The sequence below is a fragment of the Lathyrus oleraceus genome, chromosome 2 (genome assembly GCF_024323335.1).
Source record: "Lathyrus oleraceus cultivar Zhongwan6 chromosome 2, CAAS_Psat_ZW6_1.0, whole genome shotgun sequence".
NCBI classification, from domain to species: Eukaryota; Viridiplantae; Streptophyta; class Magnoliopsida; order Fabales; family Fabaceae; genus Lathyrus; species Lathyrus oleraceus.
In genome coordinates, this window is record NC_066580.1 from 412,287,703 (window position 1) to 412,359,791 (window position 72,089).

The 72,089-nt window shown below is 37.3% G+C and overlaps 2 protein-coding genes and 1 pseudogene across 2 annotated transcripts; 1 reads left to right on the forward strand and 2 right to left on the reverse strand.

Moving 5' to 3' along the window:
* Positions 1–11,736: 11,736 nt before the first annotated feature.
* On the reverse strand, positions 11,737–11,836 carry LOC127124366 (uncharacterized; annotated as a pseudogene).
* A 26,189-nt stretch (positions 11,837–38,025) lies between these two features.
* Positions 38,026–42,141, forward strand: LOC127119787 (uncharacterized). The gene is made up of 5 exons (XM_051050107.1): positions 38,026–38,722; positions 40,260–40,296; positions 40,511–40,747; positions 40,944–40,991; positions 41,300–42,141. Exons 1-5 carry the CDS (start codon positions 38,406–38,408, stop codon positions 41,873–41,875), a joined length of 1,215 nt encoding a protein of 404 aa, XP_050906064.1. The 5' UTR covers positions 38,026–38,405; the 3' UTR covers positions 41,876–42,141.
* A 12,973-nt stretch (positions 42,142–55,114) lies between these two features.
* On the reverse strand, positions 55,115–55,765 carry LOC127123471 (uncharacterized). The gene has a single exon (XM_051053688.1). The coding sequence runs from the start codon at positions 55,763–55,765 to the stop codon at positions 55,115–55,117; it is 651 nt and encodes a 216-aa protein (XP_050909645.1).
* Positions 55,766–72,089: the final 16,324 nt, after the last annotated feature.

Genomic DNA, 72,089 nt, shown 5'->3' on the forward strand with positions numbered 1-72,089 from the left:
CAGCGGACAGAATCTCTCTTCAATTCCATGTACCAGTCTAAAGAAGCCCCAGATAGACTATCTTGGAAAAAATACATCCACATCTTTTCATCATCGGTATACGCAGAGATCTTTCGATAATAAGCCTGCACATGGGTGCGAGGGCAAGAAGTACCGTTGTATTTGTCGAAGGACGGTGCTTTGAACTTGTGAGGGATTCTCAAACCTTCAACCAATCCCATGTTGGTAACATCAAAACCGAGGGAATTCTGACTTTCCATAGCACGGATCTTCTCAGCAAGAGCTTCAACTTTGCGGTCTCTCTCATTAACCCTTCCCAGAACATCTTCGTCTTCACTGAGCAGAGAGAACATATCTTCTTGTCTGTCAACAATCGGAACAGGATTACGGGCCGGAGCACGGACTACTCTGGCATTAGCGGCATCTGGAACAATAGGTTGACCATTGATTCGAATACCCCCCAACTCATCACCTACAGCATAGTTGTTGACGGGTACAGCAGCAGCAACATTGTTATCATTGACCGGGCCTCCCTCTGGCGGAGCATGGTTGATCGGTGGATTTGCAGCCTCTTGTCTCTGAACCATAGCTCGAAGTTCTTCTTGACCTTGCGCAACCCCTTGCATCATATTCATGAACTGGGCCATGCTAGCCTTCATCTCAGCCAACTCAACTTGAAATTGATCCATACTTCTCTGTTGATTCAGTCTTGTTGAGTAGCGGTGCGGGCGTTGATCAGCTATCCTGCCTGAACAGGAACCAAGAGTGAGAAGTCACGATCAAGGACACCTGTTATGCAAAATGATATGAGTATGATGCTAATGATGCGTATGATGCACATGATATGCTCATTTCTCAGGCATTCAAAGAGCCTGACCCATCCTGAAAAGATGGCAACCTGCAGCAACAAGAGAACAAACAGATACAAGGAAATGCTGACATCCTTATAAGGATAAAAGGCATACAACCAATGTCAACAGAAAATCTGAATAAACAACATACAAAGAAAAAGAATCCCATCCAACAAGCCTGGAGGTGATTCTCAACAAAAAGATCCAAGAGATGGCTTACACGCAAATGAATCCCATCCAACAAGCCTGGAGGTGATTCTCAACAAAATACAATCAAGGATACAGTCTATAGCAGACGGTCCTCCGGAATGAGGGTCTTCAGGTAATGACACTGGTCTATCAACAGCGAACATTCTGAGCAATCTGGTAAAGGAGTGATCTTCTCTTTCAACTGTCTTCTCAGCTCCAAGACTTCTCCTTCAAGATAATCCTCTGACTTCTGTCTCAACTCCATCTCTTTCCTCTTCAACTGGATGTCTTTATCTCTGAGTTGCTTCTCCAAGTCTCTGATCTTCTTCTGATAACTGGCTTCTGCTCTCTGCAGCCTCAAGCGCTCCCGGTGTTCTGCATCTAACATACTCTCCATCTCCTCGTAGGATCTCTTCTTGCTTCTTAGTCTGCTAGCATCTTCTCCTTGCACTTCCCTGAGTTGATGGGCCAAGTGAAGCTTATCAACCTGAGCTTTGTACAACTCCATCTGAGTGTCTTGCTCCTTCTCCCTCAACCGACGACTTTCCATCAAGGCTTGCTTATAGTGCTCAGCAGGCACACTATCAGCAAGGATCAAAGGTGGTTGCTCCTGCAACGGCTCCATCCTATCATAGGGTAACAACAAAGTTTCCACTCTCTTCTTGACCCAATCAGTGTAATCGGGCATAGCAACGGCAAACTTCTTCCCCAAGACGGATCCATCCTTCACTCCCACATCTCTCCAGGCTCTCCCTATCCGCTCCAACCTAACAGGGTCATCCTTCTTCTCAAAACAAAAACTCTCAGCTATCTCTGCTTCGAGCGGTCTTTCGCTCATAACAAACCCTAGCTGGCGAAGAGAAAGAACTGGGTTGTAATTGATGCAACCTTTGGTCCCTATGAGTGGCACGCCCCGGAATTCACCACAACTTATGATGACATCCTTCACATCCATCCGGTACGACTGCCACCTGATGTCGTAGGAAGTAAGCGACATGACCCTCTGAGTCCACTTAAGAGTGCTCTGGGTATCCACAAATGGTCCACTGGCTGGCAGAAGAGACATGAACCATTTGAACAGAAGAGGTAGGCAACACCTGATGGCTCCTCCCTTACCATGCCTGCTGTGAATGGCATAGTAAGTATCTGCTAGAAGAGTAGGGATTGGATTCCCTCTGATGAAAATGCTGATAGCAGTGAAGTCAATAAAGTTTGGCATACTGGGAAATAGGATGATACCATAGATCATGGCAGCTAACTGTGCGTGAAAAACTTCCCAATTCCCCTTTTCTGCTTCAACTCTGGCTACTCTCAACAGGAACTTCAATGGCAGACCTACAACTTCCCCACTGGACTTCCAACTCTTACTAACCTCCTCAACACTCAAACGGAGAGCTCTGGCAATCAATCTGAAGTCGACCTCCTTTGGAACGTCCAAGAAGGGAGTCTGATGCTGAATAGGGATACTCAACAGGATAGAATACTCCTCGAGAGTAGGTGCTAACTGGTAATCTTGGAAAGTGAAGCATCTGAGCTCTGGGTCATAAAACTGAAGTAGTGTCTGCAGAGGCACTGGATCCACTACTGTCTTCAATACTGTCAAGATATCTCCGTACCGCCCAACAAAACTCTTCAGTCGATCGTCTGTCACGAGGCTACCCAACTCAACTAGCGGAGTCAACGGCTCACGGTGGAAACTGTAGGAACAGGTCTTTCGCTTTGGCTCTGGGACTGTTGCCATCTCTATCAGTGAACAAGCTCTGGAATGTACCTGAGAAATGATATGCATGCAGGGATTAGTTTTTTTTCTTTCTTTTTTTTCCTTTTTTTTTTGATTGATTTTTTTTTATATATTTTTTTCAATGCGTTTCTTTTGAAAAATAAATATGCTATGATGCACATGATGCAGACACGGCTGGCTGGTTGTGCAATCTCTGATCACTAGGTCGAAGCTTCAGTCAAAATCAGAACATAAATCCCACTTAAGGTCAACCGAAAACTGTTGTCTGAACTAGAGTCACCAACAGAACCAAGTCACCAACAGAACCGAGTCACCAACGGTACCTGTAATGAAATAACCCTTCCCCACTCACAGGTGTAGTCTAGGCCAGGGTAAGGCTGAGAGAAACGCAGCATAAATAACCTTTCGCAGAATACTGTCATATACACACCCGAAGTATGTAACGACAACATCCCACCAGGGTCTGAACTGCTCGTGATATCAATGTTCCGCTAAGTGGCGCCATACCACCCGCTTCCCATGAATCACTCTATTCCTAGGTATCCTAGATTGCACTCATGGTCTGGGTATTGGACCTTTTACCTCAACTGACTCTTCACCCCCACACAGAGAGAAACAAACAACCAGCCAGGTGAACAGATGAATAAATGCAAACATTAATGCAAACATAAATGCAAACAATAGACAATGAATGCAAACAGTAAATAATGAATGCAATAAAGAAACACAGCACAAAGCAACCAAAACCCTAACCTAGAGAGCGCTAGGAGAGACTCGCTCAGGGAAGATGGACCAGCATAGGTCAACTTCTCTGCATCCCCAGCAGAGTCGCCAGCTGTCGCATCACGCGAAAAACCGGCGGGAAAACAAGAACAACAGAGCCGCCACCGTGCGTTATTTATCCCAAAAGAGGGAAAGGAAACGCTCAGAGTAAACCTGGGAAAGAACATGGTCTCGCGACCAAAGAGTATGGGTTCGGGAGTCGGTTATGCGAAGGGAAGGTATTAGCACCCCTACGCATCCGTAGTACTCTACGGGATCCACGCACAAAAGGAAGGAATATTGGTTGCTAAACACTGCTCATAAACACACACACACTGGCTGAAAGAAACGAAGGAGACTGACTGAAACTGAACTCGGCAGGATGTCGCATCCTGGGCCTACTTAGTCTATCAGGCATAGACATCAGAGTCCAAGTAGTTCGGACTGGGGAGACGACACATGCTCGCTAGGATGTCGCATCCTATGCATACGTATCTTCTCGGACGAGAGAAGAATCAGAGCATTCGTAGCTCGGCTGACACGCACACAAACAAACAAAGGCAAAGGCAAACGTGGAGCCTGAATGCCAATCGTTGGACTTATATCAGCATCCGAACCAAAACGCACTCAAGAAGGCAAACATGGAGCCCAAATGCCAATCACTGGACTTACATTGACATCCGAACCTAAACACACACACACTGGAACCCAAATGCCACTCGATGGTCTTACATCAGCTTCCAAGCACACAACAACACAACAAGTTAATAGGGAGTCGGGGACTCGAGCCTATAACCGTCAAGCACACACTCAAACAAACAGACAACAAATTGCTAAGGAGTCGGGGACTCGAGCCTAGCAACTGTCAAACAACACACACAAAAAAGAAAAAGGGCGCCCGGAGAGATCAGCTCAATCTCCTGCCTACATACTTCATCTGGTATGAAGATCAGGGCGATGTAGTTCCCCTACGCAGGGATAAAGGTTCTAGCCTAACCAGATAACAGAGGGAGACACAACTAGGGAGACTACGACTCGAGCCTAGATGTTATCATGCAGATTCATCCCTAAGTTAAGGTTTCTAGCTAAATGGCACAAGGGCCAACCTATCCTAGACACGGCTTGCACAGGAAGCAAGGGTCTCGATTGCAACTAGGGCAAGAGAAAGGGGAGGTCTCAATCGCAACGAGGGCGAGAGAAGAGAATTAGTGTTAGTGGTTAGTCAAACTCGGCAAGACATCGCGTCTCGTGCCTACGTATCTCATCTGAACATGAGAATCAGAGTTGCCGTAGTTCGGCCAAAAGAGCTAAACATGGCTCACACAGGAAGTAAGCCACACAGACTTGACTTTGCACAAGGGCAAGTCAAGCACAACCTATCTTGCACAAGGGCAAGTCTAAGCTAAACCTAAAGAGGCAAAGCAAACAGGCAAACACAATCACAAGAAGCACACTCTATATGCATACAAGAGGCTCAAGCAAAAGGTTAGGCACTAGGGCCAACTGGAATAGGGTAAAAGGTGCTCTTAACCTTGCCATTGAGGGGCTAAGGTGAAGCAGATGAAAGGTGAAGTGAGGATAAGACCTCACAGCTCTTATCCCTGGCCTGGGAGAGCTCAAGACAAGAATGTGTGGGTTTAGAAAGTGGGAACCCTTCTACACATTTAAAACTGACTCAACTGTACCATTGTACAAGATCTTGGGTTTGTATCTGTAATGCATCAACACAGTGGTGTGAGCAAAACAGATGACACACTGAATAGTGGGGGATAGATTGCATATCCCTACCTTCCACCAATTGCCTCTTCACTTAGGAGGGCTTTGACTCCATGCAAGGACAAAAGTAAACAGTCACAAACATTGCCTCTTAAGGAGGACTTCAGACAGTTGCCTGGCCAAGTAACAGGCCAGGTCTTCCAGACTACATGAAGTAAAAGAGACATACCTCAATGCAAATTGCTTATACAAGCAAAGCAAAGCAAAAAGTTCACAAGGAACTAAGCAACTAAAGCACCTGAAACAGTCAAGCAGATGTTAGTATGCAACTTCAAACAAAACAAACAGAAACAGACACCAACAGTCAATTAGGGGGCACAAGGATGTGCAAGGCACAAGGCTTATGGCATGTGAGCCAAGCCACCTACAAAACAAAGAGGTTAGGCAATGATACTTGAGTAAGCTCAATCAAAAGAATTGGTCTTAATGGCCATTTGATGGTCAACCTGAAAACACAAGCTCAAAGGTGAGTAACAGGACCACTAGGGCAAGCCTAGGGTCAAAAATGAATGAGAAAGTCAAAACAGCAAAGGGAAAGCATCCAAAATCAAGTTTAAACCATTAAGAAACACAACCAATTGGGTTTACACTCATATCAATCATCATCATCATTTCATGAGCAAATTAGGTCAAAGTGTGGCACACAGAAGCTCATAGAAGTCAACAGCAAGACTTAACTCAAAAGCAATCTAAACATTTTCCAAAAATCACCAAATAAATCATGATCAAACCTAACACATAGCATGGTAAGCATGTCAAATTTCATCCCATTTGGATGAGAGGAAGGCAGTCAATGAAAATCATGAAGTCAAACCAAATTCAAGCATGCACAAAGAAAGTCAACAAGCATGGGTCAACTTCAAAAAATCATATCAAATTGAAAACAGATGAGAAATGAATGAGATTAACACCAATGCCAAGCTTGAGATGTCTAGTTATCACATATCAAATTTCATGTCCATCTAATAAAGTATGAGAATTTCACAAATGAAATGGGAACATGTGTCACACAAAGTCAACATTTGACTAGGCAGGGAAGAAAAATCTCAAACAAATGGAAAATTGTTCAAATAAATCCAAGAAAATTCACATGTAAACTAGACATACAAGAGTAGGCTCATGCAAAATTTCAATCCATTTAGAGGCCAAGAAGCATGGTAATGAAAATCATGAAGTTGGACATCAATGGTGTGACACAACTTGTCACACCCTAGTTCAAAAAATCATATCTCACAAACCACAAATGATAAATGCACAAACTCTATACCAAAATCACCATGAATGTGTCTAGTTTAAGCACAAAAATTTGGGAGCCATTGGATAAAGTATCATCATTTCACAAATGTTTTGGCAAGATGTACAAAATTTGGTCACATGTCACAAACCCTAGCACCATTTAAAAACCACTCATCCAAAAATTCTGGAAAAATAATGATAAAAAAGTAGAGATCATGATGAACACAACACAAAAAATCCCATTGAATTTGGATAAAAAATGAGCAAGTTATGAATTTTGGAAGGTTGGTTATAAAAATGTGAAATAAATGAAGCAATAATGGCATTTTTGTAATATTTGAATCCACTTAACCAAACACAGTCGTTTTGGGCAGTAAATGGAATGTTTTGATTGGCTGGAGGGAGAAATGGCCATGCACACGAAAATGGGGAGGAAATTCTGGAAAAATGGATTTGGGAACTAGGGTTCATGTTCAAAAACCATGATTTCACAATCTTGTCCAAAAATCAAAATTGAACACATGGAAATGATCAGCAAGCCATGGCAAACAAGAATCTACCATTGATTTTCATTAAAACCACACAAAAGTCAAGAATCGAGCAGAAACCTATTCTAACATCAAACTTCAAAACCATATATCTTCATGGATAAGTAATCATTTTCAAAAAGGAAAGCAACATGATACTCAGCATTGAAAGACCTACACTAAACATGTATCAATTTGGAAAATCATGGAGCTCGAAAACTTACCAATTTGGAGGAACAGTGGTGATCTTGATGTTGTTTGTTGTTATTGAAGTGAGACAGTTGCTCAATGGTCCTTCCAATGATGAATGGTGAAAAATCCTTTGACTTGTGGAGGCTTGGAATGGAATTCAACGTTCAGCTTCTTTGATGTTTTTGGACATGAAGTTGAAAGATGCAAGATGGAGTTTTAGAGTACAAGGTTTTGTTGTGTTGGATGATGCCAGTTCATTTTCATGACAGGAAATGGTGAGGGTGTGGTCAAGTCAGGTTCAGGTTTATGACTTTTGCTGCAGTTGGATGGTGGTTGTTGAATGCTGCAGGATGTTGGAAAACAGATTGCAAGGCTTGGTTTTGCAAGTAAGCAAAGGCTTTTGGTTCTTGGGAATTTTTGGACAGAAGTTACAACATGCCAAGATCAGTCCCTCTGAAAATGAGTTTTTTTGTTCTTCTTGTTATGCCAGCTCTTTGTGTATCCAAAATGACAGAAAAAGTATGTTGTACCATGCTGCTAGGTCTGCTGTTGGACAGTACAAATTAAGGTGTGGAAGCATGGAGAGATGGTTGCAAAGTACCTTCACTTTCCAAATTTTAGGCAAGTTAATATGGCCCCTTGTTTTGCTGTTGGTTAGGCTGCTAATTAGGTTCACAAATGACAGAAAAAATGATGCACAATGCTGTCCTTTTGAGGTACAAGGCAAGGCATGGTGGAAGCATAGACAAGTATGGTGAAATTGTACCTTTCTTACAATTCAAGCAACCAAGCAATGGCCTTATGTACTGCATATTTTGACTTTGCAAACACATTCTAAATGACATTTATGAGCTGTTCCAATTGGCCAAATGTTGAAAAAATGTTTAAATCAAAAAGTCAACTCTTGGTCAAACTTACATTTAAATGAGAAAGGTCAAAATATGCCATTTTGATTGGTGAAGTTTTGGCACATGAAATTTATATTTTTGGAAAGAGGGGATCAAATGTGACTTGTAGGAAAAAACCCCACCAAAATTGGTCAAACGGTTTGAGAGATATGGCCTTCTGAAGTTCAAGATTTTCTGAAATCGATTCGATCATAACTTGCCAACCACACATGGGAATTGAGAGTTCTTGGACTTTTTGGAAATGGGAGAACAAGATCTTCAACTTTCATGTTGGGCAAAAATTCATTTGAGGCTTGTATCAAAATGTAGGTTTGAGGATCAAGACTTTCCATTTATGGCAGGTTTCAGTTACAGGCCCAGTTTCTTCTTTTGGAAATTTTTGATCTGGCTTCAAATTCTTCCATGATGGTGTTTGGCATGATATATGATGACTATTTGGACATGAATGAACTCTCACAAACCAATTCCAATCATCCAATCACTGATTAAATGGACAGTTGACCAACAGTTGACTTTTAGGGTTTCTGCCTGATTGTGCATTGACTGATGACTTCCAAACCCTAATTCCTTGAGAACTTGACTTCAAATGATGTCCCAAGTTGTATGAACTCTTGATTATTAAACATGGTGCCCAAATTCCACAAGAATGACCACCAACCATTGCCTTGACTGACAGTTGACTTTTTTAGGGTTTTTGACTGTCTGTGTATGAACTGATGACCTCTGAGCCTTCAATCCTTGACCAAAATACTTCAAATGGATCCCCAAGTCATGTGAACTTGTTGGACAAACCCCAAGGCCTTGGTTCAATGAAAAATTCCTTTGCTTGCTTGGTTGACTGATCAGGAGATTAGTTTGACCTAATTTCTGATTGCTTGCTCTTGAGGCAACTGAGGGACAATGCAAATGCTATGCAATGGATCATGATATGCTATGACCTATTATGAAAATGTATGCATAATGATAGGTGCAAATTTGAGGTGCTACAGTATGATCCAGATTCTTCAGTCCCGTCACTTAGGTGACGATGTGAATGTTATAGTTCCTATATTCAAGACTCCAGAGAGAGTGGTGATTCAATCTGACAGCACCAGCAGTAACAGTGTCACCAATAGATCGGTATTATCGTTGGTAATACGGTTAGTGATAACACGAAATTATATCACATTTTAAGACTTAATTCAATTAGATTATATTATCATTCACTTTAGTTTATCTCATTTTATCAGATATTATGCAGTATTTCCTTGCTATTTATGTCAGGTATCCATTTTGAAGCAAAAGTGAAAAGGGGAAGAAAAGGAGGTGCAAAAAGGAGAGAAAAGGGACCAAATGCCAAAGCCCAGCCCAAAGCGCACAAGTCACCAACGCTGTGCCTGTGACGGACGTCACAGGGTGCGTGACGAGCGTCACGCAAAACAGCCTTGTGACGGACGTCACACATAGTGTGACGGGCGTCACACAATTCCACTACCTTTTTGGCGCAAGTAACGCCCTCAGAAAGACTGGAAGAAGAACGTTGAGAAGTTGGTCTCCTATATCCACGCCGTGCATGTAGCCACGTTGAAGAATGGGAGAAACGGAAAGCAGTTGCCAACACTATTATAAATAGCCATCTCAAAAACCTAAAGGTCTCTCGGTTTTTTCCACGCTCATATTGCCGAAGCTCTGCCAAATTTTCTTTTCACGCTTTTGCTTATTTTTTCTTTTCCAGCATTGTTTATTTTATTTATTTCTTTTGCAAGCTTTACATTCTTTTTCCCTTGCAAATTTACCTTTCCCATTTTAGCTTTTAGATATTTTTCGCATAATAGTTTCTACACCGGAAACTATTGTGCAACTTTATACCGGATTTAACCTTACGTTATATTCCAGTTTTATTTCCTTGATTTAATTTACTGTTTAATTGAAGAATCCAAGAACAAATCCTACCGGCTTGTGGTGGAGTGTTCAAGACTATTGTATTACGCATTCAGGTTCTTTAATCATTATTTAATATTTTGTTTTATTATTTATCTATATTATCTGCCTGGAATGAGTCTGTTTATGCATGATATAAATTCTTATTTATTTAGCATGTCTGGCTAATTTGCCCAGGTATCGGTATGTAAAGTAAGCAGAATAAGGGATCAAGACTGAGTCGGTCTATCTAAACTTAAAATCAAAATCAATCTTTTTACGGTCTCAACTTACAGGTTTAATAACAAGATTTTTTACAAAAGTAAAAGACATAAAGAAGTTAAAACCAATAGAGCGAGAGTTTGAGATTTTAACTGGACAGTGTAAGTTAGGCATTAATTCTAGATCAGGGCGAGAGCAAGTTTTAGAGTTAATTAAATTCTGACCTTTTCCAAAAAGTATTTTTAAAGATTGAATGTGAGGACGAGAGTTAAGCATTTGGATTTGATTATATAACCTAAGTCAACAGAGCGAGAGTTTGAGATAAGGGTGTTTAAAACGGTCAGTGTTTTCTTAAAAGGAGTTTCTGCAACTTTATTGTTTTCAAAATATGATTTTTGACTTAATTATAAGTGACAACTACATTAATATAAAATCATGGTTTATTCAACAGAGCGAGAGTTTGAGATAAAACCTTTAACCAATAAAGTTAACCGAAACAATTCATTTTAAAACCAAGAAACCGACAAAGACTTGATTCCCTAGTTTTGACGAACTACATACCGATATCCGTTTTATTAATATTTAATCTAGATCTTAGTTTAGCTCTTAGTTTTTCCCCAAACAATCAAACATTTTCACCTTAGATTTACGTAGTAACCTTAGATAACGGTATATCGATTCATAAGTCCCTGTGGGATCGATATCTTTTAAAACTACGCGATAGAACTGTGCACTTGCAGTTTGTATCCCATTCTCGACTCACACAGTCGAGCGATCAAGTTTTTGGCGCCGTTGCCGGGGATTTCTATTTAATCGATATCGTAACTCTTCCGTTACGCTGTAGAGACTAAGGTTTCTTTTTCTTCTATTCTTTCTTTCGTTGATTTGTATGCCACGCACTCGCTCTCAAGGCGAGCCGCTCTATTTACGAATCAACGATATCGAACTATATCTCCGAGTCTTACGACGAATTCGGGAATATCGTGCTGAAAACAATCTCCCTCCTATAGACCTTCCTGATCTCAAAGATCTTCCTTCTTTAACCGAGATGGCAGAACCAGCTCGTGCTCTTAGAGATTACGCCGCTCCATCGCAAGATGAACCGCATTCAAGTATTGCTCCGCCCGCAATCGAAGCAAACAACTTTGAACTTAAACCTTCGCTGTTGCAAGCTGTGCAACAGAACCAATTCTCTGGAAATCTTACCGAAGATCCAAACCTTCATTTATCCGTATTTGTCCAATACGCTGATACTGTTAAAGCTAATGGTGTCACTTCAGAGGCAATTCGACTTCGTCTTTTTCCTTTCTCATTAAGAGATAGCGCTAGAAGATGGCTTCAATCACTTCCTTCCAACTCAGTCACCACATGGAACGAGTTGAAGAAAGTTTTTCTTGCCCGATATTTTCCGCCAAGCAAAACAGCTATGTTAAGAGCCCAGATAAACGGATTTAAACAGAAAGACAACGAGTCTCTTTTCGAAGCATGGGAAAGATACAAAGACATGATGAGACTTTGCCCACACCATGGTTTGGAAGACTGGTTAGTAATTCACACATTTTATAATGGTCTCTTATACAATACAAGGTTAACAATAGACGCCGCTGCAGGTGGTGCACTAATGAACAAACCTTATGCTGATGCTTACCAGCTTATCGAGAGCATGGCCCAAAACCACTATCAGTGGGGAACCGAACGAACAACGGTGGAAAAACCTCAACCGAAAACTGGCATGTACGAGATAAGTAACCTTGATCACGTTAATGCAAAAGTGGATGCTTTGGTACAGAAAATTGAAAGTTTAAATGTATCACCTCCAGCCGCCGTGGTTGCTATAACTCAGAATTGCGAGGTCTGTGGAATCCAAGGCCACACTCCTGCGGAATGTCAACTCTTGACTGGAATCCAAGCAGAGCAAGTAAACTATGCTCAAGGAAGCCCCTATTCGAATACCTATAACCCAAATTGGAAGAACCATCCAAACTTTTCATATAAGAGTAATAATGCTTTATACACACCTGGACAGTCTCCAAATCAAGCCCCATCTATACCTCCGGGATATCAGAAATCCAATCCTAACAATAATACCCCTAGAAAATCCAACTTGGAAATCATGATGGAAAACTTTATAGCTTCCCAACAACAAACCAATAAAGATTTCTTAAACCAGAACATACACACTGGCGAACAACTTAAACAACTAGCAAGCAAAGTAGATGCCTTGGCTACCCATAACAAAATGCTGGAAACGCAAATATCTCAGGTAGCTCAACAACAAGCACCTACTGCTGCGCAAACTGGTACATTCCCTGGACAGCCCCAACCTAATCCGAGAAGCCAAGCTCATGCAATTATATTAAGAAGTGGAACGGAAGTGGAAGGACCGTCTGACCCAAGGATAGAAAACCAAAACCCTAAGAAATCAACTGAGGAAAGTGAACCTAAGGAAAAGGAAGAGAGTAATAAGGAAACCCTAGAAAAGAAGGAACCTTATGTACCTCCACCACCTTACAAACCACCTATACCCTACCCTCAAAGGCTTGTTAAAACCAAAGATGTAGGCCAATTTAGAAAATTTGTTGATCTCCTTAAACAATTAAACGTTACAATTCCGTTTACCGAAGCTATTACGCAGATGCCCTCATATGCTAAATTCTTAAAAGAAATTCTTTCTAATAAGAGGAAACTTGAGGATAGCGAAACCGTTACACTCCCTGCCGAATGTAGCGCTATAATCCAAAACATGCCCCCTAAACTCAAGGATCCGGGTAGTTTCTCTATACCCTGTCACATAGGAAAATTTGTCATAGACAAAGCCTTATGCGATTTAGGAGCCGGAATTAGCGTTATGCCTTTATCCATATGTAAGAAACTGGAAATGGGAGAATTAAGACCGACCAAAATGTCTGTGCAATTAGCAGATCGTTCCATCAAATATCCTGTAGGAATCCTTGAAAACGTTCCCGTACGCATAGGTCAGTTTTACATTCCCACTGACTTCACAATTATGGACATTAGAGAAGATGATACTACACCTATTATACTAGGAAGACCATTCTTAGCAACTGCCGGTGCAATCATAGACGTAAAACGAGGACGACTCACCTTCGAAGTAGGTGAAGAGAAAATTGAATTCATTCTTTCCCAATTCTTGAAAGCACCTGCAATAGAAGATACATGTTACTTCATGGATATCATCGATGAATGCATAAAAGAAGCAGAGTCAGGAGAAGATAAATCATCAGACTATCTTTTAGAGGACAAATCTAAACAATGCCTAGCAATAACACCGGACCCTACGCAGTGTTTTAACAAACCAACCCCTGATTTGAAAACACTTCCCAAAAATCTGAGATATGAATTCCTAGACTTAGAACTTGAACGACCTGTGATAGTTAATGCCGATCTAGGAAGACTCGAAACAGAAAAACTCCTACATATCTTAAGAAAATACCCAACCGCACTAGGATACCACATAACCGATCTTAAAGGAATAAGCCCTTCTATTTGTATGCACCGCATCATGTTAGAAGAAGACTGTAAAACCTCTAGGGAACACCAGAGAAGACTAAATCCGATCCTAAGTGAGGTAGTAAAGAAAGAAATAACCAAGTTATTGGAAGCAGGTATTATATATCCTATATCTGATAGCAAATGGGTTAGTCCTGTACACGTTGTACCAAAGAAAGGAGGCATAACCGTTATTGAAAACGAAAAAGGAGAAACTATAACTAAACGAATCGAATCGGGATGGAGAATGTGCATTGATTATAGGAAACTAAACAAAGCAACCCGAAAAGATCATTTCCCTTTACCATTCATTGACCAAATGTTAGAACGATTAGCTAAACATTCACATTTCTGTTATCTAGACGGTCATTCAGGCTTCTTTCAAATACCAATTCACCCTGATGACCAAGAAAAGACAACATTCACATGCCCTTTTGGTACCTTCGCTTATAGACGAATGCCGTTTGGTCTGTGCAATGCCCCTGCAACTTTTCAAAGATGCATGATGGCAATATTCGCCGACTTTCTCGAAAACATCATGGAAGTATTTATGGATGACTTTTCTGTATACGGACAAAGTTTCGAAGAATGCCTTGAAAACCTAGAAAGAGTTCTTGAGCGATGTGTAAAAGTAAACTTAGTACTTAATTGGGAAAAGTGCCACTTTATGGTACAAGAAGGAATTGTTTTAGGACACATCATCTCGAACAGAGGAATTGAAGTAGACAAAGCCAAAATAGAGGTAATCGAAAATCTTCAACCCCCAACAACCGTGAGAGAAGTACGAAGCTTTTTAGGACACGCCGGTTTTTACCGACGATTCATCAAAGACTTCTCTAAGATAACTAAACCCTTAACCGGACTGTTGATGAAAGATGCTGAATTCATATTCGACGATAACTGTTTAAAAGCATTTCAAACTCTTAAACAAGCATTGATCTCCGCACCCATTATGCAGACACCAGACTGGAATGAACCATTCGAAATAATGTGCGATGCCAGTGATTATGCTGTAGGTGCTGTTCTAGGACAAAGAAAGGATAAAAAGCTCCACGTTATATATTACGCTAGCAGAACCCTGGATGAAGCACAAATGAATTATGCCACAACCGAGAAAGAACTCCTAGCAGTGGTATTTGCGCTAGATAAATTTCGTTCTTACTTGGTAGGAGCCAAAATAATAGTTTACACCGATCACGCTGCTATCAGGTACCTTTTAACAAAAAAGGATGCTAAACCTAGACTCCTAAGATGGATCTTGTTACTACAAGAATTCGACTTAGAAATCAAGGACAAGAAAGGAACTGACAACGTAGTAGCAGACCACCTCTCTAGACTTGAGAACCTTGAACCGGAAAGAACATCCATTAATGATGATTTCTCGTATGACAAACTCATAGCTACTTTGGAAGAGAACAACTCCGACATGCAAGTAGAAACCACCTTGGCTATATCTGTCACACCATGGTACGCTGATCTAGTCAATTATTTAGCTACCGGAATAGTTCCACCTACTTTATCTTACCAGCAGAAGAAACGATTCTTCCACGACATAAAACACTATTACTGGGATGATCCCTTACTTTTCAAAAGAGGCCCCGATGGTATTTTCCGTCGATGTATACCCGAAGAAGAGGTAGAAAATATAATCCAACACTGTCACTCCGCTCCTTATGGTGGACACACAAGTACATCCAAGACCTGCTCTAAAATCCTACAAGCTGGCTTTTATTGGCCAACTATTTGGAAGGACGTGCATACGGCTATTAAGGAGTGTGACAGATGTCAACGCACGAGAAACATATTTAGACGTGACGAGATGCCACAAAAAGGTATTTTGGAAGTAGAGATTTTTGACGTGTGGGGGATAGACTTCATGGGACCTTTCCCATCCTCTTTCGATAACAAATACATACTTGTGGCAGTTGACTACGTATCAAAGTGGATCGAAGCTATAGCTTCTCCAACAAATGACACCCGAGTAGTAACTAGACTCTTTAAAAATATAATATTTCCGAGATTTGGCATCCCAAGAATAGTAGTCAGTGATGGTGGATCGCACTTTATATCCAAGGTACTCGAAAAACTACTACTTAAATATGGAGTGAGACATAGGATAGCAACACCTTACCACCCTCAAACCAGTGGACAAGTGGAAGTGTCTAACAGAGAAATCAAGCAAATTCTAGAAAAAACGGTCGCCACTTCAAGGAAAGATTGGTCATTGAAATTACCAGAAGCTTTGTGGGCATATCGAACTGCTTATAAAACCCCCATAGGGACGACCCCATTTAAGCTCATTTATGGAAAATCCTGTCACCTCCCGGTAGAATTAGAACATAAAGCCTATTGGGCTATTAGAAATTTAAATTTGAATTATAAAGCCGCCGGTGAAAAGAGAATCCTTGACATAAACGAATTAGAGGAACTCAGAAGAGACGCCTATGAAAATGCCAAAATCTATAAAGAAAGAACAAAACAATGGCATGACAAGCGTATATCAAGGAAAATCTTCAAGCAAGGCGACGCAGTACTTTTATTTAACTCTAGACTAAAGTTATTCCCGGGAAAACTACGATCCAGATGGTCAGGACCTTTTCATATCACTAAAATCTTTCTCAGTGGAGCGGTAGAAATAAAAGGACAATCTACAGAACCGTTCACCGTAAACGGGCAACGTCTGAAACACTATCACTATGCGGAAACCAACGAGGATTCGCAAATTCTACACTTAGACGAAACGCCCCCAGGACTCATAGACTATATTTAACAGTTTCTTTGTCGAGCTTGCGACATTTAAACAAAGCGCTTAGTGGGAGACAACCCACAAATTAATTTGTTATTTTATTATTCTATTATTATCATTTCCCTATTTCTTTCTTAATTATTCTTTTAATTTCTGTTTAGTATTCATTCTTGATTTATTTAAAAAGAAAAAAAAAAAAAAAAGAATTTTTTTTTTTTTTTATAATAATATTTTTTTTCCTTCTTTCGGCATTTGGCCAAATCCTGACTTAAACTCATGTTTTCTTTTCTCTAGCTAACACTAACCAGATGGGACATTTTGATCGTATGGGTATCAAGTTCAGAGGAATGGCTCAGAAGCAAAAGTTTGAAGAATTAGCCGCTAGAGAGATGCTACCTAGTTTATATGCTGATGAATGGGCTATGACTGCCCTTGGACTGAGACAGAGTGTCCTGTATCTGCTGAATCAGATAGGATGGGAGACATCCCCTATCCTGAGACATTTCACCACCTACCAGAGACTCACACTAGAATTCCTTAGTTCATTAATCTATCTACCCAGCCATGGAAAAGGAATTAGCAGAGGTTTTATCCAGTTCAGAATGTTCAGTATGGAGTTCCAATTTAATATTAGAGACTTTACCAACCTTTTGGGTTTTCCTACCTCCTTTGATACATTCACTGTAAGCCAGGAAGAACTTTTTGAATATAGAGAGCTTGAACACTTTTGGGGTAAGCTGACTGGAAATGATGAGCCCGAAGAACATGAGTTTCTCTCTGGAAGCATACACAACCCAGCCTTCCGCTATTTCCATAAGATCCTGACACACACTTTATTTGGGAAGAAGCCAAATAGTACTTCAGTTTCACGTGATGAACTCTTCATCATATTTTGTGCTTCCCAGAACCGTCCAGTAAACGGTGCTACTTTTATGTTAGCTAATTTGGACCACCTTATCCAGGATGAGCGAGCACCCATTAGAATAGGCGGTTTGATAACCATGATAGGTAATGCTATTGGATTGCGTCAGCCTATGCTTGACCTTAACCCTTTTTGTGGCATTACTACTATGAGTATACCTTTCCTCTTCAACACTATGTTCATAGCGAACTTAGGGTCTGATGAGTTTGAGCTTATTATTGATAACCAGGTTCTCTGCCTATTCACCATGCCCGATCCTAGGACTAGTGTTCATAACCAAAGGAACTGGCTCTATAACCTGAATGAAACCCCAACTCCTGCTGGATCCACTGAATCCATCCAGGACTATGAGATCTGTGATGACTATGAGCACTATGTTGACCATATCTCTCATGCTGAATCTGACCCTCAGACACCTTCCGGCTACTATGATATTGATCCTCCTCCTCAGCCTGTCCTGACCGAAGAATCAGCCATGCCTGATCTCCGACATCATATGCCAGGAACAGATATTAAAACCGTCATTGAAGCCTTGATGTCAGAACATCACGCCCTCAGGGAAGATTTCCACAACTTGAGGCATGAAGTCCTAGAATACATGAGCAGCACGGCAAGTCAGTTACGTATGTTGCGGCATCGTGTTAACTCTTTTGCTCCTCCGGCCAGAGATCCGAAGATAGATGGAATTTAGTTATTTCTTTCTAAGTTATTTAGTTTTGGGCTAGATTTTTCATTAATGTTATTTGAATTCATGATTCGCATTTATTTTCCTTTCATTTCATTGTTTTCCCTTCCTGTATTACATTATGTTAATTTTATTAAAGCTTTTATTTAATTTATGCAATGGCTATGTTCTCTACTGTTCTACTGTTACTCAGAATGAATTATTATTATGTGAAATAAAATAGCAGGCAACACAAATTAATTAGCTAAATTAAATAGAACAATCTAAAAACCAAATAAAACAAAATAATCAAAATAAATTCATCTCCAGATTAATTATGTGAAGCGCTGCTGAATGCCCTGCCAAAAAGAACTGTGTGACGAGCGTCACACACTCCATGACGAACGGCACGCATAACTCCTGTTACGAACGTCACACCCTTGTGACGAGCGTAACGCCCCTCAGACATGTGAACGTTAGGGAGCCGTTGGAGACGAACGTTACACCCCTTACCTTTTTACATTCCCCATTCACTTTTCATTTAACCACACTTAATTACTCTTCAACCACTTTTTCTTTCTATCTTCCAATCCTTCTCCTATAAATACCTACCAAAACCTCCTTCATTCACCACAAACAATTCTCTCATATCAAATATACAATTCTTTTCCACTCCAAATCACTCCTTCAAAATTCATCACAATGGCGGGAAATCAAAATTTCGGAAATATCATCTTCCGATCCGGAGATGACAACTATCAGCAAGAGCAATTCGAGCGTTTCCAACAGCGAGGCGTCGTTTCCACCAGGTACCCCGATTTACCTTGTTTACAACAATTAGGCCTACTCCAAGGTATCGAATGGATGCTCCGCCTAGCCGACTTAACCTTCCTTTGCACTCATAATCAACCCACCTACCCATCCCTAACCTTAGAATTCTTAAGTTCATACGACTACACCACTCCCGCCGGTGAAGACGAATTTCTAACCGGTACGGCAACCTTCCGTATGTTTAACACCGAGTACTCTCTAACCCAAAACCAATTGAGTACCATGTTACAATTTCCCATAGAAGGTCAGGTACACCCCAGAATCCCTCCAAACTCAAACTGGAACACAGTTGACGTTTTTGGCCTTTTTAAGAAAATTACCGGTATAGATGCCTACAACTGGGAAGAGCTCCTTCTTTCCCATATACATAACCCAACTATCCGGTACTTTATCCGCATCTTGCAAAACACAGTTTTTGGACGACCAAACAACAACAAGGTCAACTCAAAGGAGCTATTTTTCCTCCAATGCGTCTTCGAACCAGATACTAAGGTAAACGCCGCCTCCTTTCTATTTCATCATATCCGCACCTTATGTGCTAGAGGCCGGCAACCTTTTATGATTGGTGGATTAATAACCACCATAGCACTTGGCCTAAACCTAGGGGATAAACTCCAAACTTTAGAATCTCTACCTCCCCTATCTATGGATATCAGCTACTGTCGATCCAGCCGCCTGATTAAGAACAGAGTAGGCGGAGGATATTATCTTATGGTGAACAACCAGGCAGTCCCAAGCGTTGTTCTACCAAATATCGCCCTAACTGATGTCACAAACCCCGACCGCCACCTCTATGATCTAAACGCTCCCGAAGCCACCGAGCCTTCACAAACAAACCCGCCCACAGACGAGTTTGAAGCAATGGAGCAAGGTGATCCTCCTCCTACACAACAGTCAGTCCCGCTCAACCCTTCCGGTAATGCAACTGGCCCATCCTCCCAACGTCGTCGACGAAGAAGGCCTGCAACCAACGACGACATTATGGATGCTATCGATGGTATGCAGGCACAGAATGTCGAAATGATGCAGATGATGCATCAAATGCAACAGCAACAGGATGCTCGGAATGCCATAACCGACCAGCGGTTTACTGAGTTGTTCAGCAGGTTCGACAACTTAGACTTACGTCAGAGATCACCAGGTCCAAGAACCAGAGGCGGAAGACAACCTTAGTTGTAGTTTCTTTTTCCTTTCCATCTTGTATTTCATTTCCTTAAAACATTGAGGACAATGTTTAGTTTAAGTATGGGGGGGAAACAATATTCTTCCTATTTCCATTTTTCAAGTATGTTACCTTCCCTTTCATTGTTATTTCCCTTTCTTATTATCTAAAAAAAAAAAAAAAAAAAAAAAAAAAAAAAAAAATCATTTTAAGTTAAGTCCGAGTGTGAAAATTTCTATTATCCATTCCCTCAATTTTCTTGAGCCATAACAAAATTTTTTTTTAACACACCCAATAAGTATAAAGGTTGCTTACTTTATAAAACTTGAGTGAAATCAAAACAAAATCATTACCATAACAACGCTCTGAGAACCTCAATATGTTAGATCAGGATAAGTACCTATTATACCGATTCCTCGAACTTTTAGTTTTATAACAACCCCGAGTAGTTTATACGAGAAGTCAGCACCGTCTTAATAGCAAACTACGTGGAGAGCCGATGAATATAAGTGAATGATCCCCAAAGTAACATAAAATATATGAATATATCAGGAAATGCACTGATTAAATTAGGTGATCCTTACCAGATCATTTAATCTAAAAGTTGCAGATCATGCAAAAACACAATATGAAAAATCCATTATGAGTTGGTTCAGTAGGTATCTGGTACTGAACTTGGTAGGGCGGACTACGGTTCGATCCCCCGCAATTTGCAATGGACTGAATAATGAAGTTATCCGACTTATGTACCAGAACTTCTAGCTAAAAGCGGATCATAATCACTAACCGGTTACTCCACTATGTGCGCGAAAAGATAAAGGGCTTAATGTGATTTCGCTAGAATGAAAACGGGTAAAATAAGACTAAAGGAACCAGGATAGCTATCATAGGGTACTTGAACTGATTTGCATAAGGTAGGGTTATCTAAGTTATAACGGTAGTTGTTTATGTCAAGATTAAACTCAAGTCCTCCTAAACGAAAATCCATTCGCAACCTAGTACGAATTGATGTGTGCTTTGAAATTTCATCTGGCTAAAACTTTTAACAAGTTCTATACTGAATTTTGCTTGAGGACAAGCAAAGATTTAAGTATGGGGGAGTTTGATAACACGAAATTATATCACATTTTAAGACTTAATTCAATTAGATTATATTATCATTCACTTTAGTTTATCTCATTTTATCAGATATTATGCAGTATTTCCTTGCTATTTATGTCAGGTATCCATTTTGAAGCAAAAGTGAAAAAGGGAAGAAAAGGAGGTGCAAAAAGGAGAGAAAAGGGACCAAATGCCAAAGCCCAGCCCAAAGCGCACAAGTCACCAACGTTGTGCCTGTGACGGACGTCACAGGGTGCGTGACGAGCGTCACGCAAAACAGCCTTGTGACGGACGTCACACATAGTGTGACGGGCGTCACACAATTCCACTACCTTTTTGGCGCAAGTAACGCCCTCAGAAAGACTGGAAGAAGAACGTTGAGAAGTTGGTCTCCTATATCCACGCCGTGCATGTAGCCACGTTGAAGAATGGGAGAAACGGAAAGCAGTTGCCAACACTATTATAAATAACCATCTCAAAAACCTAAAGGTCTCTCGGTTTTTTCCACGCTCATATTGCCGAAGCTCTGCCAAATTTTCTTTTCACGCTTTTGCTTATTTTTTCTTTTCCAGCATTGTTTATTTTATTTATTTCTTTTGCAAGCTTTACATTCTTTTTCCCTTGCAAATTTACCTTTCCCATTTTAGCTTTTAGATATTTTTCGCATAATAGTTTCTACACCGGAAACTATTGTGCAACTTTATACCGGATTTAACCTTACGTTATATTCCAGTTTTATTTCCTTGATTTAATTTACTGTTTAATTGAAGAATCCAAGAACAAATCCTACCGGCTTGTAGTGGAGTGTTCAAGACTATTGTATTACGCATTCAGGTTCTTTAATCATTATTTAATATTTTGTTTTATTATTTATCTATATTATCTGCCTGGAATGAGTCTGTTTATGCATGATATAAATTCTTATTTATTTAGCATGTCTGGCTAATTTGCCCAGGTATCGGTATGTAAAGTAAGCAGAATAAGGGATCAAGACTGAGTCGGTCTATCTAAACTTAAAATCAAAATCAATCTTTTTACGGTCTCAACTTACAGGTTTAATAACAAGATTTTTTACAAAAGTAAAAGACATAAAGAAGTTAAAACCAATAGAGCGAGAGTTTGAGATTTTAACTGGACAGTGTAAGTTAGGCATTAATTCTAGATCAGGGCGAGAGCAAGTTTTAGAGTTAATTAAATTCTGACCTTTTCCAAAAAGTATTTTTAAAGATTGAATGTGAGGACGAGAGTTAAGCATTTGGATTTGATTATATAACCTAAGTCAACAGAGCGAGAGTTTGAGATAAGGGTGTTTAAAACGGTCAGTGTTTTCTTAAAAGGAGTTTCTGCAACTTTATTGTTTTCAAAATATGATTTTTGACTTAATTATAAGTGACAGCTACATTAATATAAAATCATGGTTTATTCAACAGAGCGAGAGTTTGAGATAAAACCTTTAACCAATAAAGTTAACCGAAACGATTCATTTTAAAACCAAGAAACCGACAAAGACTTGATTCCCTAGTTTTGACGAACTACATACCGATATCCGTTTTATTAATATTTAATCTAGATCTTAGTTTAGCTCTTAGTTTTTCCCCAAACAATCAAACATTTTCACCTTAGATTTACGTAGTAACCTTAGATAACGGTATATCGATTCATAAGTCCCTGTGGGATCGATATCTTTTAAAACTACGCGATAGAACTGTGCACTTGCAGTTTGTATCCCATTCTCGACTCACACAGTCGAGCGATCAGTTAGCGGGTCCAGTCCCGTATGCATCTGATAAGATTGTTCCGTACCAGCATAATGCGACTATGTTAGAGAATGGTCAAGAGGTTCCATTACCTACGACCAATTCTATTGTGAGCATTGCTGATGTTACGAAGGTGACCCGTGGCGGTCGTGTTTTTGGGCCAGTGTTCCCAAAGAATGTAGAAGATGTATCTGCCAGTAAGAGTGTTGAAGTGCCTGCAGTTAATCCGATTAGCGCTCCAAAGTGTCAGTTTGGTGAATCCAGCAATTTGAAGCCTAATGATGATGATGAGGTACTCCAGTTGATTAAGAAGAGCGAGTTTAATGTGGTGGATCAGTTGCTCCAAACCCCTTCCAAAATTTCAGTGTTGTCTCTACTTATGAATTCTGAAGCGCACAGAGAAGCATTACAAAAGGTATTGGAGCAAGCTTATGTAGATCATGATGTAACGGTTGATCAGTTCGATCATATTGTGGCTAACATCACTTCCTGCAACAACTTGAGCTTCTGTGATGAGGAACTTCCTGAGGAGGGTAGAAATCACAATCCAGCGTTGCACATTTCGATGAATTGCAAGAAGGACGCCCTGTCCAAAGTCTTGGTTGACACCGGTTCTTCATCGAATGTTCTTCCCAAATTAACTCTTTCTAGATTGTCATATCAAGGAGCTTCGATGAGATATAGTGGCATGATCGTCAAGGCATTTGATGCTTCTCGTAAGACTGTGATTGGTGAAGTGGACCTTCCTGTGAAGATAGGTCCGAGTGATTTCCAAATTACTTTCCAAGTAATGGATATCCACCCGGCCTATAGCTGCTTGTTAGGAAGGCCATGGATACATGAGGCAGGAGTTGTTGCGTCAACTTTGCACCAGAAATTGAAGTTTGTCAAGAATGGAAAGCTTGTTATTGTCGGTGGGGAGAAGGCTTTGTTGGTAAGCCACCTGTCGTCTTTCTCTTATGTAGAAGCTAAGGATGATGTTGGAACTCTGTTCCAAGCTCTATTTATTGCTGAGGAAAAGAGAGTTGGGGCACCCATGTCTTCCTTCAAGGACGCTCAGAAGATTGTTGAAGACGGTATTTTAGATCAGTGGGGCCAAATGGTAGAGGTCACCAAGAACAAGAGTAGAGCCGGTTTGGGATTCCTACAAGATTCATCCGAGATTAGAGTTGAAGATGTGCAACCCAGTTTCCGTAGCGGAGGGTTTATTCATGGTAATGAACAACACTTAGCTGCCGTGATCGAGGGGGATGAAGATGAAGACTGCACCAATTTTGTGACGCATGGGAAAGCTGGCAACAATTGGACTACTGTTGATGTTCCTGTTATTATGCATCGCTCTAAGTGATTGCTTTTATTATTTTTGAAAATCCTTCTCCTATGCCTAAGGGAGAAGTGAATATTGTTGGCATTTTCAAATTTGATCATTAATAAAATTCAATTTTATTCATCCACATCTATGATGTTTTATTACTTTTTGCTTTTTTCTGAAAAAATGGTAATCACAAAAAACATAATTAAAATATAATTTGTCCATATGCATAATATCTGGTCACCAAATCACTTCTCTAAAATCAAAATATCAAATCATTATGCAGGTTGGTGGCTAAACCCATTGAATACAATGATCCTACTCTTTCGCCAAACTTTGAATTCCCTGGGTTTGAGGCTGAGGAAGGAAGTGATGAAGAAGTATCTGATGAATTGTCTCGTCTACTTGAGCACGAGGGGAAAGCCATTCAGTCGTTCGAAGAGCAGATTGAGTTAGTCAACTTGGGTTCCGAGGATGATGTGAAGGAAGTCAAGGTTGGGTCTCAACTGTGTCCAGAGGTTAAGAAGGGGTTGATTGATCTTCTCCGAGAGTATTCAGATGTGTTTGCCTGGTCCTATCAAGACATGCCTGGTTTGGATTCTGAGATTGTGGAGCGTAGATTGTCGTTGAAGCCAGAATGCCCGCCAGTCAAGCAGAAGTTGAGTAGGACTCATCCTGATATGGCAGTGAACATCAAAGAAGAAGTGCATAAGCAGATTGATGTTGGTTTCCTTGTTACCGCTGAATATCCGTAATGGGTGGCCCATATTGTGCATGTGTCGAAGAAAGATGGAAAAGTTTGTATGTGTGTTGATTATAGAGATTTGAATAAAGCCAGTCCGAAAGATGATTTTCCTCTGCCACACATTGATATGTTGGTAGACAATACAACTAAATTCAAAGTCTTTTCATTTATGGATGGATTTTCCGGAAATAATCAAATCAAAATGGCACCCGAGGATATGGAGAAGACCACATTCATTACACCCTAGGGAACAGTCTGTTACAGAGTGATGCCTTTTGGTTTAAAGAATGCTGGTGCAACTTACCAGAGAGCGATGACTACTCTTTTTCACGATATGATGCATAAAGAAATCAAAGTTTATGTTAATGATATGATTGCTAAATCCATTGATGAAGAGGGACATGTTGAGCATTTGTTGAAGCTATTCCAGCATTTGAGGAAGTACAAACTCCGCTTGAATCTCAATAAGTGTACATTTGGTGTTCGTTCTGGTAAGTTGTTGGACTTTATTGTCAGCGGTAATTTCTACCTAAATGGTGATGTATTGTACAAGAGAAACTTCGATATGGTTCTGCTCAGATACGTGGATAGACACGAAGCAGACCTATTAATGACTGAAGTCCATGAAGGTTCCTTTGGTACTCATTCCAATGGACATGATATGGCAAAGAACATGTTGTGAGCAGGTTACTATTGGCTGACAATGGAATCTGACTATTGCAAGTTTGTGAAGAAATGCCACAAGTGTCAAATTTATGCGGATAAAATTCATGTTCCTCCGACACTATTGAACGTCATTTCCTCCCCATGGCCCTTCTCCATGTGGGGAATCGATATGCTTGGTATGATTGAGCTAAAGCGTCAAATGGATATCATTTCATTTTGGTGGCAATTGACTACTTCACAAAATGGGTTGAGGCGGCATCGTATACGAATGTAACCAAGCAAGTTGTTGTGAGGTTTATCAAGAATCAGATTATATGCCGATATGGTGTGCCCAGTAAGATCATTACTGATAATGGATCTAACTTGAATAATAAAATGGTGGAAGCTCTTTTCAAAGACTTCAAGATTGCACATCATAATTCTTCTCCCTACAGACCTAAGATAAATGGGGTTGTTGAAGCTGCAAACAAGAACATCCAGAAGATTATCCAGAAGATGGTTGTGACTTACAAGGATTGGCATGAGATGATCCCATTTTCCTTGCATGGGTACCGTACATCCATCTGCACTTCAACAGGGGCAACCTCTTTCTCACTTGTTTATGGCATGGAAGTTGTGCTCCCAGTAGAGGTGAAGGTCCCATCATTGCGTGTCTTGGTGGAAGCCAAGTTGACTGAGGCTGAATGGTGTCAGACCAGATTTGACCAGTTGAATTTGATTGAAGAAAAGAGGTTAACTGCTATGTGTCATGGACAGTTTTATCAACAAAGGATGAATAAAGCTTTTGATAAGAAGGTCAGACCTCGCGTGTTCAGAGAAGGTGACCTTGTGCTCAAGAAAATTCTATCTTTCAAACCAGATTCTAGGGGCAAATGGACTCCTAATTATGAAGGCCCATATGTTGCTAAGAGAGCCTTTTCAGGCAGTGCATTGAGTTTTACAACTATGGATGGTGAAGAGTTCACTCGTCCTGTGAACGCCGATGCAGTCAAGAAATAATTCGCCTAAAAAGAAAAGAACAACTCGCTAAGTTGAAAACCTGAAAGGGCAGCTTAGGCAAAAATGAGTGTCTCGGTGGATTGAAACCTAAAAGGGCGATCTAGGCAAAAATTAGAGACATAAAAACAGAAAGAATTATCCCGATAAATTGAGTACCCCACCTTGGGGCAATTTATGCAAAAATTAGGGATTATGGCAAGTAACTGCATCCTGCTGATCTTCAGTTTCGAAGATATTCTTGAACAAATCAGTCAATTCTGATTCACCATCCCCGATGAAGTTGCCAAGAGCACAGTGAACATCAAAAGTTGATAGAAGGATTAGTGATCATTGTATTAAATGTAGCCCTTTTCCATGTAAATTACCATTTTTTAACTTTTGTAAAGATCTATGGAGTCTTGTCATTTACAAACTACCATTCCATTAAATAAAGTTGAGCTTTTTATCCAATTATTTCTACTCTTGTTTAATTCAGCCAAATAGATTTAAATTTTATTATGAGCATTTTGAAATTAAATTTAAAATTAAAATCATATTTTCTTAAATATATAAAAGCAGTTATTTTAAGTAATCGATATCATTTAAAGGAATATCAACAGTAGTTTTAAAAGCGGTAAGCCCTAAAATACGGAGCATTATTGGTTCCTCCCAAGCAATGGGTGTAATCCTTATTTCATCCCCGACAGCATTTCAGTAGCCAAGTTCTGTTGGTTTCCCCAGCCGAGCTTGTTGGGCTCCCTTGAGTTATAGGCGTGTTATTTTGACAGTTTACACAGCTTCGGCAGAATTTTAATTCCCCGCAAATCGGCAGAGTTACTCCTGATTTTGAGCAGCTATTGCGTTTGTCCCCTTCAAGGTTATCTCCCATTTGATATGGCATCGACCTAAAATTTCCCGCAGAAATTTGTAGTAGTTTCCTCAGCAAATCCTCTCCTTATGCTTTACCCAGCCAGGATTGAGCCTTCAAGACGTTTGTTTGTTTTTCTCCAACAATTGTTTCCCTCCTGTGAGGATTGGCTAGGGGTTGTATCAATGATTCAAACTAGTGACACTTGTATCCTTTGTGATCTTTTTGTCAGCATAATCATCATATATACATATACATATACATATACATATACATATACATATACACTCATATAATTTCATGATTCATTATTCATTTTGATCCTCTGTTATGGTGGTTTACTTCTTCCCCATGCAAATGTGGTTTGTCTGTCCCCTTTCAATTGTAGAGTGTCAGCCCATTAAGCAGAAAGACTTTAACCTTTCTCTTTCCCCACTGAGTTATTTCCTCGTGGATGATCATTATTTTTGCTTCCTCCCCCAATTGATTATCTGGATGAAACCACTCCCCCTGAGTTATATCCTTATTGGGTTGAGTCCTTTGATTTACCTTTTCTTTCTAGATCTTACCTAGATAAATGCTTTTGGTCCCCTGAGAGCCTATTATCCAGTAACTGGTAATATTCTTCTCATGTTTGTCACTTTTGCCCAATACCCGACAAAGGTAACCTTGTTTCCCCGGCAGATTCGTTTCCACGTCTCCCAGGAAGTATATCCTTGATATGTTCATCCTAACCGATGACATATATTTTCTTCCCTTGTTTGAGTTTATCCTTGATATGTTCATCCTAACCGGTGACTGATATTCTCTCATTTTGTTATTCTACCCAGTAACTGGTAGTTGTAATCCCTATTTTATTCCCCAGAGAGTTTATCCTTGATATGTTCATCTTAATCGGTGATGTATATTCTCCCTAGAATTCCCCGGGCAAGTATATCCTTGATATGTTCATCCTAACCGGTGACAGATTTTCTTTCCTTTTGAGTTTATCCTTGATATGTTCACTTTAACCAGTGACGAATATTCTCTCTCTGTGGTCTTCTACTCAGTAACTGGTAGTTTTAAATCCTATTTTGGCTTTTCCCCAGCAGTTTATTCTTACCCAGTAACTGATAATGAATACACCTCCTAGTTGCCTTCAGCGAGTCATCCTTGATATGTTTACCCTAACCGGTAGAGGATGTCCTCCCTGTCAGATTTTTGTTATCTCCTTACCCAGTAACGGGTAATGGATAATAGATTTCTGCTCCTTCTGTGTTGAAGATCTTTTCTTCCCCCAATTGAGTTTGAGTGTGTATTTCCTTAGTGAAATCGTTGTTTCATGTTTTGTTCGAGTATTTCAGCTTTGTTCTGATTTACCCGTTTCCCCTGCAGATGTTCCTCTGGTTCCCCGGCTGAGTCTTTTCATTGATTTATTTTCCGTGGAAACCCTCAAGTCCCCCAGTTGTTTTTAAGACGTAGCCTGGCCTACGCACAAACCTTTTTCCCCAGAGTCTCTATCTCCCATAGTGAGTTTCCTTAGGGAATGCATTATACTCCTGTGGACCTTCAGTCTCTCCGGATTCTTTTCCTTTGTGGCAACATTTCCCCACAAAGATTATTTCAACATTTCATATCATATGCATCATGAGGTATCTTAGGGACCAAAATTTGTTTCTATATGTTGTTATTTAAGCCCATTCTACTGAGTCGATGCGAAGATTTTAACCTTCATCTCCTCATTTAGAATGTCCTTAAATAGGGGCAGTTGTAAGACCCCAATTTTGACCCTAAGATCGCTCATGCTATCTCATCATATGCATTGGCATTGGGAATACACCTTGGCATCCTCCTTACCCCTCATTCATTGGGTTTGCATTAGGAGAGATCACCAAGCACCATTTGATTGTATCATACTTTTTATTTTATCATTTTTTTACTAACCAAAATACCAAAAATATGTCTTTGTATAAACTAATTCTCTTGTAGGTAGGGCATATGCTCACCTTTGATCTATCAAGCTCACATATAGGGTTTAAGACCCTCAATTCCAGGAGTTCAATCAAGAATTAGTTTACTATGGCTTTAAGCATCATATATGAATCCCCATGATATTTACATGTTATTTTGATCAAGAAATCATCAAGAGTTTGGAATTGGTTTGCCTTGGAAACCCTAATTCATCTAGGTATCTTGTGTAACTTCTTCAAGAAGCTTCTTCATCAATTGATCAAATATTTCAAGGGATATTTCAAATTTCATCATCTTATGCATATACGATCCTCCATAAGTCCCAAAAGTCAAGAGAATGACAAGCTAGCAAGTTGGTTCATGGTGGTTGACTAGAGGAATTCATCTGATCAAAACTGGGGTTCCCTAGACCCTATCTCCTACAATTCTTGTCATATGAAAATGATTCCAAGCGAAAAGTTACTCTAAATGATATTCCAAAAAACTTTCATGTTGAGGTCTAGAGCTGATTTTGCTTGGAAAGTCATTTTTTATGGTGAGAGATTATAGGTCACTTTGTCTAAACCCTAATTTGGAGGTTAACTTCCCAAGGCCATAACTTGCTCAATTTTTATGATATGAAAGATTTACAAGTTTCATAATCAAATTCAAGATGTCTAATTGAACTTTTATGTTTTGAGCAAGAGAAAATTCAACTTTTATATTCATATGATATGAGGATACATTATAGGTCATTTTGGACCAATGCCATTGAACAAGTGATTTTCCTCAACTTAAAAAATGCATACCTCCTTCATACTAAATCCAAATGAGGTCAAATTTGTAACCACTTTGAAGGACTTTAAGAGATCTACAACTTTGATGAAGGAACTTTTCTCATTTGAAGCTCACATAAAAAGCTAGCCAAGGTGGAATAAGTGAACATATGGCTTGATACTTAGAAACTTTTTTGACATGTTTGATTTTCCCAACTTGTACCTCAAAATTCATCATGATCCAAGCTTCAAATGAAAAGTGTTCAACATGAAAGTTGTTCCTCATGATCTAACCTTTTCCAAAAAGTCCAAATTCGTCCCATTTGGACAAGGTATGAGTGACTTGCGCATGGCTTGAACATGGATGACCATTTGGCACAATTGAACTTAAAACTTTCATACACAATTGCATGGCTTTCCGATGTGACTTCAACAATGTTAGTACTCATTTTTGGACCTGAAGAGATGATTACATGGGCCTATCACACGCCCATGCACCCATGCAATGTACATTGCTATTTTTGGAACTTTGATTTCAAGTGTGCATTTAGCAATCATATGGCTATAAATAGAGCCCTCCATGCTCAGAATCAAGGACCCTACGCGCCAGCTTTGAATCCCAATCTCCAAAACCCTCTCATTCAAAGGATAACCTTGAGAGTTTTCTTTGGAAATTGAGTTTGAATCTCACTGTTTTGAGATTCAAATCTCCAAGTGTCCTGTACCTTTTGCTGATTCATTTCCATTCCATCAAGTGTCCCGAGCAAGATCAAGAGTAATTGGAAGCAAGATCATGTTCATACAGACCTGCATTTAAGGTATTTTCCAGAAATTTTCATGTCTTCGATTCTCACTCAATTCTCCATAATTCTTCTTGATCTTTGGTTGTCTGAAGTCCTACCAATGTAGGCAACAAGATTGAGTTGTTTTGAGGTTAAATCGAAGCAACTCAGATCATGATCCTCAAAATTCAACTCCCTGTATCTTTCAATATACTTGGAGTTAGGAAAAATTGATGCCAGATTCGAGATCCTAAGCATTTTTACTTTAAATTCATGTCATTCTTTTTAATTTTGGTGATGGTTGTGAGTGAACTAGTCGATGAAGCTCATCGGAGAAGGACACCGGAGCTTTGGCTCCGGTGGTATGCTGGCATTCATCTGAACCACAAGATCCTTTTGAAATGTTTTAATCTTGTGCATTGGTTTTGAATACCATTCGTGCAACGCTTTGACTCATGTCCATCATGGAACGTGCGCTGAGGACCACTTGATGGCCGTGAGATTTATCATAGGTCAAACAAGGTCAAAGGACCTTGGAGAAAAAAATAATTAATTTTGGAAACTTAAAACTATTTTTAAACCATTTAAAATATTCACAAAAACAATTAAATTATAAAAAATATTAATAATGATCCAAAAAATAATTTTAATTCAGAAAATGAAAGAGGATTTTTTTTTTGGTGAAACTCTCATATTTTTTGGATCAATATTAAACTTAATATGAATTAATGAAAATAAATCAAATAAAATGAAAAACGAAAAATAGTAAAAAACGTGGACCACTTGATCTGTTAGGATCTGAGGACAATATCACATCAGATGATGATAATGACATGGATGAAGAGCATGAAGATTCTGAGTAAATTGTTTTTGTAATTTTACTTAATGAAACCTTGTATTGAATGTGTTAATGAATATATATTAATTAGACTGTGTTGATAAGAGTAAAGGTAGTGGTAGAGGTAAGAAGACCCAACATCCAAGGGTAATAGTATGTCAGGCACCTCAGTCGGTCATGTGTCCTCCCCCGCAGAGTCATGTATATCCTATGTCCATGACCAGTTCTCAACCTCTTATGACATTACTCTCCCCTCATGAGTATCCAACTTTTATTAGCCCATATGGGTCTCCAACTTTTATTAGCCCATCTAAGGCTCTAGCTTTTATTAGTTCATTTGGGGCTCCAACTTTTATTAGCCCATCTGGGGGACCTAGTTATCCATACCAGCAGACTGGGGGACCTAACTATCTATACCAGCAAACTACATGATCTAGTTGTCCACATTCCTCACAGGTACCCTCATCCTTCATGTAGTCTGGGGGATCTAACTTTCCACCTTCCCCCCATGTACCTTCATCCTTCATGTAGTCTGGGGTGTCTCGCACCGCACATCCCACACAGGTACCCTTACCATCCACACATATACCTGCTTGTGAGGATGATCATGAGTAGCTGAATGAGGATGATCATGAGGTGCATGATAAAGACGTCGATCATGAAGAGGAGGATGATAATCATGGGGTGGTTCATATCATTGATGGAAGATATTACATTTGGCCCCGTGGAAATTCGTAAGTTATAAAATTTTATTTAAGTATACATATTGCCATTTTTTATATAAACTTATATTTAATACTAATTCAAATTATTGATGTTTAGTTTCGAGCCGAGTTCGACTGCTGCCTAATGTATAAGTTATGTAATTCATCAAAAGTATAAAAAAGTTTGGAAGAGATTTAAAGATGTTGACGGGGAAGAAAAAGAAGCTTGGTTTAATTTATTTAAGGTATAATTGATTTATTTTTGTTAAGTTATTTAATTTACTTGTTAAGTTATTTTTGTTTAAATTACTTTTTTATTATAATTATCTAACTATTTATTTGAATGTCATACGACATTGCAGAAAAAATGTACGTGGGAAAAAATGAACGAGAAAGTGGTTTGAAAAAATTATTATGGCAGAACATCACTTCGACTTTCTGACATGCTACGACGTGCTAGAAAACGTTGGGAAAGAGAAAATATTCGTCCCAACTGGATAGGGAAAGAAGTATTTAATGAACTTCTTATCTATTGAGATACAACTAGTTTTAAGGAAAGATCTAAAAAAGCAAAGAAAATGAGAGCATCTGAGAAAGGGGTTGCCTTAATGCAGTTGGAAGTATTAGTGTTGCCAAACATGCTCGACGCATGGTAACTATTACTACTTTTTTAAGTTATATTTTGATTTATTATATATTTTTAACTAAAGTTAATTTTGTTATTTATGGTAAGAGTTTGGGGAGACCTCCACTAATGAATGGGCTGGTTATAAAGACTCAAACAAAGTAATTAGAGGAATTTGTTGACGAACGTACCAAAAAAGCTTTGGTAAGTTATTTTAATTGTTTATATATATATATATATATATATATATATATATATATATATATATATATATATATATATATATATATATATATATATATATATATATATATATATATATTTAATGGCAACTTTGCGGCATGATTTTCACGTGGCAACTGAGATATTGTGGCGTGAAAATCACGTGACTATATTTCATTTATAATTTAATTTAATTTAAGTTGTTTAAACTATACATATTTAACTTAATATTTTTATTGTATGTGTAGGAGGATTGTCAGACATTGCTCACACAATTTTTGATTGGAAATCCTCAATATACTCCAAGAGGTTCCGAGCCGCTTAATCCACATGTGGATTTTTATATTTGGGGTTTAGTAAATGGCGGAAAGGGACCTAATGAGTGTTTTTTTGGTGCTGGATCTTTAGACGACAACTTGAGAAAAGGGGATAGAGCTTTATTTCAAAGAGTTAGAGATGGGGAAGAAACATCACATCCACCACAATTGACACCTGGAATGCTAGAAATAGTAAGGCAATTGGCGCTAACAGAGGTGAGACGCGAGTTGGCGCAACGTGAGACGGCGCTAAAGATCCAAATGGAGGCGCAACAGCGTCAAATAGAGGCAATGACGAAGAGGCAAGCTGACATGGAGAAAATGATGCGACAATTTATGCAATCACAAGAGAACGGTAATCAAACATTTGGTGGAAATGAAGAAGTTGATGGTCAAGAACAGATGGATAACAAGGATGACGATAATCTTAACCTTGACGAGTTTCCCGATCCCGATGATCCATATGATTTATTTTATTTAAATTTTAAATTTTAAAATTTAAAATTTAAATTTTGTAAGATATTAATTATTCATTTTAGTATATTATAAACTTATTATTTACAAAATTTATTATTATTTTATATTTAAAAAATAAAATACAAAATATTATTTATTTTGTATTTATTTATATTTAAATTTTTTACTATTAATTTCAATATATGTTAAAACGTAAAACAATAATTTTTTTATTTTAAAAATAAAATAAAGTTGCGACGTAATTTTCACTTCACAAATTTGTGAAGTGATATTTACTTCACAACTTTGCCACGTAAAAACACGTTGAAAGTCACCTTCCCTGCTTTTCTGACTATAACAAATAAAACTTTATGAAGTGATTTTCACTTCACAACTTGCCACGTGAAAATCACATCGTAAATTACTGTCATCTTACCTGCCATATCTGCTACTTTGAATTATAGCAGATAAAGCTGAAAAACATGTTGCGACGTGATTTTCACGTGGCAAAGTTGCGACGTAATTTTCACGTGGCAACAAAGTTGCCACCCGTGCTCCTGCCGCGTGAAAGGTCACGTCGCTAAAAACGTGTTGTGAAGTGATATTTCACGTTGTGACGTGAATATCACGTGGCTACAGACAATTTTTTTTTGTAGTGACTTAACTGATGCCTATAAACTATATACACCATAGGACAATAACAAAAAAAAAATCAAGAGTAGAGATGTACTCTTTAATGAAGTCAAGATGTGGAATTGTGATCACAATCCAAATTATATCAATGATACAGAAAAAGGTGACAATGCAAGATTCATGCGTGAGGATGCTCAAACAAGTATAAAAGATCTTGAGCATGAATTGATAAGATCAACTAGAAAAAGGACCAGATCTGTCTAGTTTAGTGATTATGGAATATTTCCTAATTAAGTTATAACTAATGATGATGATGACTTAATTGACTAGGAAATGATGGCTAAATCAGGGTTAATCAATTTGTATCAACTTCTAAATGATTAGAATAAGTTGACATCTATGAAAGGGGGCATTAAAGGCAATTGGGAAGCACAAGACCTGAGAGCTAGTAGATTCGTCAAACAATAAGAATCAAATTGATGTGAAATTGGTCTATAAGCAAGAGGGTTTTTACAAAGGTCTGATATATACTTCATTGAGATCTTTACACATGCAGAAATACTTGAAACAATCATAATTATGGTGTCAATTGTTGTACGACAAGGTTAGTCCATGTACCAACCTGATGTAAAGTGAATATTTTTGAATGAACCATTAGAAAAGGAAGTCTTTGTAAGCCAACTACAAAGATTTGAACTTAAAGGGCAAGAAACAAATGTTCTTAGGTTAAGATAGGCCTTATATGACTTTAAATAAGCACCAAGAGTCTGGAATAAAATGATTGTCAGTTTCTTTATCAAACTAGGCTTTACAAAATGTACATTAGAGCATGGAGAATATGTTAAGCATGCAAATGAGAAAGAAATGTTGATCATTTGTCTATGTAGATCATCTACTAGTCACATGCTTAAATAAATTGGAAATGCAAAAATTCAAGACACATATAATACATGAATTTGAAATGTGTGATCTTGGAAATTTATCATATTTTTTTGTAATGAAATTCATGAACACAAGAAGGGAGTTTTCTTGCCCCAATAGAAACATGTTGAAGATGCGTCAAAGAAATCCAACATGAAATTTTTTAATGCAATTGTGACACATATTGAAATTTGAGAGTAAGGAAGCAAAAGAGGAACTTGTGATTGCCACTATCTTCAAGTAAATTATAGGATCACTAAGATACATTTGTAATACTATGCTAAAGTGATTATATTTATGGAGTAACCAAAGGTATCTCTTCTAAAATAATTCTTAAATATAAGAAAGACACCGTTAACCATGGAATTTTGGCGTATAACAATGACAAATAAGTAGTGTTTGACTATTCTGACCCGCGTTAAGGCAGAGATCAAAACGATATAAGGAGTACAAATGAATATTTGTTCATGTCAGGAAAAACTCCTATTTCTTTGTGTTTAAATAATTTCATTATCGTCATGTGAAGTTAAGTATGGTGCAACTTCATTTCTTAAGCATGTGAAATCTTGTGGAAGAATGTTCTTGGATTGGTTGAAGGTACTCGAAGCATTTAACATGAAATTGTTTGTAAACAACAAAACAACTATAGATTTAGCCAATGTTATATTAACCATCGAAGGATCAAACATGTATAGAGGATTTTTCGCTATCTTTTTTATAAAAGCAAAAAAAAAAAAGTTTGAATTGAAATATTGTAATACCTATAACTTACTGATATTCTCACAAAACCTTTAAAGTAATTAAAGTTTGATGAGTTATAGGTTTTGATAGGAATGAATATTCATTAAGAATGTATTATGAATAATTCATTAGTTTAAGTTAATTGTTTGTTTCTGTGTATATTAGAAATTAATTAAATTTATTATGTGAGAAAGTTATGATGATTATCAAGTTATTAAAAATAACTTAGACAATAAATAGTCATCATTTCCACACTTGTAATTACTAATTACTAAGTTTTTCTTAATACATACACCATTCTTCAATTCCTCTTATTTCATATATGTGTGAAGCCACCATTCTTTCTTTCCATCGTTAATCCATCCATTTCCTTCTTTCAATTAATCATTCTTAGATAAGTTTTGGTATGATTAATCCAACAAATCAAAATGTAAAAATGTCCACACAAATAAAATAAAATAAAACAAATTTAGTATTTGATTTCAAAGAGTCACATTGGTTTTTTTTTTTGGGAAAAAAAATGAGCATGCATTTTAAACCCAAAAAAAGAACATGAATTAATATGATCATTTTTTGATGACATAATTAATCTGAAAATAATAATAAAATTAACAATAACACCTCCATTGCTAGTCATTGTCCATTGTGTCACTTTCAATTTCCTTTTAAATATTTTATTTTACAAATCATAATCTTTCCCTGTTGGTATATAAGTAAAAGAAATAGTAAAAAGTTAAGATAATAGAAACTCCAAGTAGCTTTATTTCACTTAATTATCATAACCTGGATGAAATTTTTGTCTTTACTAATAATGAAACTATTGCTTTTTCTTCCTTACAAACGCATTATCCGCACAACTTTATTCTTTTGATCAAGAATTATTCTCCAAAAGCATGATTATGTCTCCGATCTCATTGATAATTGATCATAAACAGCCATCAAAATTGACATTAAGGACTTGTTAGAAATAAAGACTCATAAATCAAATCTTAATTATTTGTTTCTACTGTTAGATTCTCATGCTAATAATGCTAACGCCATGAACACTGGAAGAGAAAAAACTTTGAATGCTGCAGCACGCTATCTTAAAGAAGGGTAAACTATGTAATTGGCCATATTCGATAAAAGGTTATTTACTTTATCACTGTAGTAGCCAGATCCTTCAACTTGCACACGCATGAACCCATATCACTTGTGCAAACTAAAGTCATCTTTGAGTCCAATAAACAAAAATCACTGATAAATTATCTTAGTTGATAGTTGTGTAGAAATATTTATTTATTTTTAATAGAGTAATAATATTTTATTAATCGATAGTTGTGCAGAAACATCAAAAAAATAGATATATATATTTAAATTTGTGAATTTTTATCTATATCATTCATTTTCCAATAAAAATGTCAGTTAGAAGAAATACAGTAAGACCTGTTTCTCTGTATGGCTGACAACTATGAAGTCATGCAAATAAATATATTAAAACCAATTTTTTATTTTCATCTTAATTAAGAAAAAATATTTTAAAAAATTAAATCTTTGTCCTTCTATTGTTTTCTATTTCCATTTCACACTCTCTTGCCACCACTACACTCCACATCTCAATGTACTACTACACTTTCATACTTCCATAACTAGCACCTGCTATAACATTAACACCTCTCTCTCTCTCTCTCTCTGAAAAACTCTGCAAATTTCTTGTGGGGCTAAACGAAAAAAATCCTATTTTTATCATCACTATAATCTGCAACTTCACTAGCTTCATTACAAACCAACTAAAAAAGTTTAAAGCTTGAAGGGTGCCCAGAAATTATTACAGTGAAAAGATGAAGTGGGCATGTTTGAAATGAACTCAGAATCATTTTAAGCAACAAATGAGTTTGATTTTGTGTTGGTTGGTGAATGGGGTGCATGGTGTCTCAGTTAGCTTCAAAGTTTGCTTTTTTTCCGCCTTCACCGCCAACTTATCAGCTCAAAACCCGTGACGACGGTAAGCTCACGGTGGTTTCCACGGCGTCTCCGATTCCTCATCCTGATGATAACTCATTGGATGTTCTTCTTGTTGACACAAAACATGGAAATAAGATAGTTGCTTTTTATCTTAAGAACCCTTATGCACGGTTAACTCTGCTTTACTCTCATGGCAATGCTGCTGATTTGGGTCAACTTTATGATCTCTTTGTTCAACTCAAAGTTAATCTTAGAGTTAATCTCATGGGGTTAGTGTTTTTGTTAATGTTCTGTTCTTCTAATTAATCATGACAAAAAAACATGAATTTGTTTTAGCTTGTTCACTTGTTCATCATCTGTTTTTTTTTAGTTGTTACATGAGTTTTTGTTTTGTGTGTTTGATGTTTTTGTCTTTTTTGTCTGTTCATATTTCTTCACTCTATTCAATGTCTCCCACGTTAACACTGACCCTTGTTTTGTTTTGTATTATCTTGGCTTTTTTTAAACTCTTTCTCTTACTAATTAGGCAACAAAAATATAGTTTATTGAGTCATAGTGGGTTTTGTTTAGTATATAGATCTGAGATTATTAAATTTATCAATGCTTTTTGTTTACATTTTATTGACTTATGCTTTAGATCTGGTGGTGAAACTGTAAATTACTATAGTATCACATAATGTTAATGTTAATGTTAATGTCAATGCCTTTTATTTTACTGTTTCTTTTCATCATTCTAGTAAGTAGAAAGTAAATGAAGTTGAGGCTTTTGACACCAGAATGTGTCTTCTACAAACAAACCAACAAAAAAATGAAAAAAAGTGAAAGTGAAAAGGGAAGGAAAGGGAAAAAAAGTAACTTGTATTTATGGATTCTGAGACATTGTTAAAGATATCCCCTATGTTTAGATTCTGTTGAGCTAAAATTTTCTTCTTGGTAGTTTGTAGCAATTTTCTAATCAACTTTCTTTGTACTTTGCTTCACTTTCTTAATTTCTTTCTCCTTAGTTTAATGTTTTCCAGTTTTTACCCCTACATGGATGTGGACATAGCATTGAGTTTCTTGGTGTTTTGTGGTGCTGGAGCCCTTGCTATTCTTTGAAAGTTTTTAATTTTCTTACCCCTACTACTTGCCAAAATTGTTTTCCTTTCAAAGAAATTGAATTCAAGAAAATAATAAATGTAATGTTTGTTTCCACTTTTGAAAGAGGCATAATTAATTCTAGACAGTAGAGCTTGTATATTGGTTCATAAATGGTTGGAGTTACATCCATTTAGTTTACCAATTGGACTATACATGTGTAGTCAAGACCGAGTGCTGGATCGTACGATCTTCCATGCCAAGGATGCTTGAGAATGCTACAATCAGAGAAGGATCGTTTTTGTCGCTGGTGTGGTCAAGATTGAGCTTTTAGAAGCAAGATCGTAAAAAAAACGTTATGGGCCTTTTTTTTGCGCCTTAATTATAATTTCCGTGATTTTGTGTATGTGTGTGTATAAATATATATGAAATTACCATTTTTTACATGCCGTGCTAACAATCCAAGTTTTACGATCTTTCACAAGCCGACTGATCTCAATTAAGATCTCGTGCTTGACTACATTGGACTCTACCACTCTATAAATTTGATTCAATTATAGGACCTTAATAAGGACTTGATTGAAACAATTATGAATATTGATGTAATTAATGAACATAAATAACCTTGGAAGAATGAAATGTTTTGGTACCTCAATCATTTGAGGTGCAACACTTCTATCTAGATTAAAGCTGAAAAGTTGATTTGTTTCTGCAACATTTTATTTGCAGATATGACTACTCTGGATATGGAGCCTCTACCGGAAAGGTAGTGTATTCTTTTGCAAATACAACAATCATTAGTTCGGTTACAATATAATGATGGATCACACACGAATACGAGCACACTTAGTCATTGACACATACACACAAAGCAGTTAGTGTAATTTGCGGTTGCAATTTTGTGTTATGAACATGTTTATCATAAATTCTATGAATGCCTTGTTTCTTATATGCAATACTAATAGTCTGAAACTATACAGCCAAGTGAATCCAGCACATATGCTGACATAGAGGCGATATACGAATGCCTTGAAACCGAATATGGTGTTGGTCAGGAAGACGTGATCTTATACGGGCAATCAGTTGGAAGTGGACCGACATTGCATCTGGCAGCTAAATTACCTAGGCTGAGAGGCGTGGTTCTACACAGCGGCATTCTTTCTGGTCTCCGAGTTCTCTGTCATGTGAAATTCTCTTTTTGCTTTGACATTTATAAGGTAATAGAGGAATCAAACTGCTTAATGATATTAAGCTTAACCTCTTGATAGAATTTTTATCTACCTTTAGGAAGACTCGGTCGTTATTTGGAATTTGAGTTAACAAAGACTTCATTGACATACTTCGAAAATATAATATAACATTCTGTTTCATCATCTCATCTGATCTGATTTTTTTCCTTTCGAAACCATGCAGAATATCAACAAAATAAAGAAGGTCAAGTGTCCTGTACTAGTAATACATGTAAGTAAATGATGCACTGTAATCATTCTGTTTTTCCTCTTTCTAGTTGTTTCTTTCGACATTTAAACCAAGTAGAAGACATAGCAATTATTGTGCATAGTGAATGATTCCCTAGTTTCAGTGTTTCTCACTGTACAAGGCTAAAGCATACTTTCCATCGTCCTGCTTTAATTCCATGGTAGCTAGACCTTGAGATCTTTCTCTAGTATGTTCGACAATAACGAGTTTTTTCCCATTAAATGAGGTTCGCTACATAGATTAACCAACGCCATAGCATTTTCATCTCTTCAACACTATGTTTATTGCAGGGTACAGAAGACGACGTGGTCAATTGGTTACATGGTAACCGATTATGGAAAATGGCAAGCGAGTCGTACGAACCATTGTGGATTAAAGGAGGCGGTCACTGCAACTTGGAGCTTTACCCTGATTACATACGCCACCTATGCAAATATATCCAAGAAATGGAGAACATGACAACCGAAAAGCGCCTCAAAAAAATCCGACAAAATCTGGACTCACAATCAAAATCAAACGCCTGTTCCGCATGTACATGCCGCGGAATTAAGTGTTGCTGTAGCTTCAAATGCAAGTTACCTAAATGCTCTGGCTGCTGCAGCTGCATAAATTTCTCCTTGTCTATCAACTGTCCTGATTGTTGCTGTAAACCAAGCTGCTTCAAGTGTTGTCGCTTACCGAAGTTAACAAATTGTTTCGGGCCATCATGCTGCACAGTATGCTCAAGGCCTAGTTGCTGTTGTCCAAAATGTTCATTGCCTTGTTGTTATCCTAAGTGTGGAAGACCAAGTTGTTGCATGAGTTGTTTCTGTTGGCAATGTTTTATGGGAAAACACAATGGAAGAAATGGAAAACAAAGAGGCTAATGGCTATAACATGCAAATGTATAGATTGGCCAGTCTTTGTGCTAACACACACTTTTGAATTGTGAAGTGGTGTTACAAAGAGGAGGAGGTGGTGGATTATAGTTGTAGGGAAGTGATATATATATGATGAAATCATGTATCCTCTATCCTTTTTTTTTTTGGGTTATTTAGAGTTTCTGAAGTTTTATTGGAATTTTTTTACTCATAATCATAAACATTGGTGTTTAAATTAACTTTTAAAGTAGTTGAATTGTTTGTATCTTTCATTGTGTAGCCTTTTAAATAATCTATTTCCACTTAAATGATAAATGGCAAAATTTTTAGCAATGTTCAGATTAAAATTAAATTTTGTAATGATTGAATGAAAAATATTATATCAAAGGATATAATGAGACTTATGTAGTCCCTAATTCTGTTGCATTTGATCAATAGGAAGAGAAAAATGTTGCACAAAAATGTGAAATCGATTAATCCTAATGAGAAGCCTCTTACATTTTCTAAAGTGAAAGTATCTCTTTCAACTCCTTGTTGGCTTTGTGTTGTATGCTTATTAGGAACCAAATAGAAATACTGCTTTGAATTGCGAATTTTTATCAGAATAATCCAATTTTTTAAGGAAATTTCCAAAATATTTCTGATTTCAAAAAAATTCTCAAACTATCCCACTTTTAGGAGGAGACTCCAATTCAATTGGCGACTCCTCTTAAAGATTGAATGGAGGCGCCAATTGGATTGGCTAGGGCACATGTCCTAGCGAATCCAATTGGCGTCCATGTGTAATTTTACAAAGGAGGTGTCAATTGGATTGGCACCTCAGTGTAAAATGCAATTTTTTTGTTATAAATAGATGTGTTGTGCCCTAGCCAATCCAATTGATGTCCATGTATAATTTTACAAAGGAGGTGTCAATTGGATTGACACCTCAGTGTAAAATGCAATTCTTTTGTTATAAATAGGTGTGTTGTGTGAGTCATTATTCCACATCTCAATTAATCATTTGACAATCATGTTTGGTGTTCGTCGCCGATACGAAAAAGTGATTTATGCGAGAGACAAACCTCAGATGCTAATGCTATTCTGGAACATCACTACGTTCGAGCAACTGAAGAGGGAGCTGGTTCGTTGGTTAGATGGGAAACTACCAGAAGGGAAAAAAATTAGAAGTATTGAGAGACTCGACAATATCTTTGGTTGGGTGCGGATGAAGACTGATAAGGATGCTAGGGAAATGATGTTCGGTCGAGATGACATCAATTTGATTGTTGTAATCAGTTAGAAATATTTCAGTTTTCAATTAGCTTATTTTGTACTGATGTTTGTTGTGAACCTCGTTGTAACAAAAACTTTATGATATATAATGATTGAAGGTTACAGAAATACAATGTTACAAAAAGCTTATGACCCAGATGATGCTCCTCGATTGGGACAGTTGTTCTTGTTGTGTCCTGGTTGACGACAGATACTACACAATCTTATCATTTTATCCGTCGAATCCATTTCTGTCCTAATACGTGTGCTGTTTGGCCTTCCTTTTTCTTTCTACGCATCTCGTCATTGTGCCAAACTATATCACCTTCATATGGAGGTTAGTATTCCTCCATTGGTAGTACCGAGAAGCTTTTATTATATACATTCATGACGGTGACAACCTTGTACACATCAGATAAATGGTTGTAAGCGTCTTGACGAGTATATGCGCACGCTGCAATGACATGGGAGCAAGGAATGTGGAAGGCCTGGAATTTTTCACAGTCGCAACAACTTTTGTTTAGTCTAACAACATAGGCTAAATTTGGTCTCCCCTTGTTGTGGTCCATTGTTTCCTGGACGCTGAAATTTTGCATATGACGGTCAAAGACTGTTACAGCGTGTGTGCTAGCTTTGATGCTCTCCTCTTTCATGACTTTCATGCAACACTCACTGAATACTTGCCCAGACATTAACACCGCACCCCATCTTTCACCTCTGGTTGTGAACGTAGAAGTCAACCTATAATAGGCTGATCTTACCAAGGCGGTTATTGGAAGATCTCTAATTCCTTTGAATACCCCGTTCATGCATTCGACAAGGTTTGTTGTCATGTGGCCCATCGACAACCTTTGTTAAATGCCTTTGTCCATTGCTCTAATGGTATATTATTTAGCCATCTCCATGCGTCTTCATTAGACAGTCTAATTTCATCACGATAATATTGAAATGAAGGTTGAGTTAGAGCATACCCGACATTCACCACCTTCTTGCGAAGATTCTTATCTTTTATTGCACGCATGAAGTTTTGTGCAATATGTCTAATGCAATAGACATGGGTAGAAGGAGGATCATGGCATCCGTTGTTATGGTTTTTGTAGGCACTCTCAATGGCAGCATGTCTATCAGAAATCAAACAGAGATTGGCTTGTGGAGCCACATCGTTCTGAGATGTCGAAGAAAGAAACCCCATCCACCAGCCGTTTCACCTTCAACCAGAGCAAAGGCAATGGGAAAGACATTGTTGTTGCCGTCTTGTGCAACCTCCATAAGGAAAGTACCCTTGTATTTGCTGTATAACCAAGTGCCATCAATTTGAATAATAAGTTTGCAGAATGCGAAACCTTTGATGCATGGGTCAAATGCCCAAAAGAGACGGTGAAAGATTCTATTACCTGTAACACAGGTTCCGTCTGGCATCATTGCCGGCAATGTCTCCATAATTGGCACATTTCTTTGGACATATGTTTTTAGTGCCCATAAAAACCGTGGAAATTCTTTGTATGAATCCTCCCAGTTGCCGAATACCTGTTCAACAGCCTTTGTCCTAGCAATCCAGGCTTTCTTGTAAGATGGAGTATAATTACATGTTGTTCTGATATGTGATATAATTATACTCACCTTCACTGATGGGTCTTTATTAACCAACGGCAGAATGTCTTGACATATCAATGCAGCGCTTAGTTTACAGTGATCTTGTTCAACGTTAGTTGCAATGCAACTGTGATCTATTGAAGCGATCTCCCAAGAGTCGTTTTTCTTTTTGTAATACGCAGCCAACCGAAACTTACAAAGGATGTTACGATATTCGATGATATACCTTCTCGAATCAGTGCATTTCACTGTAAAATCAGTAGAGTTGTTCATGTGAAACTTTTTGATAGCTCGCACACATTCTTCTTTGGTACGAAACATGTCTCTCACCTTTAATTCGTCTTCTGATCATGGATACGGGTTATAGAAAACACTTTCGGATGTTTCATCGTCATGCAGATCCATCTTTATCATATGTTGAGGCGGATTATAGACATGAGTAGGAGGTATTGCAGGTGATTGATCATCATCTTCAATGTCGTTGTTCAGCATGTGATCAACCTGGATCTCGGTCTCCTCTTCTTCTTCATCAACGTCGTCCACTTCTGCTTCTGCTTCTGGGTTGACGTCATCTGACCATTATGGATCAAACTCACCAGATTCATCCTGACTAGTTATTTGAGACTGTTGAGATGGTATACATGGTTGAAGAGTAATATACAACTCAATACAGTTGCAGCCTGAATGTTCATGAATAACAAACATGTATTCAACATCTTCATCGTTATGTACCTTAAGCGGGAAAAACTTGCATTGACTGTTCTAAAAAAATATTGGATTTTGATACGTGATCTTTGACACAATACCCGATCCTATACAAGATTGTATTCTTTTTTTCAAATGCAAGAAGGTTGCATTTCTCTTGATCGTAAGTCTAATGGTATCGGTGTTTCGAAAACAAAAACCGTATAACTCTGACTCGTATATTTCACCATTGCAGTGAACGTTGACACTGTATGTTGGTGAAGATGACATTGTGCAGATGAAAATCATTTTCTTGCTGCAGATGAATGTGGGTTGAGTCTTGGATGTTGATAGTAAGACACTTAAATAGGTGAGTGATGTGTCTCACATGCAAGCTAGTTCGAAGTGATGTGTCGCACATGCAAGTTAGTCCGAAATGATGTGTCGCACATGCAAGCTAGTCCGAAATGATGTGTCAACCATGCAAGCTACTAAGAAGTGACATGTTCAGCATGCAAGAGAGAGGACAACCACGTGTCAGACATGCAGACACATACTCCAATTGAATTGGCACCCCCATTCATTCCTTGCACATGGGCGCCAATCCATATGGCGACACCTTGTGTTTGCATGCATGCAGACCTCGAAACTAAGCAATCAGACCTAGGTGTGTCATGCATGTCCCTATGGAGGCGCCAATTTGAATGGTGACACCATGTACAAAATGCACATGGGCTCCAATTCAATTGAAGACCACATGCAAACACAACTTTTCATGCTCCAAGCCATTTTCCTATAAATACATCCACGCCATCAACACTTCTTCCACACCATCACTCACTACTTCTTCTACAATTTCATCTGCCACAACTTCTTGTAGTTTCATCTGCAACAAAATGTCTATCCTCACAGTGGGCGAATCGCATAGAGGAACGGTTGCAAACATAACAACTTATGTAAGCGTTTTCTTCTTTTGTTATTTGTTTTAATAGAGTCCCTTTTAATAACATACCAACTTAGTCAATTTTTTTGTTCTTTCTTTTATAGCATGTTTCAAGGTTCCGGACTCGGGTCCACGAATATGTCCATATGGACCCGATGATTCAACCTTATGTTGAACTCGCCGGTTTTGGTCATATAAGCAAGATTTTGTCTTGGTCAGTAGATAACAAATTCATTCTTGCTTTATGCGAAAGATGGCGTCCAGAGACACACACATTTTGGTTCCCAACCGGTGAGTGTACCGTGACGTTAGAAGACGTCTACATGCTTTTGGGATTGCCCATTAAAGGTAAGGTTGTTAATGGTAAAACTAACTATGCAAATTCAATTTGCATGGACCTCTTGGAGGCTTATTTGTTAGATGATAACTCAAGAGGTCAATGTATACTCCTTTCACGCCTAAAGTCATACTATAACAGTTTATACTTAGATGAGCATTCTACCAAAGATGCTTGAATAATAAAAACTAGATGTTACATTATGCTTTTAATTGGTTCTTTTTTATTTCCCGAAGGTAGTGGTTCTAGCATGCATATTATGTATTTACCTTTACTTAGACATGTAGATAAAATAGGAAATTACAGTTGGGGATTTGCTTGTCTAGCCTATCTCTATAGCTCCTTGTGCAAAAACTCACACAAAGACACATCTACATTTTCTGGATGTGCTGTTTTGCTCCAAGCATGGGGTTGGTCAAGACTACTGTCCCTAGCACCCGTCAACAACAACCCTTTCACTTTTCCGTATTCACAAAAGTAAGTTGTTTAAATTGCTATATACTTACTCACTTCTTTAAAGATTATTATCTCTAACTAATATTTTTACCTTTTTGGTGTAGATGGTATGCACGTGGTATGAGTTACAACAGATGTCCTAGACACTGTATTACTCAGTATCGCAATCTGTTGGATCACCTTCGACCGACAGACGTAAGGATAATAACCTCATTATTTCGTTATAATTTGTTAACTTCTTCTACCTAGATTATAATCCTATTTTCTTTCACATTTCAGTTCATTTGGCGTCCATACCTTAATTTGGATCATGACCATGAGGTCAACGCTGAAGACGCGGCCGTATGGACTGCATGCACACCTATAATATGATTCACAAATGTAGAGATGCACAACAGTGATCGTGTGAAGTTGCAGTTCGGTATGCTCCAAAACATCCCAGATCCCCTAGCAAGCCTAGGAGAATGGCATCTGCGCAAAGTTAACGACCAATGGAACTTCAATCCATGGCAAAGCTTCGCAAGATCGGAGTGTCGCAAATGGAAGCACCACCATGACCATGTCTTAACTGACACAGTCATGCCAAATGAAGAAAAACCAAGTCATACTTATATGGCTTGGTATAGATCGGTTGGTTTTCAGTTCATCTCCGAGGATATGTACCTGTACGACCCACACCAACAAACTTACACACCTGACACCTCAACATCAAACCCCCAACAACATTGTCAGATTGGATACACACAACCCCCCGTCCGTAAACGTTCCGTTCAATCATCATACAAACATACAACCAAAACATGCCATACACCCAATCCCAATACCAAGAGCATACCTCATACCACCACCAACAAATTGACCATCAACCTGAGACCCAACATTGCTTCGCACCCACCACATCACCCTACCAAAGCCGCCTTAGCCAGAACACTCAACGATCATTCAACACCAACCGCCCCTCCTCCTACCATAGCCAAGAAGCCCAAACCTCACAAAACCAAAACCTCCAACAACCCTATATATACCAAACACCCCAACAACCTTTCCAACCTTTCCTCGACGCATCATTCACACATATGTCTCCATTCAACCGTCCTGGTCGCCCACCAATGAGTCAACCACAACCCAACTACTCTGGCATGGGTCATGAACTCAGCTACGGCGGTACACCCTCGATGCATACTGAAGACTATGCCGACTTATCTGACTACCTAAACAGGGCATCTCTTGTAATTGGTAGTGACGCTCCTGGCCCCTCAGATGCTCAAACACCATTAGTAAATCATCAACGTGGGTTAGGGCCACGGGCTAGGGTAACTAGGGGATGTGGGACCAGAGGTCTGTTAGGTGATCCCGGTCATCACCATTAGGCTTATTTGTGTAAATGTAAAATTTTATTAATATCAATTGGTCTTATTTTAAAATTATGTATGACGTAGACCATTTAGCCAAAAAATTGCATTTTACACTAAGGTGTCAATCCAATTGGCGCCTCCTTTGTAAAATTACACATGGGCGCCAATTGGATTGGTTAGGGCATGTGCCCTAGCCAATCCAATTGGCACCTCCATTCAATCTTTAAGAGGAGACGCCAATTGAATTGGCGCCTCCTCCTAAAAGTGAGGTAGTTTGAGATTTTTTTTGAAACCAGGGGTATTTTGGGAATTTCCTTGAAAAATTGGGTTATTTTTTAAAAATTTCTTGAATTGCTTGGAGATAAGAAACTAATGTTTATTGAAGTTTTGTTATTCTATTTTCTCATAAATTGTAGTCCAAGTTAATGGCTTTTTGTCTCGATAAATTAATAAATATGTTAATATTCAATTTTAGTCTCTCTAAAAAGTTTCTTCGAACAATGGTCCTTGCAAATTTTTTCGTCTTTAAAATTGGTTCCTCCTGTTAGTTTTCACTAACGGGGGCTTACGTGGCATGCCAAATGTGTTTTTTTTTCTTTGAAACATAATTTTTATTAAATTAATTTTTTTTATATATTAAAGACAAACGCTGAAACCTTAACTCATTTACACCGTCTTCGTCTTCTTCAACTCCACTTCGTCTTCTTCAGCTCCACTTCGTTTTCTTCGTCTTCTTCTTCACTGAATCCTAATTTCTTTTCATTCTTCTTCGTCTTCTTCAACTGCACTTCGGTCACTGCAAATTACTGATAGTATGTCCTCTTCATCAAGGAGAAGCAAATCAGTATCATATCATTCCACAAGTGTGAGCAATCGTCCAAGAAGAAGGTGTGGGTGTAATGCTCGTATGATATCATGCCATTGCAAGAACACACGTAATAAAGGAAGACTTTTCTAGAGATGTCCATTTTGGAAAAATGAGGAAACTTGCAATTTATTCATTTGGGATGATGATATTGCACAAGGAAATGATGTTTATGAAAGTGTAGATGAAGAATGAAGCAAAGATGAGAGTAACGCGAGGAAGATGCAATTTGCTAAAACTTTGAAGGAATTGTATGAGTCTTTGATGAAGAAGAACAAGATATTGCATATCAAGATGAAGTAAGAGGCATTTTCTGGAAAGCTGAAGTCAATTTGTCTTGTATTTTCGTTTATGGTTAACATATACTTGTTATTGAAGTGTAAATGTTGGAATGCTTTATTGTTGTTCTTCTAAGTTTGTAATGATGTTTAATTGATGCTGAAATGTTATTAATTTCTTGTTCAATTATGTAAAAATTATGTAACGCAGTTCGGTTATGCAATGTACTATAATTTGGAATGACCTATAATTTGGTTTAATTGATTTGGTAAGTTTTGTAACACACTAAATTTTCCTTGCGGAAATTTAAAACATTTATCAGAGAAAAACAATTCAACATGCAATTTAGGATACTACACTACAACATACAATCAACCTGCTCAATCGAAGAGACATGTAACACTTGACATTTATAAAAATAGTAGTAATAACCACATGTCTGAATGTTAACTTTTATTAAATAGTAGTGAAACATCAATAACAAACAGTTAACTCAACATATCCAACATCAACATAACATGTCATTATAAGGAATATTAAAACATAACGAAAGACACAATGTTCCCAATTCCCCGGTGTTACACATCAGAGCAGATGTCGACACAAAAATAAAATGGAAAACATCATCTTCCACTCACATCTGAGCTCCTACTACAGATCATCTACATGTTACCCACGTGGAGACAACATTCAAACAGAAGGGGTGAGATATCATAATTATATAAAGGAAAACATGATAATAAGTAAGCATTAGATTATTACATGCACATCACCCATTCCACAACATAATTCCACACAACCGATATTCACAACATAATAACAACATAACAATCATCTGACATAATAACAACATAATCAATCATCAACATAATATCAAATGCAACTAATATACAATGCAATGAGACTCAACAACTCGACTCAATGCATGTGGTACCAATACGTGAACACTCAGGTTCACCGCTTTGATCCTCACGTCCTAGGATCAAAGCCACAAATTCGTTACCATCACCTCCGTTAACGTCTCACTAATTTCATCACCTTCGAAATCAGTTATCGGCCTAATCCACACAATGGGATTTGAGGCTCACCAACAACTGACCATCTGTCCAACAACATGAATGCATGCAACCTATTATACATGCAACAACAATATCATTCACAATGACCCACCACCATAGTCAATGTACACCGCCAACACTGGCTATCATGCATCAAAAACATGTTATACAACTCAATATTATCAATATACAACATAAAAAGCAACAATAATGCATTTAAAGTTATGCCACACAGCCACAGAAACATTACAATGCATTTCCACACTGTCATACAATAAAAGATTTATTTTCAGGTACTAAAACCAATTTTAAATGAAATTACACGCTCTCAGTTTTCTGACGCTTCAAACGACACTCGAACCGGACACTAAAAACAAAAGTTATAAATTTTTAAAGTTTTCAAGAAAATGCTCCCAGTGTAACCGGTTACCCCAAAACCAGTAACCGGTTGCACTACACCCTGCAGTGCAACCCATACTACCACACACACACGGTAACCGATTACCCAAAAACCGGTAACCGGTTACACCCCCTCCATAGCTTCTATTTCACAAGGTAATCTGTTACTCAAAAACCTGTAACCGGTTACACCCCTAATTTTTGCGTAGAAACGTGCTTTTTAAGAAATGTAACCGGTTACTCAATTTCTGGTAACCGACTACACCGTCGCAGAAGCACTTTTCTGCAACTTTTTCAAAACGAAAATTACTTGAAATCCATCCCAAAACCCATTTTTTCTTACAAAACATTTGTACTATATTTTAACATGAAAAAACTCTTTTTCAACGTTCAAAACCCCAACTTATTTACACCGAAAATATTCATAAATCAGTTCCGACTCTAACTCGAATCAACATCAACCATACAACATTGACAACAAGCAATCCAATCAATTTTATGATTCTAACAGCAACAATTCATCATTTCAACATCAGGCACAACATCATCATACACACCATTCAACAATTAACAAATATCACAATGATCATGAACATAGAGAAGAAAAACACAAAACCTACATGACATAATTTACCCACCATCATCATATTAATCCTTAGATAATAAGAACCCCACCATTACCTTAGAGTTCCTAGCAATTGATTCTTTGACCTTAAACAATGGTGAATTCTCCTCTTGACCCCAAGCGTTTTCTTCTCCATTTCTCAATTTCTTCTCTTTTTTCCCCAGATGTTACGTTCTCTGTGTTTCTATCTCACAATCCCCTTTTCTATTTTTATTATAACTCTGATTATTTTATTAACTTATTATATTATCACTATTTTTAATAATAATAATAACCCATTTTAATTAAATTAATATTAATCTAATATTAATTAATTTACTAAATAATAACTAATATAATTAATTAGTTTTACTCACCACACCACACTTTCTACACTTTTGCTCACACAATCTCCAATACCTTAATTTATATAATTTTAAGGCAACTACCTCACACCAGGGGTAACCAACACATCAAAACACCAATCAGCACAACACAACCACAACTATCACATAATTAAATTACGAAAAATAATTTAAATAAAATCGGAGCGTTATAACTCTCTCCTACTTAGAACATTTTTGCATGATGCGAACAACTCTGGATACGACTCTCGCATCCTGCTTTCCAACTCCCAAGTCAAATTTCCTCTGGGAGCACCTTCCCACACTACCTTTAAGAGAGCAATTTCTTTGCCTCTCAACTGTTTTAGTTCTCGATCATCAACCCTCATAAGCAGAGCCTCAACTGTAAGATTATCCCTCACCTGAACATCTTCCATTGGAATCACATGCGACAGATCCAGAACATACTTCCGAAGTTGTGAAACATGGAACGCATCATATAGATTTAACAAATTCGGTGGCAATGCCACTCTATAAGCAACAAGTTCAGCTCGCCTGGATATCTGATACAGACCAATAAATCGAGGAGTAAGCTTCCTCAACTTCAAAGCACGTCCTACACCGATCACCGAAGTGACTCTCAAGAATACATGGTCTCCCTCGCGAAACTCAAGATCCTTTCTCCTCTTATCATGGTAGTTTTTCTGCCTACTATGTGAAGCTTTCTTCTTCTCCCGAATCAACTTCACCTTCTTAATAGTCTGTTGGACAATCTCAGGTCCTAGCATTACACCCTCATCAGATTCATGCTAATACAAAGGTGTCCTGCCCTTCGACCATACAAGGCTTCAAAAAGTGCCATTCCAATACTACAATGGAAACTGTTATTATACGTGAACTCAATCAACGACAAATGACTATTCTAATCACCTCCTTGCTCGAGAACACGAGCTCTCAATAAGTCCTTTAATGGCATGACTAAATGATCCTCTCTGTCTGACCATCGGTCTGCAGATGATAAGTTGAACTCAACCTCAACTTCGAATCTAAAGCTTCCTGCAAACTTTCCCAAAATCTGGAAGTGAACCTCATATCTCTATCTGACACAATACTCAACGGAACTCTATGCAACTTCACAATCACACGGATATCTCTGCCAACTTTTGCATAGAAAAACTGATGTTAATCGAAATAAAATGGGCCAACTTTATCAGTCTATCCACAATCACCCAAACGACATCATTCCCTCTCGGAGTATTGGGAAACCCCATCACAAAATCCATAGAAATGATATCTCATTTCCATTATAGAATATCCAACGGTTGCATCAACCTTGCAGGTTCCTGATGTTCAACCTTTGACTTCTGACAAGTCAAACAAGCATAAACAAACTGAGCCACATCTCGCTTCATTCCAGACCATCATAAGATCTTCTTCAGATCTTGATACATCTTAGTAGCTCCTGGATGAAAACTCAAGCTACTTCGATGACTTTCTTCTAAAATCATCTTCTTCAACTCAGTTTTGTCAAGAATACAAATTTTGTCTCTGAACCTCAACACACCTTGTTCATCCACTTTGAAATCATTACTTTCAGTCTGATTACTTCCAACCATCAAGTCCACCAACTTCACATCCAACTTCTGACTCTCTTTAATGTTATTAAGAAAACCATTGTTGATCTTCAGCATACCCAACATCACAATCTACGGTGCCAACTCACAAACTAAACTCATGTCTCTGAATTGTTCAATCATTTCCAACTCTCTAACCATCATAGCATACATATGCAAAGACTTCCGACTTAAAGCATCATCCACGACATTCGCCTTACCATGATGATAATTTAAACCAAAGTCATAATCCTTTAAGAATTCGAACCATCTGTGTTGTATCATATTTAATTCCCTCCGATCAAATAAGTATTTCAAACTCTTATGATCACTAAACACTTCAAATATGGAACCATAGAGATAATGCCTCAAAATTTTCAATACGAACACCACCGCAGCAAACTCCAAATCATGAGTAGGATAGTTTCTCTCATGAATCCTTAGCTGTCGTGAAGCATAAGCCACAACCTTGCTATCTTGCATTAGCACACCACCTAAACCCATCAACGACGCATCACAATACACCACAAACGGTTCATTCAGTTCTGGTAAAATCAAAATCGGAGTTGTAGTCAACCTTTTCTTCAACTCTACAAAATTGTTCTCACAACGAATGTTCCACACAAACGGTTTACCTTTGCAGGTCAACTGAGTTAACTGAAGTGCCAACTTGGAAAATCCTTCAATAAATCTACAGTAATAACCAATCAAGCCCAAAAAGCTTCTAATCTTTGTCACCGACTTTGAAGCCTCCCATTGTAGAACTACATCTACCTTGGATGGATCCATAGCAATACCACCACTTGAAATAACATGACCAAGAAAGCTAACCTCTTTCAACCAAAATTCACACTTCGACAACTTATCATAAAGGTTTTTCTCCTTCAACACTTGCAATACAACTCGCAAATGCTTAACGTGTTCTTCTTCTGATTTAGAATAGATCAGAATGTCATCAATAAATACCACAACAAAACAATCCAAGTAAGTATGAAAGATACTATTGATGTACTCCATAAATACTCCAAGTGCATTAGAAACACCGAACGACATCACCAAATACTCATAGTGTCCATATCGAGTTCTAAATTTCGTTTTTTGTACATCTCCATCCTTAACTCTGACATGGTGGTAACCTGACCTCAAATCAATTTTGCTAAACACACGTGCACCCACCAACTGATCCATCAAGTCATCTATACTCGGAAGTGGATACTTGTTCTTAATCATCACTTTATTCAACTGTCGATAATACACACGCAACCTCATGCTAATGTCTTTATTCTTTAACAACAACATCGAAGCTCCCCAAGGAGACACACTTGGTTTCACAAATATCTTCTCTAGCGGATCTTCTAATTATTTCTTCAACTCTGCTAACTCCGATGTAGACATCCTGTATGGTGCCATAGAAACAGGTCTAGTACCAGGGACAAGATCAATAGAAAATTCCACCTCTCTCTATGGCGGTACATCTGAAATGTCATCTTGAAACACCTCTGGAAAATCCTGCATTATCTTCAATTCATCAATCACCACCTGACTCTTAGCAGATAACGTTGCGAACAACGTAAACACCTGAGCTTCCTTTTCCAAAAGCTCATTCAACTCTCTAGTATATAAGGAACCAACTTCTTCCTCCTCACCAGGAGTAAGAAACTGCACCGACTTGTTATAACAATTGATATGAACACGATTGAACTCCAACCAGCTCATCCCCAAGATAACATCGAGATTCTCCAATGGCAAGCAAATAAGATCAACTCCAAAATCCTTATCAAAGATTAATAGAGGACAATTTAAACAAACTGAAGTAGTAGTCACCGAACCCTTAGGAGGAGTTACGATAATCATTTCTCCATTCATAGAAGACACAACAAGGCTTAGCCTTTTCACACAGTCAGCAACAATAAAAGAATGAGTAACACCAGTATCGATAATAGCAATCAAAGGCGTATTATTAATATAACATATACCTCTGATCAACCTGTCGTCACTGGAAGTCTGAGTCCCCATCAGAGTGAACCTATTTCGTCTAGTTAAAGCTTGCTTAGGCTTCGGGAAATGAGTGGTGATATGTTCTGGTTCACCGTAGTTGTAGCAAGTTACCATATTCTCTTTGCAATCGACAACCAGATGTCCTGACTTCCCACACTTGTAACACTTCTTCACATCACTCTAGCATTCATTGACACGATGACCCAACTCACTGCACCTATAGCACTTAAAAGGAGTAGGAGCACCTCCCTCACTTGGCCTCTTACCATCAGCAGCTCTCTGTTTACCTTTTTTCAGCTAGAGCACTATATGGCTTCCCACAATTCAGATTCTGCTTTCCTATTTTCTCGCTCAGACCCTTGTAGTGAGCCGGCCGAGCCTTACTATCATCTTCGTAAATTCTATAGTTATTTACCAATTATGTAAACCTCCTAATTTGTTGGTATCCAATCGCCTGCTTAATCTCAGAACGCAAACCATTCTCGAATTTGATACACTTCGAGAACTCAGTAGTCGCCTCACTATAATGAGGGTAGAACTTAATAAGTTCCACAAAATCTGGCAGCATACTCAATAACCGATAAGTTATCCTGCTTCAACTCCAGAAATTTAATCTCATTCTTCCCACGAACATCCTCAGGAAAGTACTTTCTCAGAAATTCCATGCGGAACACAACCCAAGTTACAACTTCATTTGCAACATCCAACACCTGACGAGTGTTGATCCACCAGTCATCAGCTTCCTCAGCTAACATATGCATACCGAATCGCACCTTCTGTGCTTCAGAGCAATCCATCACTCTGAAAATCCTCTCAATCTCCCTTAGCCAAGTCCGTGCTCCATCAGGACTGTACCTACCCTTGAAATAGGCGGATTGTTCCTCTAGAACTTCCCCAAATATCAGAACTCGTCGTTCCCATAAGCATTAGGTTGATTTTGTACAGCCTGAGCAACAACCTACAAAGCATCAGAAATAGGAACATCGTTTCTTCCATCCATTTTCTGTTTCACACCAACAACAACAATGGTTAAAGAGACAACATTGATAGTATTCAACTGTCACACCATACCGACTCAACAACTTGGCCGAATAGACCAACCAGGCTCTGATACCACTATGTAACACTCTAAAATTTCCCCGCATAAATTTTAAACATTAATCAGAGTAAAACAATTCAACATGAAATTTTGGATGATACACTACAACATACAATCAACTTGATCAATTAGAGAGACATGTAACACTTGACATTTATAAAAAATAGTAGTAATAACCGCATGTCTGAATGTTAACTTTTATTAAATAGAAGCAAAACAACAATAACAAACAGTTAACTCAACATATCCAACATCAACAGGATATGTCATTATAAGGAATGTTAAAACATAACAAAAGACATAACATTCCCAATTCTCCGGTGCTACACATCAGAGCAGACGCCGACACAAAAATAAAACAGAAGACTTCATTATCCACTCACATCTGAGCTCTTACTGTGGATTATCTGCATGTTACCCACGTGGAGGTAACATTCAAACATAAGGGGTGAGATATCATAATTATATAAAGGAAATCGTGATAATAAGTAAGCATCAGATTATTACATGCATATCACCCATTCCACAACATAATTCCACATAAGTCCACATAATTGTTATTCACAACGTAATAGCAACATAATAACCATCTAACATAATAAAAATATAATCAATCATCCATACAATATCAAATGCAACCAATATACAATGCAATGAGACTTAACAACTTGATTCAATACTTGTGGTACCAATACGTGAACACTCAGGTTCACCTCTTCGATCCCCACCTCCTAGGACCAAAGCCACCAATTTGTTACCATCACCTCCGTTAACGTCTCATTGATTCCATCACCTTCAAAATTATCTATCGGCCCAATCCACACAGTGGGATTTAAGGCTCACCAACAATTGACCATCTGTCCAACAACATGAATGCATGCAACATATTATACATGCAACAACAACATCATTCACAATAACCTACCACTATAGTCAATGTACACCACAAATACTGGCCATCATGCATCAAACACATGTTATAGATCTCAACATCATCAACATACAACATAACAAACAACAACAATGCATTTAAGGTTATGTCACACCGCCACAGAATCATTACAATGCATTTCCACACTGTCATACAACAAAATATTCATTTCCAGGTACTAAAACCAATTTTAAATGAAAGTACACCACTCTCAGTTTTTTAGCGCTTCAAACGACACTCGAATCGGACATTCAGAAAAAAAGTTATGAATTTTTTAAGTTTTCAAGAAAATGCTCCCAGTGTAACCGGTTACCCCAAAACCAGTAATCGGTTACACTACACCCTGCAGTGCAACCCACATTCTCACACATGCATGATAACCGGTTACCCAAAAACCGGTAATCGGTTACACCCCCTTTTTCGGTTACTCAATTTCTGGTAACTGATTACACTGTCGCATAAGCACTTTTCTGCAACTTTTTTAAAACAAAAATTACTTGAAATCCATCCCCAAACCCCATTTTTCTTACAAAGCATTTGTACTATATTTTAACACAAAAAATACTTTTCAAATGTTCAAAACCCCAAGTTATTTACACCGAAAACATTCATAAATAATATCTGACTCTGACTCAAATCAACATCAACCACACAACATTGACAACAAGCAATCCAATCAATTTCATGATTCTAACAACAACAATTCATCATTCCAACATTAGTCACAACATTATTATACACACCACTCAACAATTAACAAATATCACAATGATCATGAACATAGAGAGGAAAAGCACAAAACCTACATGACATAATCTATCCACCATCATCATGTTAACCCTTAGATAATCAGAAGCCCACCCTTACCTTAGAATTCCTAGCAATTGATTCTTTGACCTTCAACAATGGTGAATTCTCCTCTTGAGCCCTAGCCTCTTCTTCTCCATTTCTCAGTTTCTTCTCTTTTTTCCCAAATGTTACGTTCTCTTTGTTTTTATCCCACAATCCCCTTTTCAATATTTATTATAACTCTTATTATTTTATTAACTTATTATATTATCACTATATTTAATAATAATAATAACCCATTCTAACTAAATTAATATTCATATAATATTAATTAATTAACTAATATAATTAATTAGTTTTACTCACCACACCATCCTTTCTACACTTTTGCTCCCCCCCTCCCACATTTTAATAACATTAAAATCAAACTCAAGGTCAATCATTTTCACTAAGTCACGGGCTTAAAAAAAGATCAATAATGGGGATCTTGACTACTAAATGCATGTACTTCCCCATAATCATATCTTATGTTAGGGTCTTTTGCAAAACAACCATTTGTGTAGAACAACCTTAAATTTATCCATTTCATGTACAATAAATTGACTTAGGTTTAAAATTTCTAAATTAGGTCAAACAAATACGGTATGCAGTAGATATACTACTTATATACGGATACAGATACAAAATCAGTATTATAACAGAATAATGATTTTTTTATCTAGCCCTACCATTACTAAATATACAACAAAGTGAATTACTTGGGAACACATGCGACTAACTAGGACCACACTTGCTTGCAATTGAAAGGAGGGAACAAAGGCAACGACAAAGTTGTTATTGGGACCACGCGAAAAAAGCTCTGTTTCAGGACCACACGAAATTTTTCAACGCAGATGAAGGGTTTGTTGTTCTAGGGCCTCTCTCTCTCTCTCTCTCTCTCTCTCTCTCTCTCTCTCTCTCTCTCTCTTTGGAGTTGTTTAAGTTTATTCAAGATGGTAAGTATTATATGATAATCTGATAACGTTATCAACACATCCATGTTGGCGAATTAGTAATAAAAATATCCATGTGAGCAACATAAAGATGTTACAGGTAAGCCTCCATTAGTGTAAACTAATGAGAGAGACTAATTTTAAGGACAAACAAATTTGCGATGATCATTGTTTGAAGAAATTTTTTAAAGAAACTAAAATTAAATATTGACATATTTATAGGAACTAAAAACATATTTAACCCAATAAATTATTATCCGATTACTATCTAGGCTGCTCCACAAACTTATTAACAACATCGCTTCTTTTATTTGCATTGATATACTTTCATTTTCTTCTTCCCTGATATTCTTAATGACAAGTCGGTATAAGCCTAAACTCATGTACTATTTTAATTACCATTCTATAAAGAATGAGATGAACTTCTTTTTGTCATCATGAAAAAATGTTTTATTTACTACTTGTTATCTCATATCAGCAACTGACAGATTTGTTAACAAACCTCTTGGACCTTTTACCTTTTCATAATTTTGTAACCAAAGGGATTAACTATTGGATATTATTATTAAAGGATGAAAAGTGTGATAAAATAATGAATTGAAGAACACCAGCATTATCGAGTCTTTGCAAAAGTGTCTTGATATCTTTCTCTATTTTATTTCGTATATATATATATATATATATATATATATATATATATATATCCGTAAATTTAAGAATAAATATAAGAATTGGCTTGAGAATATAAGAATGAATATGAATCCTTAAATTTAAATAAATGAGTGAGAAGAGAGAGAATTTTGAAAATAAAAAATATAATATTTTAATTTAAATCATTTATTTGAATAATAGAGGAGAAAGAAAGTTCATAGAGAATAAAAATGACACATGAGTCACTTAAATGATGTTTTAATCTTATGATTCAGATTCATTCTTATGTTCTCACATAAAAATATTATTATATATATATATATATATATATATATATATATATATATATATATATATATATATATATATATATATATATATATATATATATATATATATATATATATATATTACAATCCATAATAACTAATTAAAATTCATAATGACTAATTTTCTATTCTATAAAAATAAATTATTCACAATAAAGACAAATATTAATTCCTCTTTAACACCTCCCTCAAATTGATACAGTTGGTCAAAGAGCATCAATTCTTTAACAAGAAATTGATGTTGTGGACATGGAATAGCCTTGGTAAGAATATTTGCGATCTACAACTGAATACTAACATGAGGAAGTGCAATCAGTCAATCATCTTAGGCGTCACAGATTGAATGACAATCAACTTCTATATGCTTTGTGGTTCATAAAAAAATGGATTTGCAACAATTTGAATGTCACTTGTATTATCAGCATAAAGTAAGTTGGTTGCGTTTGGGGAAATACTAAGATTGAGAATGAGAAACTTTACGAAATAAAATTCAATTATTAAAAGCGATTAAGTCTTTATTTTGACTCGCATACTTATACCTATTGAAGAACTATGTATTAATGAATTACTAATACATCAGAAAACTACGACGAATTAACAAGGTCACTCTACTGAATTCCTTGGTGTACAACTCACTAATTTACACAATAATTTCACAATTCCTTAGCTCAATTCAGAGTTAAACTATGCATTATAAGTGTGTTAATTCAAAGGCCACAACTTCTAATACCCATTCCTAGTTAATTACAAAGTTGAATAATTGCCCAAGATCGGATCGGTAGACTTACTGTCAATAATCCCTACTCAACTGATATCAATTTATACATTCGTCAATACACAAAAAAACATTAAAATCAAGAACAATTAAATAATTACAATAACATAAAATAATTCAATTAATCTCAAATAGCCATTTGATCCATCAAGGTACTAGTAGGTTTCTCTCAAAAGACCTAATACAAGGAACCAAACTATTCATAGTGCATGTAATAATTATCATTAGTTTAGATGGAGAGTACATAAAATTAAAGAATGATAAATGTCTTTAATGACTTCCACAACCCTCAAAATCATTGCTTTAGAATTCCAAGTTGTCACTTTCTCTATAAAAAATTTGGAACCCTAAAAAAGTAGGTAGAAAACCATATTCACAGCAATTACTGCATGTCATACCTGTAGAGTATTGCGCTAGCGTCAATGTGTTTTGCGACTATAATGTGAAATCATTGCATCCACAATGTTAGCACCGCGACCACGTGAACTCTAGAAGCAAAAATGCATTATTTCTTCATTTTCTTTCAAATTTTCTCTAAGCCCCAATTTTCTTCCTCTTGGTAATTATTACTCATTTCTTCCATACTTTATCTTGACTTTTGTTCATTATTCTTATGATTCCATCGGTTTTACCCATAAGTAGCATGTAATGACCGAGTATCATCACAATCCCAAACTTATTTTGTTGCTTGTCCTCAAGTAACTTGTTTGTACACTAAACATTTCATCAGAATTAAAATGCTTACCCTTACCAATGACCGTTACCCTTTTTATTTTGCTAACCAACACTTCCATTCCCTGCTTCAATCCAATCAACTCAAGAAAAATTTCTTCCAAACACACAAGTACTTAACATGTCACTTTTCTCACAAATATTCACTCGATTTGACAATGTGATCACATAATCAACGCACAAAATTATTACACAATGAGTTTGTAAAGTTTCTATCAAATGCAATCAAAGTTCAAACACAAGCTTTTGAGGTCTTTTCGAAGTTCTGACGTGGCTTATGTTAGGGTAGGATACTTTAGGATAATGGGCTTTAACCTTTGAATTTAGGTACCTAATTTTCCTGATGTTGTCTGTTTCTTTCATATCATTCTTTTCTTGTTCAATCGGTATTAGAAAAGGAACTATGTTAGTCCTATTTACTTTTCTTTTACACATTTTTTTTGAAGAATCCATTTTTAGCTTCTTGTTTTGCCTTTTCTTTTTCTTTCTTTTTGACCAATTTATTTAGTGCCCTAACCCCAAACTTAAACGTTTCTAACTTCCAAGAGCAACCCCAAACTTATTCTTTTGCATTAGACAAGAAAAATAATTTTTTCTAGCTAAATCCAAAGACGATGGAAATATTTAATCTTTCAAGTCAAATGGCTATATAAAATGGATATGTCACCAAAAGAAAGGATTAAGCTCAAAGTGGTAGCAAGATATTTAATCATACTAAAACATAATGGCTTAAAAAGGCTCAGAGTATTCACAAACAGCTGCCTTAGTGTATATTTATCAGACCAATAGTTGAAGTAGAAACAATGCAAATTCTAGAAAATAACTAATGCACAGATAATCTCATATGAATGAAAAGTGAGAAATGGAAATATTTAGCTCAAACCTTACTCTGGGGTATCTGAAGATTGAATACAAGTAGTTGACTTCCCTTTTTTTCATCAACTTTCAATCTGCAAGAGAACTTCAATGTTGATCATATTTGTTTATTCTTTTTTTGATAATTTTTTCTTTTTCATAATGGAACTGATAAGGTAGAAAATAAAAATTGAAAGAAACAACATAAGTAAACAATTTCATTAACTAAAATAAAGAGAAGTACAAAAGGGAAAAGCTTCTATGAAGGCTAGCTAGTACTCTTCCTTGGATAATATTATAGAAAGGGAATTACTAAAATAAAAACTGAAACTGAAATTCAAACTTTAATGGGTTTCCTCCCATTAAGCTCTTTTTAAGGTCATTAGCTTGATTCTTTAGTCTAAGACTCACCATGTACTAAATAAATCTTCTCTGATGCTATTTCACCTCCCGAATAGATGTTTAACCTTTGTCCAATTATGGTAAAAATGTACAAATCTCCCAGATCTTGTATTTCTATAGCCCCATTTGCAAACACCTTATTCATAATAAAAGGTCCAACCCATCTTGATTTCAACTTACCAGGTAACAACATCAGTCGAGAGTTGTGAAGGTGAGAAAAACATAAGGGGGGGGGGGGGGGGGGAGGTTGAATTGTGTTGGCTTTTATTATACTTTTTCAAACTTCTGCTTCTGATTGATTTAGATAAGAGTTTAAACCTTCAGGTTCAGACTCTGAATCAGAGTCTAAACCTTCAGATCAATGTCTGACTCTGATTCACTCAGAGTATGAACTCTTTTATTTTTTTTCCAGAATCTAACTTAGATGTAAACAAATGATAGCAATGAAATATAGTTCAGAAGCAGGTAAAATAAATGCACAAGCGACACAAACAATTATCATGGTTCCTTTCACAACATGAGAGTAGTACAATCCTCTTGCACTTCCAAGGGATTTTCACTATAACCAAATCTGATTACAAATGCTCAAGCTTACTAGTAAGAGACTTCATTTGCTTACACACACAAGTATAAGACTTCCTTTGCTTAAACACACAAGTTTGAGACTTCCTTGCTCAAGCCTACAAGCTCAAGACTTCCTTACTCTAACACACAAGTCTAAGACTTCCTTGCTCTAGCACATAAGCTAAAGACTTCAAATTTTCAAGTACTAAAGTAAGAGACTTCTGACTTTATAGAAAACTATTAAGAGATTTGGGTAAAAATTATACTTGATATACAATCAGAGGTGTAGACTGGGTACAAATTAGTAAGACTCTAAGACTTAAGAAATTCTAAAATGTAGAAGTGTTTAAGATGTTCTAAGTCTAACAATATTGACATAATAACATCTCTTTGATTGTCAAGTTTCAGACTTTGTAGAAGAGTCGTATAAGCGCTTATTGATTTCTTCTTTAGTCCTTCTTCTCCTTAAATAGAGACGAGAGAAAATAGTCGTTAGAGACATTCACCAAAAGGTTGAACTTGCTTTGTACTTGATTAGACATATCATCAAAGCACCTTTATACAAGAGGAATGATCCATTAAGGCTCAAGCATCAAGAAAGAGATCTTTTCCATAAGTCTTCATGTGATAAAAAAGTTTCGAGTCTGTTAGAGCTTCGTTGGTAGAAGAGTTTATGCTTCAAAGACTAACATTCCTTCAGACTTCACTGTCATTGGTTGATCACATCAGAGTACTTTTCTTGGATTTTGAAGCTTCAGAGTCTAGGTCACCAGAGACTGACTTTATTTTGACTTGACTTCTTCAGAGTCTGGATCTTCATTAGAGGAAGAGTCTTCATAAGTGATCTTCAAAGCCAGATGCTGATATTCAGATTCAGATTCCTCAAGTTTTTCTTCATTTATTCTTAATGATATATTCATGCAAACTTGAACTGATGCTAGTATACTCGTTTTTTCTTTAACTACTTTGTTATCATCAAATATCAAAGGATATGATATTAACAAAATTTGTTCCAACAATCTCCCCCTTTTTGATGATTGCAAACAATAGTATTTAAGAACAAATGGTTGCTGATTTAATTAATTTGTTGGCTTCAAGATTAAAGGTTTGTAACCTCCCCCTGAATATGAGGTTCATATGCCCCCTAAGTCCTATCCAAGTTAATTAAATTTATTTAATTAACATGTTAACTTCAGAGTCTGAGGTTTGTAAGTTTCTTCTTAGTTTGATAGTCCAGAAGGTGAGGTTTGTAAGCTCCCCTAAGTCCTATCCATGTTAATTAATTTTATCCTTGAAGCATAAAGATCAATTCTTCAGAAATTAAGCACAAAACAATGTCAATTAATTAGATTCAGATGCTTAGATACTTATCCTCTTTCTCCCCCTTTTGTCATTAACAAAAAGTTAAGACTTAAAAAAAGGAAAAGATATTGAAGAAAAAAATGTATGGGAAATTAAATTATGATAGAAATTAATAAAAATAACTTTTTCAATCCCCCAAAATTGAATCACGATTTTCAAGAGATAGAGAATTGGCTAGATAAGTTGAAAATATTTCTTCGCTTTTCGAGACGGTCATACACACTCCTTTCAGCTTCCAGGGTTTGGAAAAATCAGAAGTGATAATTGCAATTAAGAGATAGTAAACCTAGAGTATCATGCATTAAAGATCATATGTGATTAAACTTCCATAAGCAACGTATGTGACACTTAAGATCCTCTAAAAGAATGAATCCATAAGTTGAGACCCCATATCTTCATCCAACACTTTCTCTTCTTCAAAATGAGCACTCCCACTAAGAGTACCAGGATCAGCGTCTCATTAGAGAAAACTTAGGTTAAGGAGACCAACACCACTATTTGAACACCAACTTCATAGAAGTGAAGGAACCCAACCTTCTAGGTTAAACACATTCACTGAGGCACTCAAGCTAAGAAAGAATTCAAACTTGAAGAGGAAGCTCAAGAAGAAGAAGAAGAAGAAGGTTTCAACCAAAGTAGTCTTCTTTGATTTTGATGAGGAAGATGAGCCAGATATAGACTAGGAAACCTCTTTCATGGCTCGAGGTTGGAGTGATGATTTAGACAAAATAATGTAGAAAAATATCTTGTAATATCATTCCAATCTTAATGAAAGTTTAATCAATTTCTCTTTTTGCAATAATACTCTTGTTAATTTCTCTTGATTCCTTTGAATGATCCATCGGTAGAGAAGTTTCAAAAATATTTTAACCATTTAAGCTCAATGTAAAGAAAATTAGGGAAATAATAACTGTTTTTAATTTTACCAGAAGACATAATAATTCTCAATTAATATAGCTCAGTGTATGAGCAAACATGACATAATATAAAGGATAAAAACAATCCAATAGACAAATCACTGAATCAGACCAAGAAACATTCATATAAGTGACACATAAGTGAGAAAAATATATTAAAATAAGATCAAATATCACTTATATGCTATCAGAGACAATTACATCCAATCCTAAATTTTAGAGGTTGAGATGCTTTAGAGTTTACTGTTCATTAGAAGTTGTTTTAGAGCTTCTAATCACATTAGATTCTGACCATCATCAGACTCTGACCTTTCATTCAGAACCCATCACTATTATGTAATAAAATGTATGTTCATATTTTTAATCAAATTTTTTAATAGTTAGAGGATAGATAAATACATCAGTTTATTGATGAACAATATCAGTGAATTGTGTATTTATTACACTCTTCTGAACATATTATATGATAAAATGAAGTTTGATTTTAAAGTGCTTGTTTCTATAATGTTGAACATGATTCTATGTCAAACTAATAGTAGCAGTATTATCATAGAAAATAGATACAAACTGCTCCCACAAATCTGGTAATCTATCACATGATATTTACAAAATATCATGTCTAGAAGTTGTTAAGTAGAGTTAGAAATCAGACATACCTTAACCCAACTTATGACAGACTTTGAAAATTTCTTCTTCCTTGTTTCGATTGCATGTCAAATGTATATGAGTGTTCATGACTTTGTAGTTCAAGATTGAACTTCTTCAGAAGCTCTTTAATAAATATAGACTAATGAACATATACTCCATCTTTTCTCTGGTAGATTTGAATACTAAGGAAGAGCTTCAATTCCCCATCCTAAATTCACCCTGCATAGTGTCGCATTACGCGAAAAACCGGCAGGAAACGAAAACAACAGAGCCGCCACCGTGCGTTATTTATCCCAAAAGAGGGAAAGGAAACGCTCGAAGTAAACCTGGAAAAGACATGGTCTCGCGACCAAAGAGAATGGGATCGGGAGTCGGTTATGCGAAGGGAAGGTATTAGCACCCCTACGCATCCGTCGTACTCGACGGGATCCACGCACAAAAGGAAGGATAAAGGTTGCTAAAACTGCTCAAACAAACATCAAACACTGGCTGAAAGAGACACAGAAAACAAAAGAAACTGACTCGGCAGGATATCGCATCCTGGGCCTACGTAGTCTATCAAGCATAGACATCAGAGTCGACGTAGTTCGGGACAGGGGGAAACGTGCTCGCTAGGATGTCGCATCCTATGCATACGTATCTTCTCGAACTGGAGAAGAATCAGAGCACTCGTAGCTCGGCTAACGCACGCCAAACAAAACAACACAGGAAATCGACTGCCAATCGCTGGGCTTACGTCAAACTCCACACAAAAATAGGCAAACATGGAAACTGAATGCCAATCGCTGGACGTACATCAGACTCCGAACCAAACACACCCACACTGGAAACCAAATGCCAATTGCTGGACTTACATTGGACTCCAAGCACACAACAAGAGGATACGGAATGCCAATCGCTGGTCTTACATCCATCTCCTAACACACACAAAGCAAAACAAAAAGGGCACCCGGAGAGATCAGATCATCTCCTGCCTACGTACCTCATCTGGTATGAGGATCAGGGCGACGTAGTTCCCCTACGCAGGGACAAAGGACTAGCCGAACCAGAGACTGGGAAATGACATACTAGAAGGGAGACTAACTCGAGCCTAATAGTTATCATGCAAATTCACCATGGTCCTAGGTCAAGGTTTCTAGCTAACTTGCACAGGGAGCACGCTAAACTTAAGCAGCACAAGCAAAACAAACAATCACACAGATAACACACACTATATACAGACAAAGTGGGCTCACACAAGGGTTAGGCTGTGAAACACAAGCCATCTGGAATCAGGTGATGTTAGCTCTTAACCCTAACATTGAGAGTTAGGGTGAAGCAGATGAAATGGGAAGTGAGGGGTGTGCCTCACAACTCTTATCCCTGGCCTGGGAGAGCTTTAGACAGATGAAAGTGTGGGTTCAGAAAGTTGGAACCCTTCTACACTTATGACTGACTCCACATAGATCTTGGGTTAATATCCACAATGCATCAACACCAGTTGTGTGAGCAAAGGGATGACTCAATTGAATAGCAGGAGATGGATTGCACATCTCTTTTGTTTGCCAATTGCCTTATCAAAGGTCTTTTCCTGCTTAGGGACAAATATAAACAAACACAAGCATTGCCTCTTAAGGAGGACTTCAGACAAGTGCCTGGCCAAATAACAGGCCAGGTCTTCCAGACTACATGAAGTTAGAGACATTATACCTCAATGCTCAAGCTATCAAGCAAAGCAAAAGCAAGTTCACAAAGGAACTATAACAACTAAGGTACCTGAAAACAATCCAACATAATCAGTACACAACTCAAACAAAAGTCAGACAGACAACAGACAATCAACTGTACACAAGCAGACAAACAAGCATCAATGCACAAAGGTGCAAGCCATAAAGCCTAAGCTTAAGCTTCAAAGCCTACAACACAAACTCAAGATTAGTCATCAACAAGCAATGGATCAACTCCAAATGAGTGAATATCATCAAGCATGGCAATTGTGCTTTTTAACCTGAAACAAAGCTCAAATGTGAGAGGCAAACCTCTAGGACAAGGCCTAGGGTCAAAATGAGAGAAATAATTCAAAACAGAACATGAAAATTGGCATGAACCAAGCTCAATCAAATAAGAACAATATCCAAGTGGTCTCATATCCATATCATCAACCAATTTCATTTCACAAGGAATTTAGTGCAAAGCATGCAAGTTCAAAGCTCATAGAACCAAACAGAATGAACCAATCCACATAAACTCAAACATGATTCAATAAATCTCCAGAAAAATCATGGCTAACAAGCGTTCATCACATGATCATCATACCAAAAATCAAGTCATTTGGATAAGTGGAAGTATGGCAATTAAATTCGCTAAGGCAAGGCAAGGAAAAACAAGCTCAAACAAGGTACAATTAGACACATCAACTTTATACAAGCATAAAACAGAATCCACACATGATAAATGTATCAAACCAAAGCCACAATTAACTTCAAAGTGTCTAAAATCAATGTGCAAAATTTTAAGCTCATAGGATAAACATCAAGGATTTCACAAATCATCTAAGTTCATGACTCCCAAAAAGTCCCAACATGACCAATCAGCAAAGAAAATCTCAAACAAATTGGAAATGACTCAAACATTCCACAAAAATTCACAAGCAATCCTAACATCCAGAAGTATCATCATGCAAAAAATCAGATTAATTGGCATTGAATTGGCATGGCAATGAAAATCAACAAGTCAAGCAAGCAAAGGTGTGACACAAATTGTCACACCTACATTCAAATGATCATATCTCATCAACCAGGAATGGGAAAATGCAAACTCTATACCAAAATGACCATTAGGATGTCTATTTTAAGCATGCAAAAGTTCAAGAGTGTTGGATAAAATCTCATCATTTCACAATCAAAATGGCAAGGCATGTCAAGAAAACATATGTACACACAATCCCTAGCCAAAATTAAAATCCATTCGTGCATAATTTCTGGAAAAATCATCAAAAAATATAGGGATCATTAGGAAAACAACAAAAAAAACCTCATCTCATTTGGACAATCCATCAATGAGTTATGAATTTTTGAAATGGAGAAAAAATAAAAAAACCACATAGAAACATGTACATGAACATGGAGGCATAAGGTGAAAAAAAATGCAAAGGCCAATGTGAATTGTCTAGAACCAGGAATCGAAGTATGTGCGCATTTGAAACAAGGCGCTACTTAAGTGAAACGCTGCGTTTCACTTAAGTCCACATGGCAGCGAAAATGAATCCTGGCCAATCAACACGCCACGGTGGCTCCATGCAACCAATACATGAGCGCTAACATTGAAACGCATGCAGAAGCACGCTGGAACGGATCAAACATGCTCCTGGACTCAAAACCCTAAATATTCTTCGTGTTCTTCACAAAATTTCCAGGTCAAGAACAAATATGCCAGAAATCGAAAACGAATACATCATCACACTCGTCTTTCCAAGCACATCACTAATCTAAGCTAATTTAAACCTAATTCTCACTATCATGCACAGATCGATCAGAAGAAGTTTTGTATACCAAACTTAAATTCATCATAACTACGTCAATTCTTGATGAAAATCAAAGATACAAAGCTCAGTATGCTCATGAATCAAAGATCTACAAAACACATATCATGATTTCAAGAATGGTGACATTCGAAAACTGACCTTCAAGAGATTGCAGAAGTGAATTCAGTGTTTTCAGGCCTTGCAAGGTGGAAACAGATGCTCTCCAATGCTTATGTGAGTGAGTGAATGAAGAATCAAGGTTCAATTGTGCTCGATAGTGCAGAAAACTTCAATTGCCATGGATGATGCAACTTGCTTCAATCCTTGATTCAGCTCGAAAATGATGAATTCTTGCTTGCAGAAGGTCCAATAACACTTGTGGATGGTGAATCAATGAAGAACAATGCAAGATTTATGCAGAATTTGGATGAAAAGTTGAGAGAAAAAGTTTGTGAAAAAATACAAAATGGATCTAGATCTGAGATTTTGATGTGTTAACCACAAATTCTGTTTTGATTATCCTTTTATATGGTGCACTAATGAAGTTCTTAATCTCAATTTGCCAAATCACCTCATGTGCATGAATCCAATGGAACAGTGCACGGTTTATGAGTTAATTCACCTTGAAATATTAATTTTAGCCAAATGCCAATGTTGGAATGCATGGACAATGCTTATTTTTCAAATTGCAATTTTCCTTCCAAATTCAAATGAAATTCAAATGAAAAATGCAATATTTTTGTGATGAGAATTGATGAAATATAATGCATGGTTTGGATAGCTCATGTTAAACCAAGAATGTTTCAAAAAATCCCACTTCATTTGGCCTTTTGGTGTGAAAGTTATCCCCTTTTGAACTTCAAATTTTCTTGGCAAAGATTGATCCATAACTTTTCAACCATACATGAGAAATTCATGTTCTTGGACTTTTTGGAAAGGTGAGAGCAATATATTCAACTTTCATGTTGGAAAATTTTCATTTGAAGCTTTCTTAGACATGTAAACTTGAGGAGAAAACCTTTCCATTTTTGGCAGTTTGAAATTACAGGTCACTTACTATTTTTGGAAACTTTTCATCTGACCTCAAATTCTCCAATGTTGATGTTTGAAATGTCAAATGAGACTTGTATGGACATGAATGAGGCTTCTCTAACCATCTCCCACCTTCAAATCCATGATTGAATGCACAGTTGACTTTGGTTGACTTTCTAGGGTTTCAGATGGATTGCATCTTGACTGATGAGCTTTGAGCTTTCAACCTTTGGCCAAACCACTTCAAAATGATCCCTAGATCATATGAACTTGTTGAACCAACCTTAGAGCTTTTCCTCAATAGGAATTGCACTTGCTTGCTTGCTTAACTGGATCTCCTGACCAGCCTTGACTGATGACTTGCACTTGGGCAATGGACAATGCAATGCTATGCAGTGGACAATGTAATGTTAATGACCTAAACATGAAAATGTATATACAAAATGGGAGGTGCAAATTTGAGGTTCTACAGCTGCCCCTATTCAATCAACTGGGAACCCGAATGGATGAGAGCAACGGCTGTCAGACTTCAGGGTAAACAGGGATTGAATACCAAAGAACCGTAGAAATTTGCACAATGCGGGGATCCACCAACGGAAACGTCCACTGGGATCTGATATTTATTACTGGGGATTTTGATTTTTTCAAAGGTACAACCACATCCATACATCGCAAGACGATGAATGGGGATAGAAATCACAACTAGATGCCAACGGACAACTAGGAAAAACTCGACGTTTATCGAAACCAACGGAGAGGTAACCAGACATTAATGAATGACTGGGGAAGATACATCTATACGCCAACGGACGTAGCGGGAAAAACTCATCGTTTACCAAGACCAACGGAGAGGTAACC

Coding starts and splice junctions, on each gene's coding strand:
- LOC127119787 (XM_051050107.1), top strand. CDS start 38,406: ATGGGGTGCATGGTGTCTCAGTTAGCTTCAAAGTTTGCTTTTTTTCCG. Junction 38,723..40,259: donor CTTAGAGTTAATCTCATGGG/GTTAGTGTTTTT, acceptor TTTTATTTGCAG/ATATGACTACTCTGGATATG. Junction 40,992..41,299: donor GTCCTGTACTAGTAATACAT/GTAAGTAAATGA, acceptor TGTTTATTGCAG/GGTACAGAAGACGACGTGGT.
- LOC127123471 (XM_051053688.1), bottom strand. CDS start 55,765: ATGGTAACTTGCTACAACTACGGTGAACCAGAACATATCACCACTCAT.